Here is a 72,089-nt window from a genome sequence, read left to right as displayed (position 1 = left end):
TATTAGGCAATATTTTGTGCTTTAACTATTGAAAAATAGCAGATATACAAGTGCATATACAGTGTGACAGCCGCGTGACAGTGTTACAAATGCATGTATGCATCGAGGTGCACAATGTGATGTGAGCTTTGTCAATCTCCGCTAGTTTTTAAAACATTTGCCAATTCTCGCCTATGACTGACACGCCCCAAATAGGATTGCCAGGTTGAAAGTGTTTAAGTCTGTCAATGGGTATTACAATATTTAACCAATGTAAATATTAACAAGAGATTGTGACTAAACATTAACTACGCTATTGCAGGGGTTTTCAGAGTGGGTGACGGGGCACCCTGGGGTGCTGTGATGCCAGTCCAGGGGTGCCTCAAGATAATTTGATAATATTTGGAATTCAACAATATTACTACATCAATATCACTTCACTATGCTTAGTAAAACAGACCTGATTTGCACTCTACTTGATGACTTATTTTTCTATCTACAACAACTCTCTTCACCAAAAATAGCAGATCTACAAGCGCACAACGCGTCACGTTGTGTGACGCGTTGTGAGCTTGTAGATCGGCTATTTTTGGTGAACATTCCCCCCAGAATAGGCATGCTGGGGTTCAAGTGATTAAACGTCAAGTAGGGGAGAACGGGGTAAGATGAACCGCTGGGTAAGATGAACCACCCCCTTTATCTTTATACACATGAGTTGTCATTTGACCTTAAAATAAGAACACAAACATCATTTCCACCTGGCTGTGGAGTTTACAGACACATGGGCAAAGTGGAAAGCATATTTCTACCCCAAAAAGTGTTTTTTTGCTGGTTGAACTTGGGTTCCTTTTTCCATTTCCTGAAAAGTAACGGTTTTGAACATACAATGTTTTCACCCGACAGCAACAAGGTTTTCTGCATGGGGGGAATAACCGCTAACCCTAGCGGTGTTAGAACCAAGCTCCAGTTTTGACTGATTGATTGGCTACTTTAGAGGTTCTCAAAGTGGATTCCAGGGACTCTGTGGGTTCCTTTCACCCTGTAGACAATATGCCTTCCGGTTGGTTCCAAGATTTCTAGCGTTTAACGGAAGTTACGTTAGGGGAAAACCGGGGAAGCTCACTTCCGGGGAAGCTCACACGGCGGAAGTTGAACGCTTTCTGCCTTATATTGTTGTCACCAGGCTTTTCTCTTCACAGATGAGTAAAGCCTGGCTACGCGACCTTTAGGGGGGTCTAAATGGACCCATACAAGTCTGTAACTCTGGCAGTGTACAAATGGAACCAGATGAACCCGTAAACTTACGGTTTCATTTGGTTCCAATTGTACAAGGAGAGACCTTAAAATGTGAAAGTTTAAGAGTACTTAAAAATGTACACAGCACGGAGTAAAACATTTGGGCTCGAAATATTAACAATGCGGATAAACCTGGATGCTTACCAGATGCAGACGGTGGGTTTGCGACACTCGCAGAGGAGCATCCTGTAATTCAAAGCAAAGAAAGACATTTTGTAAGGAAGATTGTTTCATACAGAGCATTTCCATGTGCATACAGTATGTGCAGTGTTGGAAAGTAACTAAGTACATTTACTGTACTTAAGTACACTTTTGAGTTATTTGTACTTTACTTGAGTATTTCCAATTTCCAGTACTTTACTTCTACTCCTCTACATCTTGGATTCAAATGTTGTACTTTTACTCCACTAGATGTATTTGAAAACTTTAGTTATTAGTTACTTTGCAGGTGTAAATTATAATGTTATAAAACACACATTAACCCACTTTAGCCCTATTTTATACCTTGGCTATTTGAAAACAGAAGATCTACAAGCTCACAACGGTGTGAGCTTGTAGATGTGCTATTTTCAAACATTTAGTACTTTTCATTTAGGTACTTTAAGTATGTGGCAGTGCATGCATGTGTGAGACATGCATGTGCTTTATGTATGCATTTGCATTCATGTGTGTGTGTGTGTGTGTGTGTGTGTGTGTGTGTGTGTGTGTGTGTGTGTGTGTGTGTGTGTGTGTGTGTGTGCGTGCGTGCGTGCGTGCGTGCGTGCGTGCGTGCGTGCGTGCGTGCGTGCGTGCGTGCGTGCGTGCGTGCGTGCGTGCGTGTGTGACTGATTGCGTTCACAAAGTAAAGACACTTGAGGAATTCCGGATAAGACAATGTAAACATGCACGTGTTACTGAAGGTTCAGGTCACAGTTGACCAAAAAAAAGACACATTAGGCATCTATCCACTCTTATGAGAGCAAATGCATTTGAAGAATACTAAGTCCACACGAATCATCACCGTGAAATTGAATTGCAACAAAAAAACAACTCTTATGAATCTCCTTCATCCTTGCTCTTCAGCAATTAATGCACCAAGCATTTTTCAGGCTATAGTACAAACACAAATATACTCTGCTATATCAATGCAACTCACACTCATGTGGAGCCATTGATCATATTGTTACAATCGGTTTTATAAGCACCTATACACATCAAATGAGGGAACCCTACACACACACACACACACGCACGCACGCACGCACGCAAGCACGCACGCACGCACGCAGGACAACTTTGTTTTTTTAGGGTTCATATTTTAGATTTTAATTAGAGAAAAGAAAAGATGAGTGTTAAAATGTGTTCATTTACTTCTTTCTATTGTTTTAGCGAGTTTAAAGACTTTGATTTCAGTGCATGGGGGGGCATGCGTGCAAGTGCCTAAATGTGTCTTTTTAGACACAATAAGCTGGCAATTTCTTTATAACTATTTACAGTAACACTACTAGTCCCCATAAGTCACATCTGCCCATGAAAGATTGCGGTGCATCTTGGGAATGGGCGTATTGTATCTAAAAAAAATACATATTTAGCCACTTGCACGCATGCCCCCAGCCACTGAAATCAATGTCAGTAAAATGGCTAAAACGATAGAAAGAAGTAAATGAAAACATTTTAACACTCATCTTAACTCTTCTCTAATTACAATCTAAAATATGAACCGTTGTGGTAAAAAAACAAAGTAGTCCTTTAATAATGACTACACACACGAGGACAAGAAGACACAAAGCCACCAGTTTAGAACAAAACTGCTACATTCAAATGGAAAAGCAAATCTTCGCTTTTTACCTTTCAGCAGAAGGACAGCCAACAGGCACAGCCCCTGTAGTGGCCTATGGAGGGCCATGTTTGCTCTGTGTTGGCTGTAGGTATACGGGGTCATCTTAAATATACTATCTCTGTCTGCTTAGCTCCGCCCATGCACACATGTGTTGCACCTTGCATCCTTTGCCTCTATTCAGTTATTCTCAGTCGCTCGGTCACTCCCTCTCAATCCATCAACATCCATTGTGCGAGACATTCACATCGTGGCTTGGCAATGGATTAACACCTGCTGACAGTGGCGTGAAAGACAATTTTGAGGAATCTTTACATTACTGTATTTACATTAAGTATTTCCAATGTTCAATACTTTTACGTCTACTCCACTTAATCTCAGAGGCAAATATACTTTTATTTCAATAGAGTTATTTGAACATTTTAGTATTTAGTTACTTTGCTGATATTACTGATTCTTTTTTCCATTATATATAGGCTATTTGAATATAAGCCGATCTACAAGCTCACGACGTGTCACGTCGCGATGCGTTGTGTGCTTGTAGATCTGCTGTTTTCAAACATTTTAGTACTTTTACATTTAGTACTCCAAGTATATGTTGATGCCAATGCTTTTGTACTTTTACTCAAGTATCATGTTGAACACAGGGCTTATACTTGTAACAGATTGCTTTTATATTGTGGTATTGCTACTTTACTTAAGTCAAATATCTGAGTATTTTTACCTCCACTGCCTAGACTGTAGGCTTCTATTTGAGGAAATTTACTCCCCCCCCCCCCCCTTCTTTGGACATATTTTCATTCACATCAGGACCATGATCATTCAACAGGGGGTCCGGGTTCCCTAGGGGGTCCTCAGAGTTACTACAGGGGGTCCTCCAAATCTTTGCGTGATAGAAACTTTTTTCTCCTTTTTTATATTAACCACTTGAACCCTAACGTCCATATTCTGAGAACTTTAGCCAAAAATAGCAGATCTACAAGCTCACAACGCCTCGCGTTGTGAGCTTGTAGATCGGCTATTCTTTTGCAAAGACGTGTGGTGTAGAGGGGAAAAAAGAGCACACTACATACAGAGTGAAAGGTCAAGTTTATTAGGCCTATAAGTATTGACGGTTGAAGTGGTTAAATATCTGAAAACACAAATTGACATGAATCCAAAACACACTGACGATTGTGCTTTCAAACGATGAAACTATTATGGAATCTATGAAAAGGTTGTGGGGGTCCCTGCTACATCTCTCTCTCAACTAAGGGGTCCTTGGCCTGAAAACATTGGAGACCCCTGCATAACCCATCTATCTCCCAGGCCCTCCTCAGTCAGAGTACAGAGTTTGAATTCATTCATTGATCCATTGAATTACGTGCAGGATGTATACGTATGTTGGCAGGTGTGACATACAGTTGCCCATCCCTAAGGTTGCCCTTTAGATGTCAGAAGAAAATTGTGTAATCGCTTAATCATTAAAGAAAGTCCAACGCTTTTGATCACGGCCGAGAGCTCCACTACTGACAGGTCTCAAAGGAGGTGAAAGACAATGCCGTTATCTGCATGTCCTTTTAAACCGACCTGGTGGAACTGGTTTCATGTGTTTTGAACACAAATAAGCATTGTCATCGTGAGAGCACACGTATCAATTTCACACACGATCCTGTCATTGATAGATTATAGGCTTACGCCGTGCCCTGCGACGACGCCACGTCAGTCTTGGCGACATGGGCCGCCACGCAGGCATGATCCCTTTCCGCTCATATGGCAATGGATACATGTAGGCACACACTCCACTGCTGATATGCTGGCAGCCTGGCACTATCACTATGCAGGAACACACACCATCACGTTCCCTTTCTGCTGTATCCAAACTCGTCCCTTGTTAACACACGGGTGATTTTGAGATCGCAAAGTGCAATAACTCTCCCCGTGAAGGTCTCAGAAATGTCCCCTTCCATGACTTTTTCCTAAATACTCAAGACATAGTTCTCGTTTTTTTCCCCCTTCTGAAACGTTGTATGAAATAGTATACGATTATACCACTCTGACTGCATTTATCAGTCAAATTGACAGGTAAATTCTCTCATTTTTTTTTACTAACTGAGATCTTTAAGAACATAAGCAGACACAAAGTATAGACACTAAAGTGTCATTCTCACCGGGCACGATAAAGATAACTATAACGATATGTCGGTGTTTATTGTTTATTGAATGGATCCCCATTAGCTGATGCCTGAGCGACAGCTAGTCTTCATGGGGTCCATATAAAAGACATACAAATATAAAAACATGAAAAATACATAATTACAAAAACATTATACAAAAATGATATACAACATAACATTATAATTAGATACAACACAAGATCAATATTTCAGTCATGTGGTCAGCTGTGATAAGTGTTTCTTTAAAGCTATCTTGAATGATAACTTATTTTGTGTGAGATTAATATGAGGTGGTAACAAATTCCAGAATGATATGGATCTATAAATAACTGTGTGTTTTTGAAGATTCGTTTTTGGAGCTGGAGGATTTAAATAACCAAGACTGGCATTCCTGGTGTCATAATTGTGTGTGATGGTTGATTTTAAGTACTGATTGTAAAAATAAGTCTGGTGTCTGATTTAAGATGATGTTTCTAAAGAACATAAGCAGACTGCAAAGCAGTTTTTGTTCGACATACAGTACAGCCAGGACAGACGTGTATGCATATTTGCAACATTAGTGCGCATAGAACAATTAAGTGCCAATCTAGCAGCTCTGTTCTGAACAATTTGCAATTTGTTCAGGTCTGACTTATTGGCCGCTGACCATATGACAGGACAATGTTCACATCAGTTATGTTTGCTATAGGGTTGTGGTGTGGATACTACCATCCACTTGAGTTGAGAATGATATCTTTATCGTGCCCGTGACGCTCCCGTGTAGGGTTTAAGTTTCACAATGCATCTCATGTACAGTTGATATTGTGCCGTGTTATCTGACGTTGATTAGACACTGCAAAACATGTCAAATGTAATAAAAAGATAGATTGATAGATAGATAGATAGATAGATAGATAGATAGATAGATAGATAGATAATTAATTCACCTTTAACTCGTGTGAAACTTGTACTGTGCCAAAGTTGAAAATGCAGGAACAATATGATTTAAGAGCTCATTTGTCTCCGCTGCGATTGGCATTTTCAACAGCATTATGTAATGACAGGTTTATTTATGTGTTGAATGACGGGTGTTATGAGTGTTCATGCCCTCGGGGATAGCAGTATTTACCTTGATCTGTATGACCTTGATTAATCATAATAAAGTATTTGTAAACAAAACGCAGGCCAGTTAAATATGATATTAGTAATAAAAAAAAGACAATTATTTTTAAAATATTTTGTCCAGATCTGGCCAAAAAAGAAGAAGAAAAAAAAAATAAAGAAAGAAAGAAAGAAAGAAAGAAAGAAAGAAAGAAAGAGAACGAAATAACATCTATTTGATCTCAAGAAAATAAATGACACTGTGTACTGTATGTGTAGGTTGCGCGGATGTGTTGTTTGTTTGCGTGGCGTGTATCAGCGAGGCAGTTCGGCCAGTGGAGACGCCCCTATACTCTATAGAGACGCCCCTCTTGCTCAAAATAAACTTGATACTTGTACTGTGAAAGGCCTGGAAGAAAATGATTACTTTGTACTGTGAAGCCTGCATTTTGCACAATGCACAGCCACTAAAAAAAAGAAGAAAAAAAGAAAACTTTGTAGGCTACTGTTAAAGACTGCACTTGACACTTTTGTGCTGTGCTCAAAATAAACGTGATACTTGTAGTGTAAAAGGACTCTCATTTTATTTATCTTCTGTGCTGGGTGTTTTTTAATGTCCGCTGGCCGAACTGCGTCGCTGTTTTGATACACGAGTTTGCGTGTGTAGGCCCAGGTGTTCTTGAACTTTATGAACAAAATGTATTGTGTGCATATGTGTGCGTGTGTGCTTGCGTGCGCGTGTGTCTGCGCACGTGCGTGTGGGAGAATGTAGTAATCTCATCCCTGCGTCTGACATAACTGGTCGGACAACCATCGTGAGTGCATGACTCAACACAACACAGTGACATGACAGCTCTAGAAAGACCACTATGGGATAGATTTGACTTGTTGTCATGCTAAACAAAAGCATATTCTCACACCCTATTTATGTGCCGCTAAGGAATTTGAACGACATACATGACGTGGTGCAGGCGTGCACACATACAGTAGACATCAAAGGGGGCTTGAGCCCCTGCAATTTATCCGTCTGTAAAAAATGCCTCCTCCGGAGTGCATGAATGCGGTTTTCACTATGGTGAAAGAAATGCAAATGCCCTCTTTCCATGCCATACCTGAAGGCAGCATTCAAGAGAATTGCCTTGTCCAAACTCTCCTGAACTTGCAGCAGGGGTTGACACTAAAGGTCTCAGAGGCACTTGCCTGTTGGGCAAGTACAGGTCATCTTCTACTTGCCCAAAGGTCATGCCCACTTGCCCGAAAAGTAAATCAAATCGTCCATTATAAAACGATAGGTAATATTGTAATTACCGTTCAATTTAACACTTATTTTGTTTTACTTTCTGGGGCTGTGCGATAAAAAAAAAACGTACCTAATTTTTTTATCCAAATACCTACATAGCTATGATTGAATATGACTATGGGTTCACACCTATTTTATATTTAGCAACAGTGAAAACAGCACATTATAGGTAGACAGTGCTCTTATTTGACATTCCACAGAGCAGAAGACAGAGCGCGCTGGCCATGTTCAGGTGTTTAGACAGATATCTGGTGTTGTGTTTATAGATGGTTCCCGTCCCCACTCAAACAAACACTTGCCCAGTCGGTCAACCTGAAAGTAAACTCCACCTGCCCCAAAGTTTTATTTACCTGCCGGGGGGCAGGTGGGCAAGCCTTAGTGTCAATGCCTGTGCAGCATCTTATGTTGAAAGAATTACCCTCTCTCTCTGTGTAGAAAGCCATGCCGTTACGCCACGTCGCCGGTATTGACTTGATTATGCTTAGTTTAGTGTGGTATCAAGTATTGAAAATAGCCGACCTCCAAGCTCACAACGCGTCGCAGCGCGACGCGTTGTGAGCTTGGAGGTCTGCTATTTTCGATATTTCCACCAAAAGCCCTTTTAGAAATGTCAGCCTCTGCCTCTCAACATGAGACCTATAGGATTTATTTCTCAATACAATGTCTCCAGATGGTTTAAATGAGGAATTTGATGTCTTTCCCCTAGTTTATATTTGTAGTTTCCCCCTTATTCCCTCATTGGTACTTATCTAGGCTGATTCTCAAAAGCCAGTTAGTGGTCTAGAGATCAGCCTACTGATTCCCCTGTGCAGAAGGTCCCCAGTTCACCTTAAAACCCTATCATGGATAGGCCTAAACACCTAATCATGTCATGTCGATTATTTTGTTGTTTTTGTACTTCATTTGTAAACTTTAACTTTTTTCATGACTTAAGGTTTTAACGTTTTATATATAGGCCTATTTATCTTATTGGGGTAATAATAATAATAATAATAATACATTTTATTTATAATGCGCTTTACATTCTTACGAATCTCAAAGTGCTACAAAGGCAAACACTGCATAGAGAAAACAGCACATAAAGGCAACCAATAAAAATACATGGGACTAAAATCAGGGCAAGGACAAATAACAACTAAAATAATTAAGAAAATGCTTTGCTAAAAAGAAATGGTTTTAGTCCATTTTTAAAAACATCGGTGGACTGAGGAGCTCGCAAGTGTTCTGGGAGAGCATTCCACAGGCTTGGGGCTGTATAGCTGAAGGCCCTGTCGCCCATGGTGCGGAGGTTGGTGTCCGGGACAAGGAGAAGGTTGGTGTTTGATGAACGGAGAGTCCGAGTGACTGGTTTTGGTTTTAGCAGTTCTTTGAGGTAGGGGGGGGCATTGCCGTATAAACACTGATGTGTGAGCAGGGAAATCTTATATTCAGTCCTGAAGGTGATGGGGAGCCAGTGGAGTGAGCGGAGGATGGGTGTGATATGATCAAACTTTCGCACCCTCATCAGGATCCTAGCAGCGCTGTTTTGAATGTACTGGAGCCTTTGGAGGCTCTTGCTAGGGATCCCGATGAGGAGTGCATTACAATAATCCAGCCTGGAGGAGACAAAGGCGTGGACGAGCTTCTCGGCATCTGGCAGGGTGAGTGTGGAGCGGAGTTTGGAAATGTTACGGAGATGAAAAAAGGAGGTCTTGCACAGATGTTTGATGTGGGCCTCGAGGTTGAGCTGTGGGTCTAATTTCACCCCGAGGTTGGTGACTGAGGATGAAAGGGGAATGATTTGGCCGGAGAACGAGATGCTGGTTATGGGGCATGATTTGATCTGGTGGGGGGTGCCGAGTAGGATGGCCTCAGTTTTTGAACTGTTTAGTTGGAGAAAATTGAAGCTCATCCACGCCTTGTTCATAACATGTACTCCTTCATTGATACATTGTATTTAAGTTTGAGTAAGTTTGAGTATTTGAGTAAAGGTCTTTTATAAAATACTCTTTTGAGGGGTGGAGCTATGTATCCAGTCCCTGTGATTGGAGTAGGGTGGTTTGAGCACCACCCTACTCCCAGGTGTTATGTGTTACCATCAATTAATGGTCTTGTATATAAGGGGTTCTTTGTCTGTTACTACAACTTTTGCCTGATGAAGACGTAAAGTCGAAAACGTTGCAGTTGACTATAATAAAAGTGAGTTTTTGGAGCATATAAACAGTGTGCGGGCGTTCTTCTCCATCCATTATCTGATAACTTGATGTCCAGCACCTGGCCTGAATATAGGATTGAGATGTGCACACAATTTTGTCTATGAACAGCCCCTGCCTCTCTAACATTGTCTGCACGTCCCTTACGTGGTGCAGGGCGGAGCGCTTTGCATGACTTCACGTTGGACTAAACTCTAAGAATACAACCGCGCCAATGCCTTGAAAACAACGGAAATGTCAAATTCTACGGAAAGCCATGGGAGATGGGAGTGGTTGGACAAAGGTTGCATATGCGCAGAATTCCTTTTCATGAATTGCATTTTCATAGCCCTTTTCTAAGAACTCAAAGCGCTTTACAATGGTTCATTCATTCAACTGGGAGGTGAAAGCGGCGAACAATAGACGCCAGCGTCCTCACTTCCCACATTCACACAGCCATGGTGGCAAGTAGGGATGTAACGATTTTAATAGCGATACGATAAGCATCACGATACATGGTTGACGATACGATACATGGACGATATTGGTTCATTCATGGTGATATGATACGATTCGAATCAATGATTTAAAATCGATATAGTAACTATTTAGCAAAGAAATTAAATTGTGTGAAACGTGTCAAAAACATCTATTATTATGGATATAAATAAGTAAACGCTGTGATTCTCTAGCAAATACATGGACATTATATTTCAACACTTATAGACAAACCCTCACCTTGACATGAACACAGAGATTACACACATTTATCGATAGACCAAGAGTAGCTATATGGAAAGGAAAGGTAATTAGACCCATCTTTTTCATTTTCCTTAAAATTGCTAAATACAAGGCACACATACTTAGTTTCCATACAATCAATTATTTGCATTGCAAAACGATTTGATACCGATTATCTGCATTTCAAAACGATATGATACGATACAACGCCAAAACGGTACGATATTTTGCTTTTGCAAATGATATAGTAGATCGTTGCAAATTAAAACAGATTTTCCGATTCAGTTACTATATCGTTACACCCCTAGTGGCAGGCTAGCACCGACCGCCTCATTGGAGGCAATGTGGGGTTCCGTGTCTTGCCCAAGGACACTTCCACATGGGAACAGGAGGAGCCGGGATTCTAACAAATCATTGGACGACCTGCTCTACTTCCAGAGCCACAGCCGCCTGTTTTTAGTTCAAGGAAGTGCAACTTTGAACAATCTAGAGCAGGGGTCTTCGACGTTTTCAGCCAAAGGACCCCTTAGTTGAGAGAGAGATGAAGCAGGGACCCCCCACAACCTGTTCAGAGATTCCATATAATTTTATCGTTTGACAGCACAATCTTTATATTTTTTTCAAAATAAAAAATGGCAAAAACTTTTAGGCCGGGAGGAAGCGGCTTGGACTCCTCATGCATAGAAGGAAGCATGAGGTCAGTCCGTTGCTCCCCACTGGCAAAGGGAGTGTAGCGCCCAGGATTACTTTAGATAATTGACCAAAAAAAAAAAGGAAAAAAAAGAAGAAGAAAAAAACGAGAGGGAGAGAGGTTGACATGGGAGGGAGAGTTGGTGATATAATGAGAGCGGCGAGAGAGAGAGAGAGAGAGAGAGAGAGAGAGAGAGAGAGAGAGATGAATAGATAGAAATAGAGAGTAAGCCAGATAGAGAGATAGTAGACTGACAGACAGATTGATGGACATGCACACACAGATAAGTTAGCCTGGCATTGCCAGACTGGTCAGTTGGGATTCCCTCACAAGTTCCAAGGGACGTGTTAGTCAATCCCACGTGATCAGTCTGGGAATGCCAGGCTATACTGTGACTAAGTCAAGTCACCTTTATTTATACAGCGCATTTTAAGAATATTGGAGGTGAGGCAAAGTGCTTTCTAATGAGAGCAGGAAATAAATCATGCAACATCAAAGTAAGACCAGGGTGCAGGCCGCTTACATCTCCTAAAACCATTATGTTAAGCTTGTAGATCTGCTATTTTTGAAAAATCTTGAACAAGTCTTTGAATATTTTTGGCCTATAAATGTCTTCTAAATCCTTCTAAGGCAGGGATCTTCAATAGGGGGCCCGGGACCCCTAGGGGGTCCTCAGAGTTACTACAGAGGGTCCTCCAAATCTTTGTGTGATAGAAGCTTTTTTTTTCTCCTTTTCTATATTAACTCTCCTACTGCCAGATTATTTATTTATTTATTGGGTCTGGTGCCATCAAAAAGCGGCTTACCTTTGCGACGTTATAGTAGATAGACAGACAGACATTTATTTATTTATTTTTATTTTTTTGGGTTGTGCAATAGTGCACTTTGGTCTGCCAGGCAGCAGAGGGCGGCGTCATGCGAGAATGAATGTGAATTTGCCTGTTATGTGTTGAAGAAGAAGAAGACCAGTCCCTGGCCACAGAGCCTTACAGCCAGAGGAAATCAACAAGGAAGTGAATTGTTCTCCGTTGATGTTAACGCATAATGGATCTTTTACACCATCACCGCGGAAAATGTGTTTACAGTAGACGGCCGCGCGACCCCTCATCAGCTTACAGTCATCAGACGAACGAACCGAACGAGCGCCGTATTGGCGGAGAGGTCTTGCGAATTGGGGCGAACGTGAACGTTCAAAGCGTGGTAAGAGTTAACCACTTGAACGCTATAGCGTCCAATCCCGTCCATATTCTTGGACGAGAACTTTAGCCAAAAATAGCAGATCTACAAGCTCAGAGCGAGTATCGGCTATTTTCGGCAAAGAGGTTTGGTGTATACGGGAAAAAGAGCGGAATGAGTACAGAGTAAAAATTCAAGTTTATGAAGTATTGACAGTTCAATTGGTTAAATATCTGAAAACCCAAATTGACATGAATCCAAAATACACTGTACTGACTCTGACCTTTTCCCTGAGAGGGTTGCTGTGGCGTCTTGCTGTGGCTCCCTTTATTGCTTAAAAAAAGAGGGAAAAAATATATAATTTATATTCTTGATTTATTTGCACTGCCTTTGGTCACTTATTTTCTGGCCCTGCGCACTATTGGGCTGTGTTGGTTGAACTGAGTACTATTGCTGTGTTGATATGGCGGTGTGATACTTGTGTTGCATTGACTAGCATTGACCGTTATGTGCACTTTTTTGTTTGGCACTGTCTGTTAAGTTTTGCTTTGAGTATAGCTTTTGTGTCGAGCCTGGCATGCTCGGAAATGATGTAAATAGGGAATGAATGCCCCACCTTTAATGCAAACACCATTATATACCTGTTGTCATAGGACCCGTTTTGACCATCTGTGTGCATTTTGCCCATATATGGAGATATATGTGTCTGTGTGCGTCCATTTATTGTATGTTTATACCTTGTTAAAGTGACCATTTTGTTAAATTCTGCATTTTGTAGTTATTTTACTGTAATTTACCAACGTAATAACCAGAACAGATAGACAAAGAGACATTCATGGATTCAAATTCAGAACTAACTTTTATCTTCCCCCCTGGACCCAGGGTATGGCAGCTGCATACCCCTGCCATACCCAATTGACGCCCCTGACCCCCTATATCTAATCAGTTCTTCCTTCAGTTCAATGTTGTGAAATTCCCTCGCAGCATTTCCGAGATATCAGTTTCACGATGTTGTGTCATCCCCAGGGGCGTCACACCAAATTCTGGGCCCTGGGTACAAGGATTCACGGCGGGCCCCCCCATGAATGTTAACCATTGAAAAATAGCAGATAAACAAGATCACAGCGCGGCACCGAGTGCCGCGCTGCGAGCTTGTAGATCTGCTATTTTTGAAAAATCGTGCCAAGAAACCTATGTTTCCATGTCAGTGATGCTCAAACTTTTTCATGTGAAGGACCCCCCCATCTCAAAATATTTAGTTCCAGGGACCCCCCAGAAGCAAAATTTTCGTTACAAATGTTCACTAAAAAAATACATATTCAAAGATTTGCGCACATTTTCACGACTTTTCAAAAATAGCAGATCTACAAGCTCGCAGCCGCGCTGTGAGCTTGTATATCTGCTATTTTTCAATAGCTAAAGTTACTAGGGCCCCTCCACCTTGGGCCCTAGTAACTCAGTCCCACTTTCCTACCCCTTGTGACGCCCCTGGTCATCCCTCTCCCTTATTTCCTTGAGTCAGTTCACCTTTTTTTCCCCGATTACAGTTTAAAAAAAAATACTTTTAACAGGAACAAAGAATACACACCTCTGCAGGTTAGGCTCACTTGCATTGGGCATTAGTGAAATGCATAATCGATTTGAAAAGTGTTACATTTTAACCTGGCATCCCTAACATTTTCAAACATAATTGTGAAGATAGCAGATCCACAAGCTCACACAACATTGCGATGTAATGTTTAATTTTTTTTAGATGTGACATTGCGATGTGTTGTGAGCTTGTCGTTTTTTTTAACGATCATTAGACTCGGAGCAATAGGCCTACCCCAATAGGCCTACCCCACCGATCCCTCCCCAGTCAAAGTTCAGAATTTTAACGTAGAATTATGTGCAAGATTTAATTTGTCGCATTAGGTGACTTCTGAATTGACCATGTTAAAAAGAATATATTTGATTTTAAAATAAAAATCCTCTCTCTCATACTTCTGCCATGTGTGCCAGTGATCACCCTCCCCTGTGCCAATGTTTGCGCCCATGCCTAAGGTTGCCTACCCCTGCAGTATAGCCTGGCATTCCCAGACTGATCACGTGGAACTGACTAACACTTTCCTTGGAACTTGTGAGGGAATCCCAACTGACCAGTCTGGCAATGCCAGGCTAACTTATCTGTACATGTCTATAAATCTGTCTGTCAGTCTAGCATCTCTCTCTCTCTCACCTCTCTCACTTTCCTTCTCTCTCTGGCTTTCTCTCTATTTCTATCTATTCATCTCTCTCTCTCTCTCTCTCTCTCTCTCTCTCTCTCTCTCTCTCTCTCTCTCTCTCTCTCTCTCTCTCTTTCTGTGACACAGAAGGTCACATCATGTGTGTGCAGCATGCATTCACAGTTTGAATGCAAAGCATGCACTCACTCTAGTCTATAATGTCAAATGTATTACTTTTACTGTAGGCCTACATGTGATTGATTGATTACATTGTAAACGTTTACTTCATGTCAAACGCCACAGGTCCAACTTGTTTCTGTGAGTACGCGTATCATGTGACTCATATTGGAAACTTCTCTCTGACTCTCATTACTGCAGTAAATCAATGCTAATCCGGAGCCCAGCACTGGCGTCAGTTCAGAAAAAGCTAAGGTATGGCAACATGACTGGTGTCCAGTCATGTTGCATTACCTTAGCAACAGGCACGATACATTTATTTTAAGAAGTAAATTTTATTTTTTTGGAGAATGTGGAGAATATTATAATACCTTGTTAAAGTGACCATTTTGTTAAATGTTGCATTTGTAGTTATTTTACTGTAATTTAACAACATAATAACCAGCACAAGATAGACAAAGAGACATTCATGGATTTATATTTAAAAGTAACTTTTATTTTCCCCCTGGAACCAGGGTATGGCAGCTGCATACCCCTGCCATATCCAATTGACGCCCCTGGAGCCCAGTATAGTGTGCGAGCAGTTTTTCTGTCTGTCTAATGAATGTATTTTACTGCATCACACACTGATAATAAAAAAAGGTACAGCCTGTCATGGGCAGCTGGCGGCCCGGGGGCCAACTTTAATGCGGCCCGCAGGTTAATATCGGAATACTGATATATTATTGATTTCAGCTGTTACAATTCCAAACATGCAAACATACCCGCTTTAATTACTTCAGTCTATATTAGTAGCTTACTGTAATGACTAGTCTTTTTTCCATGTCCAATGTATTTGTAATTAAGTTCATAAAGTTAACATAAGAAAATATAAATGCATTTGAAAAAAGATATGCATTGAGTATATGCATTGTGTCCCTCTGGAGTGAGTGTGAAAACATAGGGTTCAAGTGGTTAATATAAAAAAAGGAGAAAAAAGGTTTCTATCACACAAAGATTTGGAGGACCCCCTGTAGTAACTCTGAGGACCCCCTAAGGGTCCCGGACCCCCTGTTGTAGACCACTGCTCTCCATCATCCAAGTTGTCCACCCTGGGCTATAAGCTCTTGAGACAACATCAGCCTAATCGTCTGAACTGTCCCTCCATCAGTATTCATTCAACGCATTCTCAGTGTACTGTTGCAGTCACTAGATTATGTATCTGTTTATCCGTTCAGTATATTGACATGCCCAAGTGCCGTGGTAAACAGCAGGCCTACTGCAAATCCCTACAGCTCAATGTCGACTCGCTGAGTCACTATGCGAGGTGAGAAAGGACGCTGTGTGTGTGCGTGCGTGCGTGTCTGTTTATGTGTGTTCCCTTCTGTCTGTTTATTTATATGCGAGATAATTTGTCTGCCTGGCTGTAATGACTTACAAGGCCCGTTTAACTATGATTTAATAAAATAACACACTCAAATAGTACATACAGCATCAATTAGAATGAGTTAATAAGAAGACCTCATCGGTTCATCTTTCTGTCTGCAAAGGTTGATTTGTAGCCATGAAGTACAATCTAGCAGGTGTTTGTACTCACATTCAGTGATTACAAATTATCATTATGAGTTATTAATCATTAATGCTGCTATGTCTAGCGAGCGTAAATACAAATCGGTAGCTATATTGTGTCTTCCGTCTATATTTTGTTCCCATATACAAATGAGAAGGATTTTGGAATTCATTCATAACTTTTACACCTTACCCCGTCATCGCTTTGAAATAGAAAGAGAGAATGGACACTGCAGCTTTGTTGTGAGCTTGTAGATCGGCTATTTTCACAATGTTTGCCTCTTTCCTACGCAATATTTGATATTTGGCATTAAAAAGGTCTTAAAAGTCACTTCAGAAATGTGCAGACACACATGCACACAAACACACACAAAAAACATGATTCTTTGGAATATGACTAACCTAACCCTAAATCCTAACCCTAACTAAATTCAGACTAATGAGACTTCGGACAAATGAGCTTTTGGACTTATGGGAAGTCCCCAAATGCCGCACGCCTTCTGTGCAATGCACGATGGGATGTTGGAAACTTGTGAATACATGTGTTCACATTCACATGCAGTCACACACAAGAATGGTTATGCTGTTAATATGTTTTGTTCTGGAATTGAGAGCATGCAGATGATTATCCATGGCGCCAAATGAACAACAATTAACTGTGTGTGAAATGATCTTGAGTGACAAGTAATGTTGAGAACATAGCGTGATATTACCTCATGCAAACTTCATTCTGCCATCTGATATTTACTAGATTACAACGAAGATGACAACAGTGAGAGGAGGGAGGTGGGGGGGATAAATAGTATTGGTACGCCATGGCGTAGACATTTCACAATTGTGGCCAGATGTGACAGTGCTTTTTTTTACTATGTTCTTTAGCAGTGGTTCTCAACCTTTTCGGTCCGCGACCCCTAAAATAATCATATTTTAATACACAGCCTACAGCCCTGCTTGGCTAACCCTTTCTGGTGGCTGGTGGAAATGGATTCTCAATCCTGAGGGGCCAGACCACACTACACCACCACTACCGCCAGGGTGGTGGTGTTGTGCGGTCTGGTTTACTAGTAAGACACCTCAGGGTGACATGCGACAAATTCTTGACTATCTGGCCAACCACAGTGTTTCTCTGACGATTCTAGTTGTTATCATTCTGGGGGGAGTTTGTTCATGTTTTTGTGAGGGTATCAACCCTAGGAGACACGGGGAAACATGCAAACTCCACACAGAAAGGCCCTATCGCCAACCCCATCGAGGGTGTGAGCGATGGGGCCTAAACATGGAAATGTGGAGAACACTATATATGGAGATAGTCCAGTCCATCATGTCATAATGGGACTACCTTCATAGACAGTAGCCATTGTTAGGCCGGAGTCAATGGCTGTGTCTATGACGGTAGTTCCATATGACATATTGGACTAGACTATCTCCATATATAGTGTTATCCACATCTCCATGTTAGGACTCATATATGGGCATAAAAAGTATGTCATGTGACATCACATCCTGTACAGACAGTCAGCCATTGACTCCGGATTAACAATGGCTACTGTCTATGACGGTAGTCCCATATGACATATTGGACTAGACTATCTCCATATATGGTGTTATCCACATCTCCATGTTTAGACAGCCAATGACTCCGGCCTAACAATGGCTACTTTCTATGACGGTAGTCCCATATGACATGATGGACTGGACTATCTCCATATATAGTGTTATCCACATTTCGTGTAGCCGCCCTGTACAGGAAGTGATGTCACAACTCGCTGACATCACACTGACATCACAGAGGATACGGAAGGACGGTCACGAGGATACGGAAGGAAGGAAGGAAGGAAGGAAGGACACTCAAGCGACACGGTTCTTCAGAGTATATGCAACCTTCGGTCGCAATTAACCAGGCTAGACTCAACCAGGAAATCCTGTACACTTTCCTTTGAAATTCTAACTCCTTTTCTGTGGAAGTTCTTGTCTTGTCAAAGTTTGGAAGCCAGTCAAGTGGAAGGGAATGTGACACATTTGAGTGATACATTATTTATCACACCAATTCAGAGATAATGTCTAATTGTTGTGAGTTTTGGAGCAGTGGCGTCAGTTCAGGAAAAAAAGCTAAGGTAACATGACTGGTGTCTTGCACGCGCGAAGGCGTGCGTGCAAGACACCAGTCATGTTGCCATACCTTAGCAACAGGCATGATACATTTATTTTAAGAAGTACATTTTTTTAACCCATTTCTACGGTTTCTTGGGCTGGATATGGCAGCCTGGAACGGTTGTTCAAGTGCAGCTAAACTTGACATGTTAGTAAACGTGCCAAAATTAACAATAATGCATTGCACCTGTGCAGCTGACCTGCGGAACCTGGGAATATACCATTCGGTCAAGATGGGGAGAATACAAGTGTGGAGAATATAATTATAATACCTTGTTAAAGTGACCATTTTGTTAAATGTTGCATTTGTAGTTAAAAGTAACTTTTATTTCCCCCCCTGGACCCAGGGTAGCAGCTGCATACCCCTGCCATAACCAATTGATGCCCCTGTTTTGGAGTAGTTTGCAAACAGTTTTGAAAAGCTCAATAAATAATCAGTCCCAAGGATGTGTGTGGGCACATGCGTGCGTGTATGATTGCGTGCGTGCGTGTGTGCATGAGAGCGAGCATGTGTTTGTTTGTGTGCACACTAGTTTAATAATTGACGTAGTTCCGAGCAAGTTCTAGCCTTTGTAGTTTGACAAAGCATCTCAAGGAGATGTCCTTTTGAAGGCTAAACAATAAGCCTATAGATCTGCTTACTTTCAGTGATGACAGTGTGAAACTCAATCGATCAATACCACTCTACATTTCAAAAGAAACCCGTTCCAATCTCGTATTATATAATAAAAACACAAACATTTCAGCTTTGTGGAGTGCAAATCACTCATTTATCCCCGGCACAAAAGAAACCTGTCCTTGTACGCGACAGAACAATCAATCCCACTGTCAATAAGCTATTAGCAATCCAAACACTACGCGAGAAAAAGCAAAAACAGAGAATGTTGCACAATAGAACCAACACACATTCCTGGAGTGTCGGCTGGACAATGGAGAAGTCAATAAGGTAGGAGAGGCTTGTGTAGTGACACTTTCTCCTTTGTGACATTAAAACATTGTGCATTAACCAAACTGTATATTGTTTCACAAAGATGATGGATTGACTGAATACTTTATTAACAGTTTGCAAATAGTACCGTGGTACGATTACGCAATGGTGCTAAAAGGATAACACGAGTAGGTTCACCTGCAATCGTACGATTCGTAGGGTCATTTTCACTACATCGGCTCACATTTAATTGTGATAAAAGCCTTCCTCTCCATCCATCCATCCATCCAGGGACATGCATAGAATGTTAGAGAGGTAGGGGCTGACATTTCTAAAAGGGCCTTTTGGTGAAAATATCGAAAATAGCAGACCTCCAAGCTCAAAACGCATCGCAGCGCGACACGTTGTGAGCTTGGAGGTCAGCTATTTTCAGGAATTGATACCACATTGAACTGAGCATAATCAAGTGAATACTGGAGATGTGTTGTACGGCATGGATTTCTACACAGAGAGGGCAATACATTCAACACAAGATGCTGAATTCAAGTTCAGGAGAGTTTGGACAAGACAATTCTCTTCTTGAACGCTGCCTTCAGGTATGGCATGGAAAGAGGGCATTTGCATTTCTTTGACCAAAGTGAAAATTGCATTCATGGTCTGGAGAGGGCACTTTTTACAGACGGATAAAGAGGCAGGGGCTCAAGCCCCCTTTCATATCTATGTGTGCACGTGCTTGCATCCATCCATCCACTGCTTAGGAATCAGGAATCAGGTTGCGGTGGTACAGTAGCAGTGCCATCAGAGTTCAATCAACTCAGCAGCAATTGCTTCGAGCGGTACTTACATGGAGAAATAATTTAAGCAAATTTAAGCAAACTCAATTCACGAAAAAGCTTTCTTCCATTCATATCGTCTGGCCGTGGCCTGCCATCTCACACCAGAGAGAGATACACTCAGGGACATGCTGGGCCCCTGATTCAGCCCGGGAAAAAGAGTTGGAGAGGCCCTCATTGCGCGCTATGGAGAGAGATCTCTCTCTGTAGCGCTGCTGCTACTCAAAGATTTGCCATTTCAGATCATGACAAGTGACAAGCCAGTGGGCCAATTACATGAGTTATATTTCGTCGTTGTCGGGTGGAAACCTTGCATGTCCAAAACCGTTTGTTTTGTATTTATCATTTTAAAGATGATTTAAACTAGTGAAAACAGCCGATCTACAAGCACACAACACCTTGCACCACGAGGCGTTGTGTGCTTGTAGATCTGCTGTTTTCACTACTTTTGTGCGACAGCCTTGTATGATGAAGCAGGGCTTTGCTTTGCGAAGAAATCTACAAATCTACAAAGAGATACAAGGTTTCTGCCCGACAGTGACGATTTACTTTGTTGGCCACCCAGCCCCCAAAATGGAACGAAGGCCGACATTTGATTTTTTTTCCTAATAGCCGACCTGGACCGGCCGTTCGGGAGTTGTCCCGCTTTTCCCAATGGCCAACACGTCCCTGGATACATTGCATAGTGTTATTGATACGTGATAAGATAGGGTAGAGATAGCCACACATGTATTCATGCAGAAAGGCGAGAGAGAGGGCTGTAATTTCTGTCTTGCTGTGGTGTCAGTTCAGATACATTTATTTTAAGAAGTACACATACTATTTCTTTCCCCGTTTCTACGGTTTGTTGGGCTGGATATGGCAGCCTGGAATGGTTGTTCTAGTGCAGCTAAACTTGAAATGTTAGTAAACGTGCCACAATTAACAATAATGAATTACACCTGTGCAGCTGACCTGCGGAACCTGGGAATATACCATTTTATCAAGATGGGGAGAATACAAGTGTGGAGAATATAATTATAATACCTTGTTAAAGTGATCATTTTGTTACATTTTGCATTTGTAGTTATTTTACCGCAATTTAACAACATAATAACCAGCACAGATAGACAAAGAGACATTCATGGATATATATATTTAAAAGTAACTTTTATTTTCTCCCCTGGACCCAGGGTATGGCAGCTGCATACCCCTGCCATACCCAATTGACACCCCTGCTGTCTTGTTTGGACAGAACCAAAAGCAAAGCAAAAGCAAAGGTCACTCGAAGCCATCCAATTAGTTACGGCGAAAGGTAGCGTGGGTTTTGAATGCCAACTTATATGAGATACTTTAATGGTTTCCTGTGGAAATAAGCTTAGTCTTTTCATGGATCTCATGAAAAGATGGATTTAATAGACCTTGTACCAGTGAACTGTACCGTCATGAAACTGTACCTTTTCCTATGCAAACTTCTAATAAAGTCTTCAATCAATCAATCAAACTTCCACTGCATTGGCCAAATTGTCAAATATTACAGCTAGCACTGGAACGCTATGACACCCTGGACAATGCTCCACACGTCATTGACTCTTGTTCACTCGTTCTACGGTTTGTTTTTAATCTTAAATTTGATCTGAAACTTAATTTTCAGATAGTTTGTTTTTTAGACTTTAGACAGATGCTAGGTTGCATCTGTCTCTACTCTCTAGGTTGTATCTTAGTCTCTTTAGCCCCTTTTTGTCTGTGTAGTGTGGTGCGCACCACACTAGACCGCACCGCACCACACCACACCACACCACACCGCACCACATACAGTACACATATCTAAATTTTCCATTACACAAAGGTACCCCTATCGGTAAGAAACAAATTGACCCTTTTAACTGTGATTATAATACAATATAAAATATTGTATTACAACTATCCTAATAATACACCATAACGGATTATGTATGTGATTATAATTCACTATAAAGTATTAATGTATTACTATGATAACTATAATACACTATAATATATTATACTAGTGGTTATAACACAATAGAATCTACTAATCATGTATTACATCTATATCCTGGTGGTCTAAATGAAAAGTCAGTGTGTGATCCGTCATTATGAAATGTTTGTCGCTGTTTGGCCTAGCTCAGACCTGCTCTGGATTGGATACTTTTTAGTACCACGTTTAGTACCACCTTCACCACTCTACCCAGGTCCTTGTAGTGGAAAACCTGTCACATGTGGGTGGTGTGGAGTGGTGTGGTGTTGGGCCAAGTCAGTGGAAAAGGGGCTTTTGAAGCCATAACCTGTACTCACTCTCACTGCCCCATATTTATGTCAGGGGTCTTCAACAGGGGGTCCGGGACCCCTATGGGGGTCCTCAGAGTTACTGTAGGGGGTCCTCCAAATCTTTGTGCGATAGGAACTTTTTTTCTCCTTTTTTATATTAACCACTTGAACCATATAGTGTCCAAATTCTGAGAACTTTAGCAAAAATAGCAGATCTACAATCTCACAACGCCTCGCGCTGCGAGGCGTTGTGAGATCGGCTTGTAGATCGGCTATTTTTGGCAAAAAGGTTTGGTGTGGAGGGGAAAAAGAGCACACTTAAGTTCAAGTGGTTTAATATCTGAAAACACAAATTGACATGAATCCAAAATACACTGATGATTGTGCTATCAAACGATGAAACTATATGGAATCTATGAAAAGGTTGTGGGGGTCCCTGCTTCATCTCTCTCTCAACTAAGGGGTCCTTGGCCTGAAAAAGTTGAAGACCCCTGATTTATGTGATTGTACCTGTTTATTGGCTAGAGTTCAATAAACACTTGCAAGTTACTCTGATCTCTCGACCATCACACTTGGATTGAATCCAGTTCTAGAAGTGTGCATTGTGCAACTGTAGATAGATGGACAGGACAAATGGACCAGACGGACAGACAGATGTACTAGTGCGAGGGAGAGACACAAAAGATGTGTCCTTTCTTTCGTGGGAGTCACCGCACAGCATTTTTGTTTCAGAGTAAAACGTTGGACAGAGAAAGACGAGCTGCGAGGTGACGACAAGTGAGCTGCGAGGTGACGACAGGTGAAGTTAACGAGGGCCTGATCATTGTCATTTTGCAGGGGACCCAAACAGGGGTGTCACAAGGGATGGGGGGAATGTGGGACTGAGTTACCTGGGCCCAAGGTGGAGGGGCCCTAATTATTTTATACTTTAGCTATTGAAAAATGGCAGATATACAAGCTCACAGCGCAGCACCGAGTGCCGCGCTGCGAGCTTGTAGATCTGCTATTTTTGAAAAGTCGTGAAAATGTGTGCAAATCTTTGAATATATGTACTTTTTAAGCGAACATTTGCAATTAAAATTTTGCGTCAGGGGGGTACCTGAAACTAAATATTTTGAGATGGGGGTCCATGGCCAAATACATATCATTTTGGACGTCCTTCACATGAAAAGGTTTAAGCACCACTAACATACCGTAGAAATTTCTAGAAACTAGTTTTTTTAAAAACCCTTTCAAGATTTTTTTCAAAAATAGCAGATCTACAAGCTTGCAGCGCGGCACTCGGTGCCGCGCATGCGAGCTTGTAGATCTGCTATTTTTCAATAGTTAAAGCAAAAAATAATCCGCTCCCAGTCTAAATGGGTAAAACCCCCTCCCCCTTTGAAGAACATTCATGGGGGGCCCGCAGTGAATCCTTGTACCCAGGGCCCAGAATTTGGTGCCACACCCCTGTTCAGAGTAAAATGTTGGACAGAGACAGACGAGCTGCGAGGTGACGACAGGTGGTGTTAACGAGGGCCTGATCATTGTCATTTCGCAGGGGACCCAAACACAACTACTATTTTGCGTCCCTCCATTGTTCTATCATTCTCCTCATTCTTCCTTGTCTTTCAACCTTAGCCTATACAGTACCTTTCTCACACTCTTTTCTTACAGTTTTTTTCTACAATTGTCAACGCGCGTTTCTCAATATGATAAAGGCCTTCTCAAAACTGCACGCGCAAAACTGAAAACCTCCCACACAAAATGCTAAACCTGACACTCCCTTCCCGAGATGACTCTTTGCCACAAATCACTTAAAGAGTCATGAAACAAAAAATCACTTTTTCTATAAATATATTATAGTTTAGGGTATATATTTTCAATAGTTTTAGTCGGATATATTCAATTTGAGTATTTTAGCCATGGCTTGTTGTCTCGTTCAGAGCCGAAACCACCGTGTTTACATGCCGTGGCCCGTTAGAGAAGCTGATGCTAGCTACATAGCCGATCTACAAGCTCACAACGCGTTGAGAAAGCGGCACGTTGTGAGCTTGTACACCTCCAATGGCTGGTTTTAAAATGTGTTTCCGAAATGCAAATGCAAGTGCCCACTGCCGACAGCTTCTCTCTGAAAGAACACAATGATGTGCACGCATTACTACGCCCCCTCCCCCCACAACAGCAGATAACCACGCCTAGATTTTAGATTTCTTTTCATATTGTCAAGTCTGATAAAACAAATAAAGAGGCGGGGTTTCTGACCCCTTTAACTGGAACTCGTGTTTCCATTTGGCACAACACACAGACACGCACGCACGCACGCACGCACACACACACACACACACACACAACACATACCATTCATTGAGTACACACAACTAAGCATTTGCTGCACACTAGGTGCAAAATTGAAAATTCAATCATAGAAATGGAACACACCATATGAATGAAAATACTTCCCGCGGGCTTGCACACAGTGCACAGAGCTGGGATGGGGTTGATGTTTTCAGACCGAGAGACGTGAGCACTGCTGTGACTCGCTGCACACTCATCCCGACCCAGAGCCGGTCGCGACGCACCGCTGCGCAGAAAGTGCGTCCGGCGGGGGCACAGAATAAGCGACCCCGGCCGGGGCGCCCCGAGGGGTGTCCCCGAGCCGAGGCGGCCGGCCTCGGCTCGGGGGCTAAGGCTACACAATGGACGTTAATTAAGCGGCGGGGGAAAGTGTTATAGGAGGACGATATGGACCTGCATAATTTATTCGCATTTATTGTCTGACCCGTTTCCATTCACAAATGCGCATTTATTTTATTCGATAAAGCCTCAAAATCCACCTCCTCCAATCGGATATATTTTTTTGCGGATAATGAAAGTTTATTCACATTTTGAAGTGTTTCCATGAAAAGATTTTGCGAATAAGCCTTAAATGTGCATTAAGAGGATTTATAGAAACGCCACTATGGTTCAGTCAGTGCACAGTAAAATCCTCAGTGTAAATCACATACAGTAAAAGCATCATTTGGGTTTCCTACATTTTACACATGCAATTTGATCCTCTTCTGCCATGCCACGAGTACGAGGAATGGAATGTCACAAATCAAGCGTTTTCTTACAAGGAAGGAGAGAAGAGAACAACAGAGGGCTATAACAAATCATTGTTGTTGGGTGGAAACCTTGTCCAACCGTTCGTTTTGTATTCATCATTTTTAAAAGTAGAAGCTGGGCCGCCCTTCGGGCGGCCCAGCGTCTAGTCGGCGACCTGGCCAACTCGGAACAATGTAAATAGGGAATGAATGCCCCGCCCTTTAATGCAAACCCCATTATACCTGTTTTCATAGGACCCGTTTTGACCATCTGTCTGCCTGTGTCCATTTATGCCCATATGGAGATATCTGTATCTGTCTGTCTGTCTGTCGGCGTCCATTTTATGTCCATAAATGGAGATCACTGCAGTTAGTTCTGGGTCCATTTTATGCCCATATATGGAGATATCTGTCTATCTGCGTCCATTTTATGCCCATATATGGAGTATCTGTCTGTGCCTCCAACTGTGTTGCAGACACAGTGCCGGTTCCCCCTTTAATGCAAACCTCATTATACCTGTTGTCATAGGACCCGTTTTGAACATCTGTTTGCCTGTGTCCATTTATGCCCATATATGGAGATATCTGTATCTGTCTGTCTGCGTCCATTTTATGCCCATATATGGAGATCTTTGACCATCTGTTTGCCTCTGTCCATTTATGTCCATATATGGAGATATCTGTATCTGTCTGTCTGCAATCCATTTTATGCCCATACATGGGGGCATTCATTTTAGTGCCAGTTCCCCCTTTAATGCAAACCTCATTATACCTGTTGTCATAGGACCCGTTTTGAACATCTGTTTGCCTGTGTCCATTTATGCCCATATATGGAGATATCTGTATCTGTCTGTCTGCGTCCATTTTATGCCCATATATGGAGATCTTTGACCATCTGTTTGCCTCTGTCCATTTATGTCCATATATGGAGATATCTGTATCTGTCTGTCTGCAATCCATTTTATGCCCATATATGGGGGCATTCATTTTATGCCCATATATGGAGAACGCGCGTGCCCGTGGGACGAACGGTTCTCGAGATACGCGGATTACATACATACATACACACTCACAGAGATTTTTTGTTGACTCATGTGGCGTACGTGATGTCAGAGCCTTTTATGAAGTGATGTCACAATGAGTCAGAGCTTTCGCCGATTTCCGCCGGAACAGCCTGATGTCAACAATCAACCCCGCATAAGGATATTCCGAACGTTTCGCGCCGGTTCAGGAAAACCGCCCGTCGGGTCGGGTCGAGACCCGGCACTGCACTCCGTGCCGCGGCGGGGAACGCGCGTGCCGAATCTGAAGCCGGTGGGACGAACGGTTCTCGAGATACACGGATTACAGACACACACACAGACAGACAGACAGACAGACAGACAGACACACACGCAGAGACTTCTCGCATTTATAGATAGATGATTCACACTAGTGGAAATAGCAGATCTACAAGCACACAACGCTTAGCGAGGCGTTGTGTGCTATTTTCACTAGTTTTGTGTGACAGTCTTATGATGAAGCAGGGCTTTACTTTACGGGGAAAAAAAAACACAAACACATTTGAAACTTGGAGATATGAGGTTTCTGCCTGACAGTGTCGAAACAATACAACGAGAGGAGAGGAGTCGAAGAGAAGCAGAGTGGGAAAGGCAGGAGACGATTCCGGGGGAAAGGGATGAAAAGAAAGAAAAAACAGAGAGAGAGCTCAATCATATAGACTTTCTCATATACAGGAATTGAGGCAAAGGCATTACATTTAGTTTGACTCTGTCCTACAGACGGCTAAATATTGGTTCATTGATTTAAGATTCAAGAGTCAAGATTGCTTTTTTTTGTCATTCATCCTTCCATCTGCAAGCAGCGTTAGACAAACAAACTGAATTTAGTTTCTCCCAGCAATAATGCATATAAAAGAATAAAAACAAACAGTGCAGAAAAATACTCCATATACTGTATACTCTAAATAACCGATCGAATAAAAAAAAAAAAAAAAGCCTACCCAGATAAAAAACAGTATCAAAACAGAAATAATTAATTAGTTAAACTCTTCTATTTTAGTGCTCTCCTATAGGGAGATTGGCGTTCCAAAGTCAGCAGAAAGGAACAGTTCCTCATCCTTTCCGTCTTGGCACCGATGCTCCTGTATCTTCTCCCGGAAGGCAGACTTCACTGTCACCACTTCTACTCCACTTACAACATCTCGGATCCAAATATTGTACTTTTACTCCACTACACTTATTTACTAGTTACTTTGCAGATATAATTTATAATATATAATACATTAACCACTTTAGCCCTTTTGTACTAGGCTGTTTGGAAATAGCCGATCTACCAGCTCACAACGCGACGCGCTGTGAGCTGGTAGAGCTGCTATTTTCGAACATTTTGTACTTTTACTTTTGGTACTTTAAGTACATTCTGATACCAAGACTTTCACTCTTAGCCCTACATACTAATTCTGGACTTCTACATGTAACAGAGCATTTCTATATTGCAGTATTGATACTTTTACTTAAGTAAAACATGTACTTTTTTCCCCACCACTGATCATTACATCCTGGACTCCCTCAGTCCCTTTCATTTCATATTTCATCATCCTCGTGCATCTACTCCGCCTCGTTTGTTATTGTGTCCAGGTTTTGCCACGAGTGGTGACATAAGTATGCCCAGGGGTGTCACACCAAATTCTGGGCCTTGGGTACAAGGATTCACTGCGGGCCCCCGCACAATTATTTTGTGCTTTAACTATTGAAACATAGCAGATATACAAGCTCACAGCATGGCACCGAGTGCCGCGCTGTGAGCTTGTAGATAAGGTTTTGTGAAAAACCCATGTTTCTATGTCAGTGGTGCTCAAACTTGTTCATGTGAAGGACCCCCAAAATGATATGTATTTGGCCACGGACTCCCATCTCAAAATATTTAGTTCCAGGGACCCCCCAGAAGCAAAATTTGAGTTACAAATGTTCACTTAAAAATGCATATAGCCTATTCAAAGAGTTCCACACATTTTCACGACTTTTCAAAAATAGCAGATCTACAAGCTCGCAGCGTGGCACCGAGTGCGCTGCGAGCTTGTATATCTGCAATGTTTCAATAGTTAAAGCATAACATAATTAAGATCCCTCCACCTTGGGCCCTAGTAACTCAGGCCCACTTTCCCCCCCTTGTGACGCCCCTGCGTCTGCCACTGCACTATTACACAGTGCCATCTACTGTAGCTACAGTGTGTAACATGTACAGACACCATGACACATGCATTCACATCCATTATGATGTTTTACACATGTACATTTATGTGGGTGAAACAGTTAATCAAACTAATCAGTTTAACAATTTGTTACAACAAAGGCTATATATTTTATGAAAATAATGGATTTTAAAGAAATTAAATGTTCTCTTTTTACTTCATAACAGCAACATCATCAACAATCATGAATACTATGTTTTCGATGCAATAGCAAAAATCCCGAAAATATCGGATCCAAGCTCACAATGTGATGCGATGGGTTGTGTGCTTATAGCACTATTATTTGAAACAGGGCATAAGTGGTTACGGAAGTGGGACTGAGTTACTAGGGCCCAAGCTGGAGGGGCCCTAATTATTTTATACTTTAGCTATTGAAAAACAGCAGATATACAAGCTGACCGCGCGGCACCCAAGTGTCCAGGTTTAGGACCCAAGTGCCGCGCTGTGAGCTTGTAGATCTGCTATTTTTTAAAAGTCGTGAAAATTTGTGCAAATCTTTGAATGTATGTATTTTTTTTTAAGCGAAGTTACATTTGTAACTAAAATTTTGCTTCTGGGGGGTCCGTGAGATGGGGGTCCGTGACCAAATACATTTTGGGGGGTCCTTCACGTGAAAAAGCACCACTGACATAGAACAAGGTTTTTAAAAAAAAACGTAATATTCAAAGACTTGCAGAATTTTCAAGATTAAAAAAAAAATAGCAGATCTACAAGCTCGCAGCGCTGCACTTGGTGCCGCACTGTGAGCTTGTATATCTGCTATTTTTCAATAGTTAAAGCACAAAATAATAGTGCGGGGGCCCGCAGTTGAATCCTTGTACCCACGACCCAGGGCCCAGAATTTGGTGCGACACCCCTGGTTATATATTAGCCGACGTTCACAAACTCAATCCTCGGGCAGCCTTCGGAAACATAGCAGCTTCCTGGAAGACAGCCTATAGCCAGAGAGAACCATCTGTCAGGCGTGGGAGAAATGCCCAGAAAGGTGCCACTTTTCGGGGGGCCTTTTTTTGGAGACGGGATGTCAGCTTTCATTTTTCAGAGCACATCGTTGGGCGTGTTACAGGACAGCTCTCTGCTTGTTGCCATCACAGGATGGCGAGATTCACTTGCAGTTTGCTTGGGAGAAAACAATTCTCTGAACTCAATTTGCCTCAGAAAGATCTTTCAGATATTTGATATTTACCCCAATGGAAGACATGCGCAGAATGAGTTCCAGAGATCTCATTGGCTATTTGAAAATAGCCAATCTATAAGCTCTCAATGTGTAGATCTGCTATTTTCACAACATCTTGAAACAGCAAACTAAGCCTTGCCTTTCAGTGATTTTCTGAATGGGCGTGTCTGGTACTAAAATTGGCTTGAATGGATTGACTGTGGTACCATGCTAATCTTCTCTGTATCGTTCCAATTTTAGCCCAAAGACAGCGCCCTGTTGTCATCTGAAATGGCTTGGAATTAGAGACAGACAGAACATGATATTTAAATATCCGAGTGGTTGTTTAGGCTAAAACCTGTATAAAAACGTATTATGGACAAATATTTATATAAAATATATATTTTGAAAAGCATGGTGGGGGTCCTTTAACACTCGGGTGACTGAAAATAAAAAACTACCACTCTGACTGCATTTATAGGTCAAATTGACAGGTAAATTCTCTCCCTTTTTGCCCAGGAGAACAACACCTCCTCCCCTGCTGCCAGCGGGGGTTATATTGTCTGTTGTTCTATTGACAATAGAACCCCTGCTGGCAGCAGGGGAAGAGGTGTTGTTCTCCTGGGCAAAAAGTTTAAAGAATTTACCTGTCAATTTGACCTATAAATGCAGTCAGAGTAGTATAAATGTATATTATTTCATACTTAGGAAATGTTTCAGAAGGGGAAAAAAAACGAGAACATATATCTTGAGTATTTAGGAAAAGTCATGGAAGGGGAAATTTCTGAGACCTTCACGGGGAGAGTTATTGCACTTTGCAATCTCAAAATCGGCCAAAATGACCTGTTAGTCACCCATGTGTTAAACAACACATAATCTGATATGGACCCCCCCCTAGCAAAAAGGCACTTTAAAACGAGAGTTTCAGGCTTCTTAATCAGCAGTTCTCAAACGTTGTCTTAATTCAAGATCGAGCCGCGGGCCAGTCCATTTAGGGCGCAGTTATTTTTCAGGCCTGTTGAGAAATTTTGCTTGTGTGTGTATATATAATATATATATATATATATATATATATATATATATATATATATATATATATATATACAGCACATCCACAACTTTCCAACATCCCATCGTGCATTGCGCAGAAGTTGCACGGAGCTTCCGGCGTGGCAGCCGAGTGTGATCTACAAGCTCACAAACGGTTGCATCTGCGACGCGACGTGAGCTTGTATGTCTGCTGTTAACCGTAAGTGTGGTGCAAAGAATTCTCCAGTAAATTCCCACGGAAAGAGGTGGATACAATTTGCTAATTCGCCCCTGGTGTGTAGAGACCTTTAGACCAAATAAAGGGGGCATATTTTGGCAAAGAAAAAGGGCCTATGTTGGCCTAAGTCAGTAAATAATAAATGTAAAAACTATTTGGCCTAAGTCACAGCTTTATTATACTGAAAGGGGTGGGAACAGCACAATCCTTTTCAATTAGGAGATTGGTGATTTCACCAGAGGTGGCCAGTGTAATGAGGAGCTATACCAAAAAAATGACTTACTGTAGACCATCACTTAGAAACATCAACCTGTGCGGTGCCAGGGTCCTGGGCAGGCTGCCTCATAAAGGCAGTATAGGGGGATGGGAAGCTTTGATATGTTTTTATTTCTTTATTTAGTAAATAAAGTCTTCTCTCAAGCCACAGAAAACGCACGTACACGAACATACCCGCCTCAAGATCAGACACAAGCCCTGATGGGTGTGCAGAATGCCCTGAGATCTGCCTGGTGGGTTCATTGGCTCTGAGACGCAGGCTGACGTGATGGCATCGCTACACAGTAGGCTACTCGCTGTCTCCCAGGAGAGTCCCATGTGAAAGGGTCCTCTCTATGTTCCCCACCTCACAGCATTAGTTTTAGTGAGGTTAGGGTTAGGGTTAGGGTTAGGGTTAGGGTTAGGGTTAGGGGTAGGGGTAGGTTAGGTGGTAAGAAAGTGGGGAACATAGAACCTGGGGAACATAGGTACGGTCCCAAACACCATGGCTATTTCAAGCTCATGTGAGTGGACTCGCCTCGACTTGAAACCACCAACAACAACTCTTGCTTAGCATGCATTTATTTAACTGTGACTGCTTAGAAACACATCAGTTGATGAGAGGTGGTATAGTCATGTAGTATAGCTATTTTTACTCCAAGGAAATGGTAGTATTGGAGTAAACGTTTACACAGCCTGGGAAATAGCATTTATCCTCCACGGAGATCTAGCTCCCTGATGAGAATAACAGAAATAAAGAAGTCATTGGAAATGTATAGACGTGCTTCTATTGATTAGGCTTAGATTAGGATTATATTATCGGATTATTAAGGTTTCTTGTATTCATCACAGAAAGAATACAATTACTCAGCAAAGACACATGCGTCATGACAAACAAAAACAAGGTACATGTATAGGCCTACAGCTTTGTCTAAAAATATATATATATATATATATATTGTGTAAAAAAGAATTGGAAGCAGCACATGCCATAGCCTCCCAAATCACCACTGACTGCAGAAATTTCACACTGGACTTAAAGCTACTCGGATTTCAGAAGGTTGACATTTCTCTATTGACTTGAGTGTTCTAGTGTAATATTTTGAGATCATTTCTTAAAAGGGTTTTGAATAATTCACTGCATACGAGTAGGGAATTTTAAGGAATTACATAAAATAATTAACTTTTCCACAATGTTTTAGACAGAACTGTACAATAAATGACTTCCAGGACCAACGATGCCACAAAAAGCAGAGCATAACTGTACACGTTTGAGACCACTTGTGTAAAGACAGCTTACACCTCCCATATGGTCTAGCGGTTAGGATTCCTGGTTTTCACCCAGGCGGCCCGGGTTCGACTCCCGGTATGGGAACACTGCTTTACCAAGGACTTCCAACATAAAAAAAAGACCGTAAAAGGACTTATTTGGGATGTTCCTTTTAGGCAGGGTGTTTAACTGTACTTGTACTGTACTACATTGTTATTGTATTGACTATACTTGTACTGTTCTCCATTTTTGTCTAATAACATTTTCAATCAATCAATCAATCAAATCATATTAAGTTTATCTGCAATGCTAGACCATACGTTACAGTTTTCCTCGCTCATTCCATGTAATCCTGCCTTTGACATCTCTAGATTTACTATATCTAAAAATGTTAGAGCCCAGCATTGGTGAAATGTTAAGGTTTGAGGAGGTACTATCCACCACACATAGCAACCTTAAGGTTTGAGGAGGTATCCACCACACATAGCAAGCATTTTCTTAGTTAGAATTTGCACTTGCATGTGCTGTTTATTTGCAGCTAGGACACATTATTTAACATAATAAAATAATGTGTAAATAGAGATAGGCTAGATAATAAATAGAAATGCAGATAGTGGGGAGCACGGTGGCGCAGTGGTTAGCACTTCGCCTCACAGCTAGAAGGTCCTGGGTTCGATTCCTGCCGGGGGACGCTGTTGGTGCTGGGGATTCCATAGGCAATTGGCACTGGGTGAAAATGGTTTGCAAAATCGTGGGATAAAAATTTAAGAAAAAAGAAATGGAGATGGTGTAATATTAACTTGTAAAAGTAATGAACATGAAGAGCGTGTTTTTAAAGGAAACAAACTTGCAGAAAATACTGTCAGGCATAAATGAGAGATGGGAACCAGGGCTATAGAGAGTTATAGTGCCAATGAGGACAATTAAAAGAAAAAATGACAGAAAGGTTCTTCCTTTGAGAGTACAGTATGTGCCCTATTTTCCTCCATGCCTTACCCCTTGTCCCTAAACTTCTTGGCCTTATTATTATTATTCTAATTTTTTTTACTATATTTTCAAAATAGTAAAACAAAGCCAAAGGAGTTTGGGTATAAGGGGTAAAGCATTGGGCGAAAATATAGCTCCATGTTTCCTTTTTTTTAATGTATTTATTTTTATGTGAGATTAGAAGCTCACAGACAGACAGGCAGACACGATGGATGGATGGACTTCAGCCATCTGGCTAGGTCGGGGACAAAGATAATTAAAACAATGCACAACTTTGGCATTGTGAACTTTAACCCCTGGGTTTGGCACTGCACATACGGGCTAGGGCAGTACCGGGGGTGTCGCACCACATTCTGGGCCCTGGGTGCAAGGATTCACTGCGGGTCCCCGATGAATGTTCTTCATAGGGGAGGAGGGGGTTTAACCCATTTAGACTGGGAACGCATTATTACACATTATTGTGTGCTTTAACTATTGAAAAATAGCAGATATATAAGCTCACAGCACGGCACGGAGTGCCGAGTGAAATGTCACAGCAATAAACTGGAAGTTTGTAACCTCCGTCAGTAGAGTTGTGTGTGGGACTTTACTTTTTGTTCCACACACGCCCAAAACTAGTTTTGCAAGTGTGCAAAATAAAAGTTACTTTTGAATATAAATCCATGAATGTCTCTTTGTCTATCTGTGCTGGTTATTATGTTATTACATTACAGCAAAATAACTACAAATGCAACATTTAACAAAATGGTCACTTTGACAAGGTATTAGGACTATATTCTCCACACTTTTATTCTCCCCATCTTGACAAGATGGTATATTCCCAGGTTCCGCAAGTCAGCTTCACAGGTGCAATGCATTATTGTTAATTGTGGCACGTTTACTAACATGCCAAGTTTAGCTGCACTTGAACAACCATTCCAGGCTGCCATATCCAGCCCAGAAACCGTAGAAACGGGGAAAAAAATAAAATATACTTTGTAAAATAAATATATCATGCCTGTTGCTAAGGTATGGCAACATGACTGGTGTTATGTATGACATCAGTCATGTTGCCATACCTTAGCTTTTTTTCTGAACTGACACCACTGATCATGTCAATATCATAAGCATCATGGTAATGTTCATGTCATTATCACGGCCGGTATCATGGCAGTATCATGATCAGTATCATGATCAGTTTCATGTCAGTTTATGTGAAACTGTAGTTGTACATCCTTTAGATCACTGTTTCCCAAACAGTGGGTCGGGACCCATAAGGGTCCCAGACCAATAATTATGGGTCACGATTTTATTATTTATTATTTTCATTTGATTACGATTTTATGATTGGCTAATGGGACGATTGGCCTAACCCTCATAAATAGCATCACTCATCTTTTTTTTTCCTATGCTTAGACCATGTTTGTTTATTATTTACTTAAATTGTATTTATTCATCTATTTGTTTATTTAATGTAGTGGGCTCAGTGTGTGTGTGTGTGTGTGTGTGTGTGTGTGTGTGTGTGTGTGTGTGTGTGTGTGTGTGTGTGTGTGTGTGCGTGTGTGCGTGCGTGCGTGCGTGCGTGCGTGCGTGCGTGCGTGCGTGTCCGTGTGTACTATGTCATTTTATTCTCTTGCTGTTGGTAGTCATGGTTGCCAGTTCCCACCTGATGTCATGTGGGAGTTCAGACTGCTCCAGACCATGCTGAGTGACTGCTAGCTTGCATAACATCTTCAGGCTGGGATTTAAGTCCAGGATGTACAGGTCACCAGAAGTGAGGTTGTTTCCTTTGAGTCCTCCATGAATGATGATACGATCTCCCACCATGCAACAGCACATCCCACTCATCCTACAGGGGTCTTTCCCCTTGGGTTCAACCTGCTTCCAGGAAAAGGCCTCCGGACTGAATTTCCACAGATCATTTAAGCGGTTCCCATTCCAGCCACCAAATACGTACAGCTCTCCATTGTAGGCAAAGGCTGAATGATAACCACGTCTTTCTGGAATAAGGTGTCCAGAAGGCATGCTCAGCCAGCAGTTGGTCTCTGTGTCAAACACTCTGATGCTGTTGTAGTAGCCATCCCCAATTCCCCCAAATACAAACATCTTTGTCCCAATGAAGTTGGCAGAGTGACCTGCTGAAACAGGTTGTGGAGTTCCTCTGGTGTTAATTAAAGACCAGACCATTAAGGTGGTGTCCAACTTGTAAATGTCATTATTATATACATTCAGCTGGGTGTATCCTCCATACACATAATATATGACCTTCTCCAGGACACAGGCTGAGTGGAACCACCTTGCTCTTGGAATAGACCCAGAAATATTGGGTTTGAACCATCTGTGATTGTCAACATCAAAGGCATAAAGCACATCGCAGTAAGGAAGCCCTCCCCAGATGTAGGCAATTTCTTCTACTAGCACAGCTGTGTGGCACCGGCGCATGGATGGAGCCTCAATGGGACTTTGTCCTCTTCCATTTGTCACTGGGAGAAACTTCCTCCAACGCAAAGACAATGTGTTGAAGATGTGGACTTCAATCTGATCCCTGCTGTTCAGGTAGTTGTATCCTCCAAATGAGTACAGCTTGTGTCCAACTACCACAGCAGCATGGTGGGTAGTCTTAGGTCCTCCTTTCAGATCTATTGTCCAATGAAACATTTCACACATCAGCAGTACTGTGAATCAGTGCAACACATTTAAGGATATGCTGTTAAATAACAGTTTAATTAGATGGAATAGTTGTTGAATGACATTTGGTTTATTGGACGTATTACAATGTTGTGACGTCATTGCCTGATGACGTACTATTTAGATCCATCCAGACTAGTACAGAGCCCTTGTGGATCCCAGTCAATTATAGAGGGTTCAAGTGGCTAGACTGTCACAGTGATGTGGATATCAGGGATCTCCATGTATGGGCATAAAAGGGATTTGGTTCCCCTGGCATCCCAGGGATCTCCATACATTGTAAATGGGCTCAAGGACTCTTCGACATTAACTCAGGGGGAGCCCGGATTCGAACTGGGAACACTTCGGGAACCCTTCGTGCTCTAATAACGGTTTCTCTACCCCTGAGCTATGCCACCCCATACATCAGGGATCTCCATATATGGGCATAAATGGGACAGTCTGTCTCTGACATCACTGTGATGTAAATGGGAACCGAATCCCTTTTATGTTGCCATAGGCTTATATGGAGTTCCATGTCATTCCAGGGGAACCAAATCCCTTTTATGCCCATATATGAAGAATCCTGATGTCATCAATATTAAGCCCATATCTGTGAATGCCAATATATAATCACTGTGATGTCGGGGGGGGGGGGGGGGGGGGGGGGGGGGGGGGGGGCCTGTCAGCAAGGAGTGTTGGGCGGGAGGAGTAGGACGAAGGCTCTACGCCAGCGTTCCCCAAATAGTTTTTCCCAAGGGCCGAATTATGTCTAGGGTACCAAGCAGAGGGCCACAACATTGCAGGGGGCGACGGTGGCGTATCCGCTACTCCAGCAACAGTTCAGATATCGTCACTGTCGGGCAGAAACCTTGTATCTCCAAGTTTCAAATGTGTACGTTTTTTGGTAAAGTAAAGCCTTGCTTCATCATACAAGATCGTCGCACAAAACTAGTGAAAACAGCAGATCTACAAGCACACAATGCCTTGCGATGTGTGAGGCGTTGTGTGCTTGTAGATCGGCTGTTTTCACTAGTTTAGTAAATTCTTTAGATGATGAATACAAAACGAACGGTCTTGGACATACAAGGTTTCCACCCAACAATGACGATGTACTAGTGTTGTTGCTGCTCTTATACTACCATTACACTCTTAAAAATGTTGGGTCAAAAACAACCCAAGTTGGTTATTTAGGTAACCCAACACGTAACGCTGTTTTGGACCAGCCCAGCATGGGTTATTGATAACCAACAGGGTTTGGTTAGGGCTGTGATTGTACAACCAAGTAATGGGTTAAAAGTGATTTTGCTGTTGGGTTAATGTGATACTGCTGATGGGTTGGAATCTAACACCCAAAAATGACTTTAAAGTGACCTTGTTGTTAGGATTGTACACCCATTCACATTAAATCTATTCATTTTTTTTACAACATTTTCTTCAATGACATTTTTCATGCTTAATCTACTCAAGGAAGAATGCATGCGGAGTTAATTATGCATTTAATTGTGGCAATATGTCGCAGCTTTGAATATATCAGATTATGTGGTGCTTCACTTTAAAATACCAGCAAACCAGTCTGGACCATCTCTCATGGTTTCTGTTTCTGTTAGCAACTATGTTTTTTTTATACATTTTTTAATTAGGGATTATGACTGGGCTACATCCACTGCGATCATCTACAATACAATGTTGTTTTCTCTATCTAAAACCATAAAATAATGGAAAAGTTTGTAAAAAATATCTGTATGGGAGCACAGTTGCATGCTGGGTAACTGCCCACCCACTTAGTTTAACCCAATAGTGGTGCAATTCACAAACCAATGTGTTGATAGACAGAGAGGGCGGGTCTATTTTAACCCAAGTTGGTGCAATGCAGTGAACCATGTGTTGGGTAAACTCGAATTCAAAAGCCTATACCAACACTTGGGTTATGAACTCAATGCATTTTATCTGATGATGTGGGCGGGCCATCCATAGCCCAACAGATGGTTTACTAATTTTAAAGCTATACTGTGTAAGTTGCTCAACTAGTGGTCAGTAGCGTCCGCGTCTTTCGGCCGCTTTTCGCCGCGGACCGGGCCTCACCCCCGCGTCTGCCTCCACCTCGCCGAGATCTATCTTTAGAGGGGTCCCTGGTTCCTGTGCGTTCAGGCATTCCGGAGAAACGGAGTGTTTCACCCGAGTATAGACAACATGCCTGGCCACGCCCCCTACTTCCGACCGGAAGCCCTTTTTTGGGCTCAGTCGTAAATAGACTTCCTGCTTTCGTCACAGCTCACTCTCCCACCAGCTGATCGGACCGCTTGGACGTGCTTGTTTTTACTACTTTCTGTTTTTTACTTGCCACGATGCCACTGAAATGGCAACATTCATCCACTCAGCTGATACGAGACGGGGTTTTGACGATTCCACACCCATCTACAGTCCATACTTGGAAGGACGACATGACGACATGGCCGGACATAACGTTAGACAAAATGGTATTTTACTTGATGACATCAACGGCTGTCGATGACGTTCAGCAGGACGCTGTTAAAAGTACGATGGCATATCAGTATCTCCACGGCGAAAAAGTTGGTGTTGTGTTAAGCCATCAACTGTACGGCTTTATTTTTTTTAAGGCCAGTGTTGAACCGAGCCAGTGTCTCAATAACGACGCCCACGGTCCGTGGGTTTTGGTAACCGACGAAGGCTTCATTGAGACAGCTGGATGCACTTGTGTCGCTGGACCTGGGCGTGTTTGCAGTCATGCAGCAGCAATCATGTTTAAGGTATGTACAATACGAAAATGAGATGTATTTCTGTATGTATGTAGCACTTTTGAAGGTTAGTGTGCCACAGTGGTGGAAAAAGTACTCGCATTTCTACTTAAGTAAAAGTATCAATACATAGTATTGATACTTTTCACAACGCGACGCGTTGTGAGCTTGTAGCTTGCTGTATGTATGTCATTGTAGATCGGCTATTTTCAAATAACCCAGCCATAACATAGGGCTAAAGTGGCTTATTTATGTTTTAAAAGATGCCTGTTTATGTCGTATCAGTGTGGTCATGTCAACACAAAGGGGTAATTATGTATAAGCCCACGTTAGCCGCTAACATATAGCATAGTGCTAACCTCAAAAGAGAGCATCACAAAACAATTACTTAAGCTATTAAATTAATCCATTTTCAGCTTTCTTACCTTCAGATCCATGGTCAGTCTGGCGATCAACTCGGTTTAGCTGTCGTCTCGTTTTCTTCGGTTCTCGTTCATAACCCAAATACAGCTCAGGGTATGGGTTTGCAGTAGTTGGCTTTTTGTCAACAAAGTGAAAACTACAAACAAAGACCCTTTTCGGTGGTTTCTTCAAATTCAAATTCTTCAGCCACATCCGAGATGCAACATCATCTTTTGGTATTTGATGGAATGCATACATAGGAGGACATGGACAATTTTGTTTGGTCTTAGGTAGATGGATCACACACTCTTGATTAAGCCAAGCTTTCAGATGGTCAGAAGTCTTAGAACAGCCACGCACTGCACAATGTGTTGGCATTGTAGCAGAAGGTAATCAAAGATAACGAAAGCAAAGTAGTAGTGTGAGTCCAGGTTGTTATGTTATCGTGAGTGTGAGTGTGTGACTGCCTCTTGTTTATATGCATGCCTGACAGAACCCGGAAGTTCCCTTTCGACTTGGGGGCGGGGCCTCCCTCCTGCAATCGGCCAGGAATGTTGTCTATAGATAGAGACACACAGGCGCCTACAAATATGGCCGCCCTATTGTGATAGCTAGCGACCCCACTTCAAGATGCGCTGTGATTGGCCGGCAGTGTATAACCCTCGCTGTGATTGGCCGGTAGTGTATGATGACGTAATTTTTGCGCGAAAACCGGACCCCGGTCAGGATCATAGAAAACATATAAAGAGAAGGCTTCAGAAGCTGAAAATAACGGAGTGGGTGTTCTAAAACTTTAGCGATTTAAGAGTTAGGACAATTTTAAGATTTGTTTTATAAAAAAAGTTACATGGTATAACTTTAAGTATTTTAAATCCAATGTTTGGTCAAACTGACCCAACCTTTGACCCAACAGTGTCAACCCAGCAAAAAGATTGAACATTTGACCCAACATTTTTAAGAGTGTATTACTGGGGTTACCTGCTCTACGCCCTCCTGGTGTGTGTGGGGAGGAATCAATTCACACACTAAATTGGGGAGAAAGGGGGCTAAAAAGCTAAAGAAAAGTGTCCAGAGGCTTCCGTGATCCAAAGTCTGTTAAGGTTCAACTGATTTTCCCACAGATAGTTCTGCAACATGATAGAAAAGTCCTCCCCATAAATATGCAGAATGTACATTTCACAGATTTCACATTTGACAATAAATGAACAAATACAATTTTGCACACTTGCAAAACTAGTTTTAAACACCCTGCCTAAAAGGAACATCCCAAATAAGTCCTTTCACAGTCTTTTTTTCTTTTTTTTGTTTATGTCCTTGGTAAAGCAGTGTTACCATACCGGGAGTTGAACCCGGGCCACCTGGGTGAACACCAGGAAACTTAACCGCTAGACCATATGGGAGGTGTAAGCTAACATCACAAAAGTGGTACCAAACGTGCACAGTTAATGCCCTGCTTTTTGTGGCATTGTTGGTCCTGGGAGTCGTGTATTTTACAGCTCTGTCTAAAAACATTGTGTAAAAGTTAATTATTTTCTGTAATTCCCTAAAATTCCCTACTTTCATAATATGTTAGCAGTTTGGCGGTGTGTGTGGATCAAAAAGTAGAGTCCCCCTCCCCCCTAGTCAAAAAATCCTATAGGATCTTCGAAATTTCCAATATAATCCTATAGGATTTTGAAAATCCTATAGGATCTTATTGGTTTTTCACAAATTTCCAATACAGTCCTATAGGATTCTATCGGTACTTTAGAAAATCCAATAGGATTTTGCAAATTTCCAATAGGATCCTATTGGGTTATATCTAACTTTGGAAAGTCCAATAGGATCCTATTAGAACTTTGCAAAATCCTATTGGATTTTGCAAAGTTCCAATAGGATCCTATTGGGTTATATCTAACTCTGTAAAGTCCAATAGGATCCTATTGGAACTTTGCAAAATCCAATTGGATTTTGTAAAGTTCCAATAGGATCCTATTGGGTTATATCTAACTTTGGAAATCCAATAGGATTTTTCAAAGTTCCAATAGGATTTTATTGGAACTGTAGGATTTCTGATAGAAAAATCCTTTAGAAAATCCCATTAAGAATCCTATAAGAATCCTTTACAGTTTTGGAACAGATCCTATTGGATATTTTCTTATAGGATAATAATCCTATAAGAAAAAAATCCAATAGGATAGAAAAATCCTTTAGAAAATCCCATTAAGAATCCTATAAGAATCCTTTACAGTTTTGGAACAGATCCTATTGGATATTTTCTTATAGGATAATAATCCTATAAGAAAAAATCCAATAGGATTTGTGTAGGGGAAATCCTATTGGATCCTATAAAATGTCAAATAGGACCAAAAACCAATCCTTGCTAACAGGAGCTGTGGCGCAGAGGATCAGGGCAGGATTCAAGCACGGGAGGTCGTAAATTCGAATCTCACTCAAGATGTCAATGATAATGTCAAATCTAATACTGTATGTCTTAACACTGATAGCCTGATAAATCAGTCAGCACAACACCACCCCCTGTTGGTAGGTGGCAGCCAGGCAAGGCACCTATCCTATAAGAAAATATCCAATAGGATCTGTTCCAAAACTGTAAAGGATTCTTAATGGGATTTTCTAGAGGATTATTATCCTATAAGAAAATATCCAATAGGATCTGTTCCAAAACTGTAAAGGATTCTTATAGGATTCTTAATGGGATTTTCTAAAGGATTTTATAATACTATAAGAAGATATCCTATAGGATTTTCTAAAGGATTTTTCTATCGGAATCCTAAAGGATTTTCTATAGGATTTTTCTATCGGAATCCTAAAGGATTTTTTGACTAGGGCCACACACAACTCTAGTAATGTAGGTTACAAACTTCCAGTTTATTTCACTCTGCACTCTGTGCCACGCTGTGAGCTTATATATCTGCTATTTTTCAATAGTTAAAGCACAAAATAATGTGTAATAATGCGTTCCCAGTCTAAATGGGTTAAACCCCCTCCCCCCTATGAAGAATTTTAATCGGGGGCCCGCATTGAATCCTTGCACCGGGGCCCAGAATGTGGTGCGACACCCCCGGTACTGCCCTAGCCCGTATGTGCAGTGCCAAACCCAGGGGTTAAAGTTCACAATGCCAAAGTTGTGCATTGTTTTAATTATCTTTGTCCCAGACCAAGCCAGATGGCTGAAGTCCATCCATCCATCCATCCATCCATCGTGTCTGTCTGCCTGTCTGTCTGTGAGCTTCTAATCTCACATAAAAATAAATAAATAAAAAAGAATGGAGACATGGAGCTATATGTTCGTCCATGCTTTACCCCTTATCCCTAAACTCCTTTGGCTTTGTTTTACTATTTTGAAAATATCGTAAAAAAAAAGAAATAATAATAATAAGGCAAAGAAGTTTAGGGACAATGGGTAAGGCATGGAGGAAAATAGGGCACATACTGTACTCTCAAAGGAAGAACCTTTCTGGCATTTTTGGAGCTGTGTGGAACACAAGCTCCCTATACGTGGCCGTGTGTGTGTCCGTCCGTGTCTGTCTGTCTGTCTGTCTGTATGTAGCCTCAAATTTTGGCACGCTACTCCTCCCACAGTTTTTGCACCACACACTCGCGCCATATGTCAAATCGACCGGCTTACTCGGGAATCGTCTGCTAGTAACTTGCTAAGAGAAAGGTTCTATAGTTTAATTGATATTAATTTATTAGTGAATTAATTTTCCCCATTGACTTATAATGGGAATTGCAAAAACTCACATTCAAGTATTTTTCTCTCGTAAACCATAGGAGCTACAGTTTCAAACCTCGGAGAGGTGATTCATAATGATTTTAAGAATGAATCCAAAAAAAATTACATCACTCTGCCTCATGGTGGCACTATAACGGCCCACTTTGCGTTTTGCCCCGTAACTCTTGAACCGTAGATCGGAAAATTAAAATTCCTTTTTCCCTGGATTCCTTGGGTCAAGACGCATCTCATAGGCCACGCCCTTTTCCTACATATTTTCTTCAAATGTCACAAAAATCCGTACACATGATCCTGGGTGACCAGAGAGGTGCTACACACACACACACACACACACACACACACACACACAGCTCCACTTCGAACAGAGGTTCGATTTTTTCTTTTAATTGTCCTCATTGTTGGTGGCACTATAACTCTCTATAGCCCTGGTTCCCATCTCTCATTTATGCCTGACAGTATTTTCAGCAAGTTTGTTTCCTTTAAAAACACGCTCTTCATGTTCATTACTTTTACAAGTTAATATTACACCATCTCCATTTCTTTTTTCTTAAATTTTTATCCCACAATTTTGCAACCCATTTTCACCTAGTGCCAATTGCCTACGTAATCCTGGGCTCTGCTCTCCCTCTGCCGCGCCTGGGGAGACAACAGACTAACCTCATGCTTCCTTCAATGCATGAGTAATCCAAGTTGTTTCTTTTCATCTGACAGGGGGGATTTCCCCGGTTTGGACGTAGCGTGTGGAAGGAACACATTATTCCAACCAGTTCCTTTCCCCTCCATCAGGTGCCCCGGCTGGCATTATTGAGACCAGGATTACTGCATATTTTTGTGAGGGTAACAACCCTAGGAGGTACGGGGAGAACATGCAAACCCCATACCTAAGGGCTAGGGGCCCTATCGCCGACCCAGGCGCAGTTGATGTGGAGGGAGAAACAGGAATTGAACCCAGGAATTGAACCCAGGACCTTCTATCTGTGAGGCGAAGGGCTAACCACTGCGCCACCGTGCCCCGCACCATCACCATTCCTATTTATTATGTAGCCATATGTCTATTTACACATTATTTTATATGTTAAATAATGTGTCCTATAGCTGCAAATAAACAGCACATGCAAGTGCAAATTCTAACTAAGAAGATGGTTGCTATGTGTGATGGATATCTCCTCAAACCTTAACATTTCGCCAATGCTGGGCTCTAACATTTTTAGATATAATAAATCTAGAGATGTCAAAGGCAGGATTACATGGAGCGAGCGAGGAAAACTGTAATGTATGGTCTAGCATTGATTGATTGATTGATTGAAAATGTTGTTAGACAAAAATGGATAACAGTACAAGTATAGTCAATACAATAAAAATGTAGTACAGTACAAGTACAGTTAAACACCCTACCTAAAAGGAACATCCCAAATAAGTCCTTTCACAGACTCTTTTTACGTTGGAAGACCTTGGTAAAGCAGTGCTCCCATACGGGGAGTCGAACCCAGGCCGCCCAAGTGAAAACCAGGAATCCTAACCGCTAGACCATATGGGAGCTGAAAGTTATCATTACAAAAGTGGTACGAAATGTGTACAGTTATGCCCTTCTTTCATTGTTGGTCCTGTAAGTCATTTATTGTACAGTTCTGTCTAAAACATTGTGGAAAAGTTAATTAATTTTATGTAATTCCATATATTTACATTGTAGACCTATGCAGTGAATTATTCAAAACCCTTTTAGAAATTATCTCAAAATATTACACAAGGCCACTCAAGACAATTAGAGAAATGTCAACATTCTGAAATCGGAGTAGCTTTAAGTCCAGTGTGAAATATCTGCAGTCAGTGATGATTTGGGAGGCTACGGCATGTGCTGCTTCCAATTCTTTTTTACACAATATTCATTTTTTTTAGACAAAGCTGTAGGCCTATACATGTACCTTGTTTTTGTTTGTCATGACACATGTGTCTTTGCTGAGTAATTGTATTCTTTCTGTGATGAATACAAGAAACCTTAATAATCCGATAATCTAATCCTAATCTAAGCCTAATCAATAGAAGCACGTCCATACATTTCCAATGAATTCTTTATTTCTATTATTCTCATCCGGGAGCTAGATCGCTGTGGAGGATAAATGTTATTTCCCAGGCTGTGTAAAGGTTTACGCCAACACCATTTCCTTGGAGTAAAAATAGCCAGTGTTGGGTATCGTTACATTTTGAAGTAACTCGTTAAGTTACAATCGTTATTGCCATTAAAAAGTAACGCTTACGTTATTCCGTTGCCAAATGAGAAAAGTAACTCATTAGGCTACTTTTTCTGTTACCGACAATTAAAACCCACCTGCGAGGACGTTTGGTAAACATAAAATAGCCTACCAGAGTGTTGTGATGGCTGGACTGATGGCGATTTGCATTGACGTTGAACCTCCTCCTTTCTTTCACCAGTAAATCCAAAAATAGTGTGAATACTTCCACAGCCTTACTAAAAGGCAACCTCTCTGTCTCTCTCAAGCCCTGCCATGCACAGCTGTAAATTATATGTAAACAAGACACGAGCACAGATAGTTTGTCGCCACTCTTCTTGCTCACTTCACAGAGCTGCCGCTCGCCACCCGGTGTTACACCAGAAGTGGCAACCTATATAAAACTGTAGACTGACTATGCATCCACCACAAACTGCAACACATTTCTGGTCAGTCACCTTTTTTAACAGTCAGTGGCGGGTGGGACGGACCTGTGCATGTCTCCTTTGACAGAGAGGATGAGGAGCGCACAGAAAGGACAGGGAAATATAGGTCTTAAATGCAACTAAATAACGCCATTACTTTTGGAAAATGTAACTGGGTAACGATCCTGCTATATGGTAAAAGTAACTCGTTAGGTTACTCCGTTACAACAAAAACCTAACGCTGTTGCGTAGCGCCGTTAGTTATAACGCCGCTACACCCAACACTGAAAATAGCTATACTACAGGACTATACCACCTCTCATCAACTGATGTGTTTCTAAGCAGTCCCAGTTAAATACATGCATGCTACGCAAGAGTTGTTGTTGGTGGTTTCAAGCCGAGGCGAGTCCACTCACATGAGCATGAAATAGCCATGGTGTTTTAGCAGTGTAATGATGTGCTCTGAGCCCCGGGGCTGACCTGACCTCTTAGAGAAGAGGCTGACTCAGAAACGTTCACACGGGCCTCTCCTGGGAGACAGCGAGTACGGTGTAGCCATGCCATCACGTCAGCCTGCGTCTCAGAGCCAATGAACCCACCAGGCAGATCTCAGGGCATTCTGCACAACCATCAGGGCCTGTGTGTGATCTTGAGGCGGGTATGTGTGTGTAAGTGCGTGTTCTGTGGCTTGAGATAAGGCTTTATTTACTAAAGAAAGAAAGAAAAACATATCAAAGCTTCCCACCCCTGAGGCATCCTGCCAAGGACCCTGGCACCACACAGGTTGATGTTTCTAAGTGATGGCCAAAGTCATTTTTTTAGGAAAATGATATTGCTCCTGGCCACCTCTGGTAAAATCACCAATCTCCTGATTGAAAAGGATTGCGCTGTTCCCGCGCCTTTTAGTATAATAGGCTATACGCTGTGGCTTAGGCCAACTTTTATTTATTTTTTCTTATGTTTTTACATTATGAAAATTATTATTTACTGACTTTTTCTTTGCCAATATAGGCCCCCTTTATTTATGTCTAAAGGTCTTTACACACCGGGGGCGAATCAGCGAATAGCAAATTTGCGAATAATTTGCTTTTTCTGTAGTCAATGGAAGCTTCCTCTACCGACAGAGAATTTTGAAAAAGCGAAAAGCCGCCTGTTATTAATTCGCTCTTGTTTCAAATTTAGCGAACGTTCGCAGGCGAACTCCTCTCTCTCTCTCTCTGTATCAAAGCAAACTCACTCTACCCTATTTAGAGAGAGAGAGAGACTATGGTCCAGCCCTTTGCATTGAGGTTAAGGTAGGGATGCGAATCTCGACCACTGAGGCGATACGATACGCATCACGATACACTACCAGCGATATGATTTGCGATACATTGAAATCTTGCCGATACGATACATCACGATTCACCCCTGACCCCGATACGATGCGATATGATTCACGATACTTTGCGATACACCTCTGGTCCTTACGATGCGATACGATTCACGATTCGGTGCGATTCAACACAATGCAAAGGATTTATATTAAAGCCCATGTAAATTTCCCCCCCAAAAAAATACTAAAAATGCATTACATTTAATTTCCAAACAATTTATTGTTTCACTGTAGTACTAGGCTCTGTCTAACAATCCAACTTATTGAAATCTGGGAGAACACTCCTTGCTGGCTGGTAGAATTGTTTGATTAATACTATATCATTATATCATTATTATATATCATTACATCCTCAACAGGTGGTCAGGGACCCCTAGGGTCCTCAGAGTTATGTGAGGCAGACACATATTAATAGTTAGTTGTTACAGTAACCAATTGAAGCAACCCTATAGGGGAACATTAGCCAATACATTAACACGTATTGAGGGTTTAAGAGATAATAATTCATGGATTATAATGAATAACATAAATCCATCATATTAATAGAAAAGATAATGTGTGAACAAATAAACACAACATAGTAATGTATTAATGTCACTGATGATATAGTGCTGTCAAACAAGTCTCTGACAAGTTTTAATCTGCAACAGTTTTATATAATAGCCTACAGTAGTCTAACATAGCCTACAGTGGGGGTCCCTGCTTGATCTCTCTCTTCTCAGTTAAGGATCCTTGACCTGTATTATTATTATATTTTATGAATATAATCTAGGATTTTGCCATTTCTAGCCAAAATGTTTTAACCCTTAAGTTCTGTTCAGATTCACTACACCTTCGTTCTGTTCGGGTCATTTTGACCCGGTGGATATTTGGTTTAAAAAAAACAACACTAATATAAATTTTAACTTAACAAATCATCATGATACATTGACTTTGACTCAATACCAAACAATTCATATGATATATTTGGTAAATGTTTGCATTTCTGCTTTGCTCTATCACATTAAACACTGAAAGAGCTAGGCGTTTTTACTGATTTAGCTGAAATCCATGTAAAAAAAACTACTTCATTTAATACTGGGCAATATTGCTCATGCTTATAGGAAGGGGGGGAGGGTTCGGAATGGGGCTTCGGAAGGGGGGTGTTAGAAGTGGGGGTGACTGTGTGTCTGTGTTTTGGCATAATACTGTGTATTTCTGTGCTTCCGGGTCAAAATGACCCGAACAGCACTTAAGGTTCAAAAAATATGAGGGGGGTGTAGCATGGGTGTAGTGCAAAAATATTTTTTTTACATGTTCATCTCAGAAGAATCTTTAAGGCCAGTGAGTTTCAGGTGGAAACTTTTTTAACTTCTACCTTTTTTTTCCAAATGAAAATGTAAAACGGGTCAAAATGACCCGAACAGCACTTAAGGGTTAAAACGTAGATATTTGAGTCACAACGACACCGTCGAGCTGCCAAGTATAAATCAGGCTCCAGCCTGAGCCTCTCTTTGCAGAGGGAACAGCAGCAGCATAGTGTAAGCATAAGTTGTAAAACAGTGTCAAATACTTTGTTTTAATCGCTAGCTGCACGCCCAGTATCGTTGTTGTAGTTCATACGTGTGTGTAGTTAAAGCGTGGAAGCTTCTGCTTTGTTTAAATCAATTCCGTCGCACACCCGACAAGAAGAACAAACGGGTGTGGAATGTGGATCATAATATCACGCAGCGTGCTCCAGTCCAGTGACACAACAACGGATCACATCAGCGAACATTGGACAGGGATGTTATAAAGCTAAACGTGGTACTAATCTTGCATGTTTAACCAGTGGGCTCACGGGCATTTGCTCTACGCAGACTACGCAACTGCGTAGAGCCCCAAGGCATAGGGGGCCCCCTGCTGGGCTCATTATTCTGAGCATTTAGAAAAAAAAAGTAAGTCTCTAGCACATTCCTGTCAAAAGTTATGATTTTTTTAAGAATTGACCAACTGCTCACTGGAGTCAATAGATTTCACACAGAGACCAGCTGGCGACAGTTGAGTTGATTGATTGGAATGTTAAGTGCTCTCAGCTCTCTCTCTTGTCTCTCTATGAATTTCCTGTACATACATGCAATATCCAAACTGTACTCAAAGATTACACATATTAGGCTTGAAAATTAATGATGTTAAGAAAATTAATTCTTTTATCTAAATTTTGAAAAATAATAATTAAAAAGAAATTGTAAAAATATACATTTTAAAGTATTATTATTCACTGATATTCCCTTATTGTTATTAAAATAATTATTGTCCTGCATCAAATACTGTATGTCCTGTATAAAAATATACATATAGGCCTACTCTATATACCTTTGATTACCTTACTTACCTTACTGTACTCTTCTTAAATTAATCAAATAGATCCAAAATGATTGTGGTTAGGTATTTAAAACCAACCATAATGACAACAAATAGGCTTCCTCTGCCTCTGCTCTTCATTGTCTTGTCAAGTTCATTGTCTCGTCATGCTAAATCACTTTTTCAGAATTGGAGGGTGGCATTTTTAATTCCTGCGCTTCGCGCGTGCGCATACTGTTTTTCGCGCATAGCTATTTTTCACGCGCGCTCATGGGGGGGGCCTCTTTTACTACCTTTGTGGGGAGCCCCCAGTTTATAAAAACCGCCCCTGGGGCTCACGACTCACGAGTGCTGTCTGTCTGCATTCGGTCGGGTCGGGTGTTCACTGCGCTCCGCTGAGCCGCTACAAGTGCTTTTTGGGGGGAGGGCTGATGGGGTATTCAATGCGCCTCGGAAACACAGGATAGAATGAAATACTACTAGTAAGACACCTGAGGGTGGAATACGACCTCAGGGTGACATGCGACCTCGCCCTAAAGGGCGAGGTCGCGCCAATTCTTGACTATCTGGCCAACCACAGCGTTTCTCTGACGATTCTAGTTGTTATCATTCTGGGGGGAGTTTGTTCATGTTTTTGTGAGGGTATCAACCCTAGGAGACACGGGGAGAACATGCAAACTCCACACAGAAAGGCCCTATCGCCAACCCCACCTAGGGTGTGAGCGATAGGGCCTAAACATGGAGATGTGGAGAACACTATATATGGAGATAGTCCAGTCCATCATGTCATATGGGACTACCGTCATAGACAGTAGCCATTGTTAGGCCGGAGTCAATGGCTGTCTGTCTGACTGTCTGTACAGGAAGTGATGTCACATGGCATACTTTTTATGCCCAATTGCCCATATATGAGTCATTCTGTACCACATCTCCATGTTTAGGCCAAACAGGTTCGCTCCATTTCTCCATGTATAGGTCCAAATGCTCAACGTCGAGCTTGACAAGGAGGATACCGCACATTGTACCTCATCCACCCTTTCTTCTGTCTCCTTTTGGTATCTTTATCCTCCTCCTCCTTTTTTTCTTTTTTATTCTTCTCTTTTTTTCACAGCCGCCCCCATATTTACTTTAGAAAATATATATTAAATTCTAAGAACGTTTCGAGTACGAGTTTGATACAAGAGCGAATAAGCGCTAGACTAGTTCCAGACCCTGAATCGCTAGCCACACCCCTTTCATTTTTTGGTTTCGGCGATTCAGGTCTAGAATCGCTCTCATTGAGGAGGGCCTGCCTCGGTTGAAAATCCGATCGGCGAATCAGCGTCGTGAATCAGCGTCTTGTGATCAGCGTGGGTGGGGGTTTCCCAGAACTCATGTGTGTTTCCAAGTACACCAGCGCTGCCGCCGTACCGTACCGCGCATCGCGATAAAATGCGGTAAATTGCGGTAAAATGCGATCGTATCGATCTCGCTATGAAACACCAGTAGCAGGCATGTTATGTTGTGTTTGATTACTAGTTCGTAGTGCTCCTATTCTGACTGTTTCTTTGGTTAGCAAGTAGCACTAGCAAGCAACAGGCTAGCCACTAGCCAGTCACACATAACAACACTATGTCATGTGTTGGTTGGTGAACCAATCGCTGAAGACTGCCTCTTTTTGGCAACGCCCATCCCTGCAAACGCCCTGGGGGGAACTGAGTTCAGACTGAATAATGAAGTGAAACGAAATGTCAATTCAGGCTAAATAAGTGTCAGGCTAAATAAGCGCTACAATTCTGGAATCCTGTGCGTCGACTTAAAGTCGGATCCAGGCCTAATAACTTTATCTAGCCGCCCCCGTTGCCACCTCCTTTTCTCTTCTGAGACACATTGTACCTCATCCACCCTTTCTTCTCTCTCCTTTTGGTATCTTTATCCTCCTCCTCCTTTTTTTGTCTTTCTTAGTCTTGTGTATCCTTCTCTTTTGGCTACTGTCTATGACGGTAGTCCCATATGACATGATGGACTGGACTATGTCCATATATAGTGTTATCCACATTTCGTGTAGCCGCCCCGTACTGGAAGTGATGTCACAACTCGCTGACATCACACTGACATCACAGAGGTTACGGAAGGAAGGAAGGAAGGAAGGAAGGTCACTCAAGCGACACGGTTTTTCAGAGTATATGTGACCTTCGGTCGCAATTATGCAAAAACCGATCCAACCGTGGAGTGTACCGATCCAGACACTCACGATACGATACAATCACGATTCCAGCCGTCAATTGTACCGATCCACCCTGAATGAACCGATTCACTCGTGTCGCGCACGTTTGTATTGCGATTACGATCCGTATCGGTATATCTCCGCATCCCTAGGCTAAGGGAGTGTTTCTCCTGTGGCTGCTGTTGTCAGTGCTGGAAAAAGTACAAAAACGTCTTACTGGTAAAAGTATGGTTTAGGCTATGTATGTTTTATCCCATTTAGGCCTGAACACATTATGACGCAATATTTTATGCTTTAAATATAAAAAAATAGCAGATATACAAGCTCACAGCGCGGCACCGAGTGCCGCGCTGTGAGCTTGTAGATCTGCTATTTTTGAAAAATTGTGAAAATTAGAATTTTGACCCGATTTTATAAGTGTCTTTTGAATCCTTCTAAGGTTTTTGGAAAAACTATGTCAGCAATCTGGCCAGCCATCGTCAAAGAAAAGGTCCTTTTCACTTAACTGGAGCTCAGTTAGTCTGTTCTTGAGAGACTACTATGTCAGTGGTGCTCAAACCTTTTCATGTGAAGGACCCCCAAAATGATATTTATTTGGCCACGGACACCCATTTCAAAATATCTAGTTCCAGGGACCACCCAGAAGCAAAATTTGAGTTTGAAATGTTCGCTTAAAAAATACATATATTCAAAGATTTTCACACATTTTCACATCTTTGAAAAAAATAGCAGATCTACAAGCTCGCAGCGCGGCACTCGGTGCCGCGCTGTGAGCTTGTATATCTGCTATTTTTCAATAGTTAAAGTTACTAGGGCCCCTCCACCTTGGGCCCCAGTAACTCAGTCCCACTTTCCTACCCCTTGTGACGCCCCTGGCTACAATAGGATCCGAAATGTAGTGGAGTAGAAGGAAAGTACTGGAAATTGGACTCAAGTACAAATACCTACAAGTACAATAGGCCTGGCCTACTCAAGTAAATGTAGGCTACTTTTAGTTACTTTACACCACTGCTGCTGCTGCTGCGGTAAGCCTGTCTGCGGGGGAACGGTGAACCCGTGGTGTCCTCTCTGCTGTGATGTGATGGGTTGTGCACTGTGAGGCAGCCCAAAAGAATGCGCACAACAGATCACGTTTTTCAATTTGCCGAATGTTATGTATACGCATATTCGCGTCACACTTTGGTGCAGGCGTAAGGCGAATAATTCGCATTTTCAGGTCGCTTTTTCGTGACGCTTCGCTAATTTGCCGGTGTGTAAAGACCTTAAGTCAGGTTTGATCCTATTTATTTTACATAACTGACAGACAGTGTTATTATTATATTAACAGTCATAAATATTTATAAACGTTTTGACCAGGTGAAATTCTTTAGAAATATCATATAGTTTTGCTTTGGATCCACAAATGTTTTTCCTGAAAAACGTACTGTAGGCCATTAGTTTAATAAGGTGACGGTTCATAACGTGAAGTAAAAACCCTGCAAACAGTAACTTCAAGCACTAACACCAACAGACCTTTTAAAAGATATTATTTGGGCGTTTCTGCCTTTATTTGGATAGAGTAGTGCAGAGTGACAGACTTGGGTATTTTGTTTACCACTGGCTGTAACCATGTTATGTTGTTATGTTATGTTATGTTATGTTATGTTATGTTATGTTATGTTATGTTATGGTATGGTATGGTATGGTACGTTTTATTTATTTGATATGGACATCACAATCACATGAACCAGATGCATTGATATAAGTAATTATAGCACAAGTGCTAATTCTCATCACCTGTCCACAGGAGGCAAAAATGTAATCTAACACCCAGTCAAGTACAGTAAACATTAATACTAGTCTAAAACCCAATCAAGTACAAAAACAATATTATAGCCTACAACCCAGACAAGTATAAACAATTATAATATACGATTACTAATAAGAACTAACAATCCACAATCATAAGTAGCCATGTAATCAAGTAACACAGAGCTGAATATCCACTCCCTTTGATTTCATTTTTATTAAGTTTGTACTTTCCTTCCATATATTTTCTTGTATTCCATAAGAAAGGCCAGCCAAAATGCATTCATGTCTACAAAATCAACTATAGATTCAGTCGACTATAATCTTATATTTTGTCTAGACTAGACTAAACATAAAACCTTTCAGCTGACTAAAATATGACTAAAGCTTTATTCAATAGTCTATGGCTAAACTAAATGAACACTACTTTGCTCTCTTTGGTTTGGTTGTTTGCACCATCACCCAACACCATACTTTACCCACTCACCTACACCAGTGGTTCTCAACCTGTGGGTCGGGACCCCAAATTATTTCGGGCGGTCCCCAGATGATTAACTTAATGTGCAGCATTGTTTTCTCTCTCAACAGTAAACAAACTAACATAAAGTTTAAGTTTAAGTCTACACATTTATAAGTTAAATACCTCTAAAATGACAAATTAAACATTGGTCAAATTGTCAAATATTAGAGGCAGAAATTGTGAAAATAGCCGATCTACTCGCTCACAACGCGTTGTGAGCATCTAGATCTGCTATTTTCACAATAGAACCGTGTTATACAAAATGTATTGCCTCAACTCTTAGTGCTCGTCAGGGTGGGGGGGGGGGGTCCCCAGTTAAAATATGATTATGTTGGGGGTTGCGGCCTGAAAAGGTTGAGAACCACTGACCTACAATACTGATTATACAGACTAACACACCCCATAACCACTGACCTACACTACTGATTATACAGATTAACACATAACCATTTTGTTATTGTGTCGTCTTATTTATATGTTTTAAGCAATCCATGCATCACTCTCTTTTGTCTGAACACTGAACCAGTTTCAATCATGACATAATATTACGAATGATTCAGGTATCATCCCCCAGGACTAGAGTCAATATAATTCCCTTTAATGTTAAAGCTTCATTGTGCACTATTTAATGATAATACATACAGATGTGCCATTCAACTCTTCAGTGTTTACTGCTATTTTCCTGAAGAATTCCCGAAAATGCCTCCCCCCCACAGGTTTCTTTCCCTGTTTTGCCTTTCTGATTTTCATGGAGAATGGAGCGTATTTTCGCAGAAACCCGCAGATGGCTAGAAACCACTCCATTCCCATTGAAAAGCAGAATGCACGCTCATAGTTAGATTTAAACTTTGCAGATCTAATAGCTGATCTACAAGCCCAATGTTCTGCAAATCCACTGAAAGTCGTGTGAGTTTTTGAAACGGCACGTCTGTAGGTCACCTATCATCAACGCCTGTATCCGTACAGGCCACATATCGCACAATGGAGCTTTAAGCAACAAAAACCACACACACATTAAAGGAGTAGTTCACCCCCAAAATGACTTTTTTTCTATTGATTACTCATGCCATGGAGAGTAGAGTTCAATATATGTTTTTGTTTTTTGTCGCATTCCTAAGACAAAAATGTGATAACAAAAAATGTACCCCCATTCGTTCCGGATGGGGACCTGTTTCGTAACGGGTCCCCATCGGGAAACAATGGGGGTAAATTTACTCTAATCAATTTTTTGTCTTAGGAATGTGACAAAAAACTAAAAATATTACTCTCCATGGCATGAGTAATCAATAGAAAAACTTTCATTTTGGGGGTGAACTACTCCTTTAAAGAAGCCACGTAAAGAGAAGTTTGCTGTGGGCTACGCAACTTAAAAAGAATGCAACTTTGGTGCCTTGGATAAGGCCTTAGGCAAAACCAGCCATGCTGCAGAGCAGCAGCGCAACAGTTAAGACATACGTGAAGTAGGAGAAATGGACGGCGTTTGGGCCGCCACAGAACAGACTCTCGCACGGTTTGACGGGCGGTGGAGGTGGGTGTGGGTGTGTGGTCATGGGTGGTTTAGTCATGGGTGGTTTAGTCATGGGTGGGTCGGTCATGGGTGGGTCGGTCATGGCTGGGTCGGTCATGGCTGGTGTGGTCATGGGTGGTTTGGTGGTCATGGGTGGATAGGTGGTCATGGGTGGAGAGGTGGTCATGGGTGGAGAGGTGGTCATGGGTGGAGAGGTGGTCATGGGTGGATAGGTGGTCATGGGTGGAGAGGTGGTCATGGGTGGTTCGGTGGTCATGGGTGGATAGGTGGTCATGGGTGGATAGGTGGTCATGGGTGGTTCGGTGGTCATGGGTGGTTCGGTGGTCATGGGTGGATAGGTGGTCATGGGTGGAGAGGTGGTCATGGGTGGATAGGTGGTCATGGGTGGTTTGGTGGTCATGGGTGGTTCGGTGGTCATGGGTGGTGTGGTCATGGGTGGTTCGGTGGTCATGGGTGGTTTGGTGGTCATGGGTGGTTTGGTCAGGGGTGGTCGAGTTGGACACACAACACCCTCGTCCGTGTCGGTGGCGTTGGAGGTAATGGTGACGAAGCCCGGCTGGTCGGTGGTGATGTGGCTGTTGATCCAGTCGTGGAAGCGCGACACGCGGGTGTAGACTCCTGGGACGCCCGGCGGGGTACAGTTGGAGAAGCTCAGGAATCCAGACTGGACCCAGCGAGAGGTCGAGGTCACCGCTGATGGAAATGTGACGGTCGTGAGGTGCATCAAGGCACTGCCGGAGTTAAACTGAGGAAGAGAGATTTATAGATTTTATTGTGTTCTTCTTCTTTTAGTATTATTATTAGGGCTGGGATGCGATTAAAACAAATTATCAAATTAATTACAGGCTTTGTAATTAATTCATCACAATTAATCGTATTTTAATCGCATATTCATATTTTACCCGAGAAGCTTTTTTTTTTTCAAGTAAAACTCATTTTGTTGCACGAGTGAATCAATGAGTGAGTTTTTTTAATCTAAATTTCGCATCTACTGGGCCAAGCAAAGCGCTCTGATCGGCTACTTCTCCCTTTGCGTTTGTTGTCTCTTCTTGGTTGGTGTATCGCTATGATTGGTATGCCTGAAACTGAAGGTTCTGTGGTACAAAAACTAAGTGCGATTAAAATTGGTTATTTATTTTTTTATCGCGTTAATTTTCTGTAATTAATTACTCGCAATTAATCAGTTAAAAGTCCCAGCCCTAATTATTATTATTATTATTTATGGTGTATTTTATTTAATTTTATTAACCCATTAACGCCCAGTGCCAATTGCCTATGTAATCCTGGGCTCTGCTCTCCCTCTGCCGTGCCTGGGGAGACAACGGACTGACCTCATGCTTCCTTCTATGCATGAGTAGTCCAAGTTGATTCTTTTCACCTGACAGTTAACCTGACTCCGCCAGATGGCGGCAGCAGTGCGTACCGCCCTACTTTACCATCTGAGGCTGCTCGGGGAGAGTTGATATCACTCGTAAAGTCTGAGCAGCTCTGAGCCAATAGAGTCTGACTGCAGACCACGTGGAAACCCAGGAGGTGGATTATGGGTGTAACGTCATGCAGACAGGCCAATATGAGTGGTTGGAGTTGGCACTCCCACCCAGACTGTGATAGACAGACGGCCCCATCCAATCACCTGCTAAAGAATTTGAAAAAATGGCCCGCCCCTTACATCGGGTCTGCCCGAGCAATTCCAGATGGTAAAAGTAGGGTGGCATATGCAGTATACGCACTACTGCCACCATCTAGTGGAGTCAGGTTACCTGACAGTGGGGATTTCTCCGGTTTGGACGTAGTGCGTGGAAGGAAAACGTTATTCCAACCAGTTCCTTTCCCTTCCATCAGGCGCCCCGGCAGGCGAGGGGGAGAAATTATAGAGACCAGGATTACTGCATGTTTTTGTGAGGGTATCTAACCTAGGAGACACGGGGAGAACATGCAAACGCCACACAGAAAGGCCCTATCCCCAACCCCACCTAGGGTATGGGCGCTGATGACGTGCAGACAGGCCAATATGAGTGGTTGGAGTTGGCACTCCCACCCAGACTGTGATAGACAGACGGCCCCATCCAATCACCTGCTAAAGAATTTGAAAAAATGGCCCGCCCCTTACATCGGGTCTGCCCGAGCAATTCCAGATGGTAAAAGTAGGGTGGCATATGCAGTATACGCACTACTGCCACCATCTAGTGGAGTCAGGTTACCTGACAGTGGGGATTTCCCCGGTTTGGACGTAGTGCGTGGAAGGAAAACGTTATTCCAACCAGTTCCTTTCCCTTCCATCAGGCGCCCCGGCAGGCGAGGGGGAGAAATTATAGAGACCAGGATTACTGCATGTTTTTGTGAGGGTATCTAACCTAGGAGACACGGGGAGAACATGCAAACGCCACACAGAAAGGCCCTATCCCCAACCCCACCTAGGGTATGGGCGCTGATGACGTTTAGGAGGGAAGACGCCCCCAGCACCCACAGCATCACCCGGCGGGAATCAAACCCAGGACCTTCTAGCTGTGATGCAAAAGCACTAACCACTGCGCCACCGTACCCCCTATGGTGTATATTCTTAACCCATTTACAACCAGGGAAAGCATCTGTGTCACTTTTAACCCTTAAGTTCTGTTCGGATTGACTTCACCTTGGTTCTGTTTGCGAGTCATTTTGACCCGGGGGATATTTGGTTTAAAAAACAACACTAATATAAATTTTAACTTAATAAAGTTAAACATTATCATCATACATTGACTTTGTCTCAATTCCAAACAATTCATATGATATATACTGTATGGTAAATGTTTGCAATTATGCTTTGCTATATCACATTAAACACTCATGTGAACATGTGAACACACATTAACGCCACATGAATGTACACTTGTATGTAGGTCACAGTTTTCTTTTTAGTTTCAGTGAAATTGAGAACAGGAGCGCTCGTCGTGTGGCGCGGGGCGGAACAAGTGGTCGCTTTGATCCACAACAACAACAACGACAACGGCAACGTAGCGTCGGCAGGAATGATATCGCCTCACCCCACAGAGGTTGGGGTTAGGGTTAGGGTTAGGCATAGTTTTACAGAGGTTAAGGTTAGGGTTAGGGTTAGAGTTAGGCATAGTAAGCTATTGGCTAAACACAGCCGAGCTAGGCTAGTAGATAAACAACGAAAGAGGTGTCGCAAACGAGTGACGTCAGCGACTACACAAGTGAAAGGCTGTTGTCGCCATCTCATGGTGAATACGCAGAATTACACAGGTGCGCTGATAAGAGACTATCAAGGTGAATTGATCCAGGTGGTGTTAGGGGTGTGTGGTGAACGACAAAACGAGCGCTCTTACCCCAATCTCACTGAGTTACCCAAACTGACTGTAACATATACACTAGGAAGCACATGCTTCACATACACAGACTGCATGTGAGGCACAGATGAGCTTCTTGCACCTCCTGCAAGCAGTCTGTGTTTTCCTGTCTGCTGTTTGTACGACACACTGAACAGTGCTTTCTCTTGCCAGATGCTTTGACCCTAAGTTCACTGTTTATCTTAACATTTATATATCATATGAATTGTTTGGAATTGAGTCAATGTATGATGATGATTTGTTAAGTTAAAATCTAAATTACTGTTGTTTTTTAAGCCAAATGTAGCATGGGTGTAGTGCAAAACTATTTTTTTTTACATGTTAATCACAGAAGAATCTTTAAAGGTGATACACCATGCATTTAAAAAGTATTTATGTCATATTGTGTATGTCCCAAAAACGTTTTTCAAAAGGTTTGAGGCTAAATTACCACTCCTGAATAGAGAGCCTCTCATTTTTGAATAGCTCTCAGAGCAAAAAAATAAAATAAATCTTCAAAAACTGGCAGCAAATCTGGACAGCCTGTTTTGAGAACCTGTGGGATGCTCCACCTTCCCAAAACCAGAGAAAGACACCACGGTCTGAAATGGGACTTTGTGAGGATAGAAGGTGCTAGTGGGACCCCAAAAAAAGGTTTTAAAATAGGAAAAGTGAATTTTCATGGTGTATCACCTTTAAGGCCAGTGAGTTTCAGGTGGAAACGATGTAAAAGTAGAGAGAGAGAGAGAGTAGGATATTTTACCTCACAAACGCCCTCTTCTCCAATGCACATCCTGTTGTTTGTGGTTCCCACGACTGTCACATGGACTTGATTCAGGAGTTGGAAAGGGACCGGGAAAACTAATGGAAGACATACAAAAAATGTCAAAACGGTTCAAAACACTCTATCTATCTATCTGTCTGTCTGTCTGTCTGTCTGTCTGTCTGTCTGTCTGTCTGTCTATCTATCTTTATATTGTATGTCTATTCTTCTTTCTCGTTTTTTGTGTAATGATTGATAACACTTTGACTTAATTTGCCTACAGTAACCACAGTGATGGGCAAGCTACTTGGAAAATGTAGTAAGCTAAGCTACAAGCTACACTCATTGACGAAAACTAGATAAAAACTAAACAAAAACTAAGCTGCGGTGACTAAAACTAAGACTGAATATATTGACAATTTCGTCAACAAAATAAAAACTAGACTAAAACGTTGGGGAGGGACTAACGGAGAAGAGAGTCATTTTATGTATGGTTGCTCTCAGGTGTTGCCTGCTGAAAATAGCCGATCTACAAGCTGCAAGCTGCAACGCTTTGTGAGCTTGCAGATCTGCTATTTTCAGCACACAACCAAGTGTAAAATAGGTCATTACGATGCCATCAAGTCCTGCCAAAATACATTTTAGTAGACTAAATCAACTGTAGATTTAGTCGCCTAAAATCTTATGATAATTAGTCGACTAAAATTAGACTAAAACTAATACTCTTCAGGTGACTATGACTAAAACTAAATGACATTTTATTCAAATGACTATGACTAAAACTAAATCAAAATGTCCTGTAGTGGACCTTTATTCTGCTACTGCTGGAGAAATTTTTTCCTGTCGCATATTTTAACTAAACACCATATTGTCAATCTCAACTCTCAATTCCTATGCTGTGTTGTTTTCGTGAGAGAAAACACCACACCCAGAGAAAAACTCTCCGGTTGCCAGAGTCTGCGAGTGAAACAAGCAACCAGGTCTATGAAAACAATACCAAAGGTTTCACCACTTTTAGCTCTATTACATTAGCTAAAAGAATGTGACTGCACTTCAGAAACAAGCCCAAACAAAAGCAACCCGCAACAAAAGAGTTTACAGGAAAAGTCGCTTATAATGACGAGACCTAGCAACACTGCCAAACCAGCGTCTGCCAGCTGGCTGAATGCAAAGTTCCGTCGCCAACTAATGCCAGCAGACGACAACAGACTGGCAGTTTGGAGCCGTTTTGGAAGTGGTCTTTTTGGTGTGGAGACACCTTTAGCTTTTGCTGAACTGAATTGGGTATGGCAGGGGTTATGCAGCTGCCATACCCTGGGACCAGGGGGGAAAATAAAAGTTACTTTTAACTATAAATCCATGAATGTCTCTTTGTCTTTCTGTGCTGGTTATTATGTTGTTAAATTACAGTAAAATAACTACAAATGCAACATTTAACAAAATGGCCACTTTAACAAGGTATTATAATTATATTCTCCACACTTTTATTCTCCCCATCTTGACAGAATGGTATATTCCCAGGTTCTGTAGGTCAGCTGCTCAGGTGCAATGCATTATTGTTAATTGTGGCACGTTTACTAACATGCCAAGTTTAGCTGCACTTGAACAACCGTTCCAAGCTGCTATATCCAGCCCAAGACATCGTAGAAACAGGGGGAAACATTAAATGTATTTCTTAAAATAAATGTATCATGCCTGTTGCTAAGGTATTGCAACATGACTGGTTGTTGCCATACCTTAGCTTTTTCTGAACTGACGCCACTTAGCTGGGTCATTTATGGCACTTCCGTGACCACAAGAGCATCAATGGATTTGTCATCTAGGAGGGTTATTAAAAAAATGTGGCCGGGGTGTATTTTTCAAAATGGTGGGGAAAATGTTTGATAGCTAGGGTAATTTCAGTCTCATTCACTTACTATACACTACACTATAAAGGAAAAAAAATACTCCCAAAAAATCTGCTTTAAGTGGGATGTGAGGGGTCAAACTAGGGGTTTTTAATTATTCTGAATCCATTGCAAGCATTTGTTTTGCACGAAAAACATTCCTTGGGCAGCCCCACAAAACGATTTTCATTGTCTTTTGGGGTCCGCTTTTAGCCCAAGGAATATTTTTCAAGCAAAACAAATGCTTGCAATGGATTCAGAATAATTACAAACCCCTAGTTTGACCCCTCACATCCCACTTAAAGCAGATTTTTTGGGAGTCATTTTTTCCTTTATAGTGAGGTGTATTTGGTATGTGTTTATTGCTTAATCCCCAAAGGGAAACACGTTTTGCCACCAGAGCGAATACAAATACACAAAATCAAAGACAACATATAACAAACATACAAATACAAATACACAACAAATAACAATAACAGACTTTACAAATTACATGACACCCTCCCAAAACCAAGCTAGCGATGTACGTTAACGTTAAGGAAACTAACAGCAGCAGGAACAAAGGATTTCTTCATTCGCTCAGTAGATATTGTAGGCATCAAAAACCTGTTGCTAAACTTGCTACGCAGGTCATTAAATACCTTATAGAGAGTGTATTCACCATATTCCTGGCCCTCTCTATGGAGGCTGCCATTTTCTTTTACAGAGGGCGCTAGAGAGTTTTTCTCTGTGTGCTGCTTCAAAAACATCTTTTCACTTCCTCCCAAGTCCAAGAACAAGAGATCCCAAGTAAGGAAGTGACAGGGAATAGTCTGTTGCCAGTTATTGCTAAAGAAACAAGCGGCCAGGTCTATGAAAAATAAGCCCAATAGAATTAACTAGGTTCAGTTTTACTACTTTACATTTACATTTGAAAATAGCAGATCAGCAAGCTCACAATGTGTCATATTGCGACACATTATGAGCTTGTATATTTGCTATTTAAAAAATATTGAGGGAAAAAAAACTAAAATAATTTGAATATTTTTGAAACAACAATTCTGTGTAGAGGTCCTTGGCACCACATATTTTCAGATGGGAGTGTGGACAAATATGTTAATCTGGGGTCCTTGATATGAAAAGATTTGGGAACCACTGGTTTAAAAAATATTAGAAAGTAAGCCCAATAAACAACTACACAAATTGCTTATTATAAGCAGACATGGCAACACCAGTTCATTCAGAGCCCAGAGCCCAGAGCGCCTCTACTGACACTTTAATGCAAGGACACAGGAAACCAAATGATGTTTTTTTTATTTTCTTTCAGGATATGAACAGGAAGCCGGGGGCGGGGTCAGGAATATGGTGAATAGTAAGTGAATGAGACTGAAAATGACCCAAGCTGTCAAACATTTTCCCCGCCATTTAAAAAAATACACCCCGGCCAAATTTGTTTAATAACCCTCCTAGATGACAAATTCATTGAGAAACGGACCTTCGGCTCTCGTGGTCACGGGAGTGTCGGATTTGCCCCAACTAACTGGATGCCGCTATATCTGTCATACTCACCACCAGGATTTATATTCTTCCAGCCAGTCAGCCAGCTCATGGTTCCAGGGTGGTGGAAGGTGCTGCCCGGTGCCGCCAGACAGACCGGGCGAATGTAATCGGTGAAGGTGACGGGGCTGGAGAGCCTCAGTAGAGCAATGTCGCTGTCTCCGGTAGCATAGTCATCGTATCCGGGATGGCGGATGATCTCCGTGACCGTCCTGTTCACCTCGTCGGCGTTCAGCACTCCCAGTATGTGGCGACCCAAGAAAATGGTCACCTTGGCCGGGGGAACGGAGCTGATGAGAGTGGGGGAGGTGAACATCAAGGGCATTTTGATTGCTAAAACGCGCATACACGCGTACACATGCGCATGCGCACTAGGGCATTCACGAATAGTGATTTTTAGTATTCGAATGATTCGATCGCAAAGTATTCGAATAGTCGAATATTCGACAGGACTGGCCAAATTGTCAAATAAGAGGTGAACATTGTGAAAATAGCCGATCTACATGCTCACAACAACTCGCGTTGCGAGGCGTTGTGAGCATGTAGATCTGCTATTTTCACAATATTTATCTGCGGAACCGAGTCACATTAAATGTAATACCTACAATTCCAAGTGCTTGTCAGGGTGGGGGTCCCCAGTTCAAATATGTTTATTTTGGGGGTCACGGCCTAAAAAGGTTTGAGAACCCCTCGTATAGAGCAATAACAAATTCATCCACCATGCAGGGGCATTGACAACTCATTTTTATGACTTCCTATCTAGCCAAGCTGTATGAACTATATTCTTAAAGCAGAGCACCAGCAGAGCAGCTAGACCGCCTATAGGTCCTGTCTACCATGACAGCTTTATAGTGTTATTCCTCGTATACTAATCTTTTAACTTAGCCAGGATTTTAAACTGCTTCCTTCGGCCATGGACCAACAAACCAGACCGTCGAGGACAACAAAAACAACTTGAAGGCTGCCTACAAAGCCTCATATCAGACCTGATCTCCGCAACGGGCTCCATACGGAGCCCGTGTGTGTAAGTACCGTTTTGGACCCGCTTTTCCATGACCAGTCTGACCACCACTTCTATAATCTACACCAGATCACCGCATTGGGCTCCGTTTGGAGCCCTTGTGTGTACGTACAGCTGCTTGCACTAGCCTCTGCCCATTAGCCTACATTAGCCCTAGGCTAATCAACAAACACTGCTGCCCTTCCTCTACTGAAAATCCGCTGTCCTGTCCCGGCTGGATGTCTGAAGATGAAGGATCCTCACAGCCCAACTCCCTCACCTGGGTCATCTTCCTCACACTCCCCTCCGTGGACTTCTATTGTTAAGAAGGGGAGAAGGATTTCTCTCCCCTTGTTCTTTCCAGGCGGAGATATCGGCAACTTTTATTCTCCGCTTGCGGCTCATTCCGAGTCCAGGCTACCAGTCTAACACGCTAACAACAACAGCAACATTAGCAGCCCCAGCAGAGCGTGTGGCTAACGTGGAACCAACGGCGCCCAGTCCACTCACTGGCAAAGCGCAACAGGTCCGCAGCGTCCACTCCAACTCCGCGCGGAAACGTTCCTGTCCATCGACCCCAAAAACTGTTGATAAACGCTCGAGACTCCGGCCATCGAAATCTCCGCGAGTCCCACTACCACAAGTAGCCAAGCTGACTCTCCCTCATCCCCCGCTCTCGTCGCCAAATCCCCCGTGTCCACTGATCCAGTGCCCAGCTGTGAATCAACAGTCACAGCTGTGGCAAATGGTGACATCATCAGCCACCAGTCTAGCGAAACCCCTGAACATGAATTAATGGATGACTCGTCCCCATCTCCTGTGAAAGCTATTACTGAAACCCCTGAATCTGAATTAATCATGTGTCCCTCTCCCACTGTGATTGTTATGGAAACCCCTGAACCAATTGCATCTGTCTCCCCCCCACCCACTGTGCTACACAACAACCCCCTACTTGCCTGGCCTAAACGTTCTGTCTATAAGGGGCTTTTATTTAAAGACAACACTCCAGAGATCATCATTATAGGTGACTCTATTTCTAGGGACATTGTAATTCCAGGTGCCATCACCTTTTGTCTTCCCGGTGGTACTGTAACTGATGTCTCCCAACTAGCACCAATCATAATTGGCCTATACCCCTCTGCCCATACTGTCTTTGTGCACATCGGGACAAACAGTGTCCTAAACCGGCAGTCTGCCAAACTCAGGCTTGATTTAGAAGCACTTGCAAACAGCATCGAGAATCTCAAGAAAACCTGTGTTTTCTCTGGTCCCATCCCAGCCCCATCCAAGAGTGCAGAGCATTTTAGCAGACTCTACAGCCTACAAGTATGGCTTACAGCTTTCTGTATTGCAACAGGGCATGGCTTTATTGACAACTTTGACACTTTTTGGACAAGAAATGACCTTTACAAACCTGATGGCCTGCACCCAAACACCCTAGGTATTAGACAGCTCACTGCAAACTACATCCGCCATGTTGCCTTCAAAACATGATATTCTCCACAGCATGATTCCACCATAGACACCATATCCTCCAATAATGTTGAGCACCCTTCAGAGGGTCATGTTGATTCTACACTCTCCCTTACCATACCTGTCAGAATCACCTCGTACCACTCCACAAATAGACCCAGTAGCTCTGTAAATCACTCCAACCTAATTTCACTATTACCAACCATTCTGCCCCCTACTCCAGTATATCCCACTGTAAAAATCGGTCTTTTAAATATCAGATCCCTAGTCCAAAAAACTATTATTTGTCATGATTTTATTGTATCACATAACGTAGACTTATTTTTTATTACTGAGACCTGGCTATGCCCAGAGGACAACATACCTCTTATTTCAACCACCCCACCAAACTTTTCGTATTTTAACTTACCCAGACCAGAGGGCACAGGTGGTGGGCTTGCCGTTTTTTATAGGAATAATTTTAAATGCTCTCCCATCTCCCTTAATGTTTTTAATACTTTTGAAGTTTTTAGCTTTTTAATCAACAGTAAAAATCCGGTGCTCTGTGTTTTAATCTATAGGCCTCCCAAACATTTCTCCGAGCTCCTGTCCCTGATAACCCAGCGATATGATAACATAATTCTTCTGGGAGACATGAATGTTCATATCTGCTGCCCCTCAAACACTCTGGCCACTGACTTTAGAAATCTCACTGAGTCATTTGATTTTAAACAGTTTGTCACTGGAGCCACTCACCGCCAGGGTCACACTCTCGACTTAGTGCTTTCCCTAGGTTTGGATCTAGGTACAGACCACAAAGCCCTATTTTTTAATGCCCCACTCCCCCGTCCCCCCCCTAAGTGTTCGACCCCTCGTAGAGCACGTGTTTTTAACTCAAACTCAGCTAGTGCTTTTTGTAATTCTTTTTTAACATCCCCACTTTCATGCTCCCCTGGGCAGCTCGCTGATGACACTGACATCAATACCTTGGTCGACAGTTTTAACAGTAACTGCCTAACTATCTTGGACTCCATTGCACCTTTTAAAACTAGAATCCCCAAATTTAACCCAAATCCATGGCTCAACGAACACACCCGGTCAATAAAAAGACAACACAGAGCAGCAGAACGAATTTGGAAGACTACTAAACACCCAGACTCCCTCGATAACCTAAAACACCTGATGAAAACCTACCAGGAGGCTGTCACCAAGGCCAAATCTGACTACTATTCTGACATCATCACTAAAAGTAGCAATAACCCTAGGACACTGTTCTCAGTAATCAACTCTCTTACCAAACCACCCACCACCCATCATCTAGAATCCTCTCCAGCAAAATGTGAAGAAGTACTGTCATTCTTCACCAACAAAGTGCTAAACATTCGCCTCCAGATCCCACCCACCTTTGACGACAACTCAACCTCACCCATCATTCCAGATCCTCTTAATCAGTTTAATCCCATAACCCTATCAGTACTCACTAAAACCATAACACAAATGAAATCTTCTTCTTGCAACCTGGACATAATCCCTACTTCTCTTCTAAAAGAGGTCATAGAAACAGTCGGTCCATCTATCCTCACCATAATTAATCACTCCATAGTTTCACTCCATGAATTAAGGCATGTTTAAATGAGGATGGGACAGAGTCCCATCCTCATTTAAACATGCCTTAATTCACCCCTTTTTAAAGAAACCCACTCTCGATCCTCTTCTCCTCACTAACTATAGACCCATTTCCAAACTGTCCTTCATGTCTAAAATCTTAGAAAAAGTAATCTCCTCACAGCTGCTCACACACCTCTCCACCCACAACCTTTTAGAAAAATTTCAATCTGGTTTTAGAGCACTCCACAGTACTGAAACAGCCCTGGTCAAGGTCACCAGCGACCTGCTTATGACACTCGTCAACGGGGATGCTGCAATACTGGTCCTCCTGGACTTAAGCGCGGCTTTTGATACCGTCGACCACGTCACTCTGCTGAGCCGACTGGAGTCATGGGTAGGTCTTAGTGGCACTGCTCTCCAGCTAATGAAGTCCTATCTGACATCAAGAACAGTATCTGTCGAAATTGGAAATGTCACCTCCTCCTCTGTCCCCCTTAGCCACGGTGTTCCACAAGGATCAATTCTGGGCCCTCTATCTATATGCTTCCTTTAGGTCAAATAATCCGCAAACACAACATTCATTTTCATTGCTATGCAGATGATACCCAACTATACCTACCACTCAATACTTCTAACCCCAACTGCCTATCCTCCCTAAAAGCCTGCTTAACCGACCTGCAAAATTGGATGTCTGCCAATTTCCTGCAACTCAACACAAATAAATCAGAAATTCTTCCTGTTCGGCCCCCTTACTTCTAGATCCCAACTCCACAACTCTCTCGGTACACTGTCAACTAATGTCACACCGGTAGCAAAGAATCTCGGAATACTACTCGACTCTGACCTCCGCCTTGAAGCACAGGTAAAATCTGTTGTCCGTACCTTTTCACATCAGAAACATTTACAGAATCCGGTCTGCCCTCTCCACTCCCAACCTTCACATAGTCACTAACGCCCTAATTTCATCGCGTCTGGACTTTTGTAACGCCCTCTATTCGGGTATCAGTAAGGGCGCCATTCACCGCCTGCAGCTGGTGCAGAATGCGGCGGCCAGGCTCATTACTGGGACAAGGAGGTCTGAACACATAACCCCTGCACTGGCCGCACTGCACTGGCTACCCGTTATTTATAGGATAGATTTTAAGAATGTATTATTAACTTTTAAAGCTTTAAATGGCCTGGCACCTCAATATCTGTCTGAACTGGTGCAACCCTATGTGCCTGTCCGTCAACTGAGGTCCTCCAATTTAGCACTTCTAGAGGTTCCGAATTCAAACATGGTGACCAAAGGGGACAGGGCATTTGCCGTCAGGGCCCCGACCTCATGGAACAGCCTTCCTGTGGAACTCAGGCTTTCTGGCTCCATAGCCATATTTAAATCCAATTTAAAGACGTACTTTTATAGGAAAGCCTTTTTAACCCCATAACTGACCCCTTTGTGATACTGCTGTTTTGTGTTGTTTTTACTCTATTTTGTTTTTGCTGTAATTTTATGATATATGTTTCATTATATTGTATCATGTTGTTAAGCACTTTGTAACATTGTTTAAAAAGGTGCTATATAAATAAAGTTTATTATTATTACCCTTATTATTATAATTATTTTATTATTATTACACTTGCACTAGTAATAAGGAACACTGATATCTCACCTTGGGAAGCAGTGAGCAGCGGACAGCACCCATTCACTGGTGATGAGGGAACCTCCACAGAAATGGCCCAGATCTGTATGGTGGATAACGGCCTGCCAGGGCCAGGCCCCGAGGGTGGTCGCACCTCCAACCATCCTGTTCAGTGGAGCCTGGCCGCAAACTGACGAAACAACACACTCATTTTTATACATTATTATTATTAATCAATTAATTAATTAATTAATTAATTAATTATTGTTTTAAGATCTATTGTTCTGGTGACTCCTGACGCCCTCTTAACACATTCCCCGCCATTTAACAATACCTTCGTACTCTCCCCTGCCTCTGTCTCCATAGACTTCCATGTAATTCATAGTGCACGGATCATGCACACCCATGCCTAGATAATGCACCACGTGTCTGCACATTGCTCACAGCTTTCAAACAAAAAAATCCGAATGGAAATCCGTTCAGGCATTCATGAGATAGCAGCCATTATGTTTTCCTAAAATGTAAACAAAGATGGCTGCCATGTTTGAAAGATGGGGTTGCTATGGGGGTTAAACATGCAATTTCGCGATTGCTATCATGCCTACTAAAGTTTTTGGGGTCCAAAATTTTTTTTGAAAAAAAAAATAAAAACTTTTTTTATTCTCAGGATTATCGGGCCTGGTGGGGAAAGACATTGAAATAATCTCGGGACTATCGGGCCTGGCATGCAATGAGTTAATACGTGAGCTGTCTGTGTTCTTTCTTTCTTTTTCTTTTCGTTTTTTAATAACTTTTACACGTTACAGTTTATTTTTAATATATATTTTTACTGTATTACATTTTTTAAATTTTCCCAAAAAATGATTACAAATACATTAACAAATCGGATGCCCACGTTAATTCAGGGTTTACCCTCACAGGGGCCCATCGTCTCCATGGCAACACGTCATTTACGTACCTTCGCGTCGTGGAAAAAGTATCCGTAATACGTTGAGTAAATGTAATCCAAGTATCTCCAGTTTATTTTCACGATGATCTTTTCTTTCAGTCAGGACAGCTTTTTACCAATCTTGGGCCACAGCGTGTGTATCACGGGCGGTAGAAAGGGTCGCGTTTTGAACATGGTGATTGAAAAAGCTAGACCAGGAGAGGAATCCGCCATGTTACGTTACCTCCGCAGCGTCACTGGGAAAATAGTATCCATGATACGAGTAAATGTAATCCACGGATGTCCTGTTTATTTTTACGATAAAGTTTTCTTTCAGTCAGGTCATCTTTGTATCAAACCTGGGCCACAGCGTTTGTGTCACGGTAGGTAGAAAGGACCGCGCATTGAACATGGTGATTGAAAAAGCTAGACTAGGAGAAGAATCCGCCATGTTACGTGTATCTCCACCGAGACTCCGTTACTGGGAAAATACTAGTATCCAGATACATACGAGTCGTGCTAGCCTGCGAGGGGACGATAGCGTGCAGTGCAGGATAGGAACAGAAGCTTGTGATTGGCTGCAGGGAGACTGCACATCCTGGTCACATGTACCGCGCTGCATTTTGGGAAATGTAGTGTTTTTCCCATATTGTTGGCGTTTGATCACCGTGGTAGAGCCTTCATTGCGGTAGCAATGTACAGTAACTACAGTATTGTAAAACGCGTCAAACGCGTCGTGGGCACTGGGGCTGGGCATCCAGAGACATCAAAGAGATTGGCGTGTAGACACCACGTGGGCACCCGATGTGTTAAGAAAGGTTATTGAAAAAACACTGCCAGCTCACGTATTAGGAGGGTAGTATGAATGAGCCACCCCCCCCCCCCAAAAAAAAAGGACGGGTGTTTTCAATGAATCTGTCATGGTTAGTTGAAGTTACAATGTTTTTTTATAGGAAGGATAAAATTAATATTAAATATCTAAATACTGAATCAAGCAAACTAAAATATGTCCAGGGTGGACACAAAAGCCTGATTAGACAATAAAATGATCAACAGACTTTTTCTTCTTTTTTTTAACCCTTTAAGTGCCTATCCCGAACATGTTCGGGATATTAGGGATCAAAAACAATTTTTTATTTGCTATTTTACTTACCCCGAGCTGCTTGGAGCAACGTGGGTGGTCCCGGCTCGCCCAGCGCTCACCAACGAGAGACGCTAGATGCTCCGACGATTTATTCCATTGAAAATGGTTTAAAATAAAGTTTAGACCCCCCCCAATGTTCACCGAATGTTCATTGTAGGCGGCGCGACGTATTCCAGGGTGCCTATCCCGAACATGTCCGGGATATTTAATAAAATGAATTATTTTATCGGAGGCCTCAACGAAGCCCCGGTCTAGACGGCCATCCACGGGCCGTATTCGCGCTAACGGCCAAATCGCGCCGCCCACTCCAATAATAAATCACATCTTTAGACAGGATTTTCTCCGGCTTGTGTCCCCAGACCCAAAGAGAAAGTTTTTTGCGGCTGAAATAGCTTTAGATCGGGCTTCTAAATGGGTTAGCATTTTGGCTACGTGTCAGCTAGCTTCCTCCTCTCGACACCCATAGCATTGACTGGAGTGAAAACACAAGCCAGTTGGGAGAGGGTCGACGAAAGCTATAAAGAAGGTCTATGGAGAAATTTCTGGCACTCTAGCACCCCTTGTGGCCGGATGGCACTGTATGAGTTAAGTGAAATATCCCTTTATCTATATTCAAGCATGGCCAATCTGACAGCATTGGTCATGCTTCACTTGACATCACAAAATATAATATAAATGTTAAGGCAGAATTTGTTGCCCAGTGGATCCTCACGACTCGTGTCCGTGCAACCACACTTGCAATTTCCCAGAGTTGCATGTTTCTAGTTGTGGGCTTGCTTTAGCAAGCACACTATAGTTGTCTTCAATTCATATTTACTGTTTCCTTCCACTTTTTTTGACATCCTACTAGTTCCAATTTATTTTAGCTAGACATGTTATTCAAACAAGTTTGTTGGTTGATTCACCTCCAACACCTGTTCTCTCCCCACTAGGCAAGATTGCATCCAACTCACTGCTGCGCTATCAAGACCGATAGCTTTTAATTTATCAATCAGAAGAGAGTGATTTACGGTGTCAAATGCCTTCCGGAGGTCCAGCATGACCATGCCGCAATATTTCCCTATATCCACCTTGTATTTGATGTGGTCGTTCAAATAGAGAATGTGTCAGTGGAATGGGAT

Source organism: Nannobrachium achirus, assembly GCF_963921795.1.
Source record: "Nannobrachium achirus genome assembly, chromosome: 14".
In the NCBI taxonomy this organism is placed as follows: Eukaryota; Metazoa; Chordata; class Actinopteri; order Myctophiformes; family Myctophidae; genus Nannobrachium; species Nannobrachium achirus.
The sequence above is the reverse complement of the archived record's forward strand: the minus strand, read 5'-3'. Positions refer to the sequence as shown.